Source organism: Fistularia commersonii, chromosome 32 (assembly GCF_037954325.1).
Source record: "Fistularia commersonii isolate RoL2024-O1a breed Wild chromosome 32, RoL_Fcom_v1.0, whole genome shotgun sequence".
In the NCBI taxonomy this organism is placed as follows: domain Eukaryota; kingdom Metazoa; phylum Chordata; class Actinopteri; order Syngnathiformes; family Fistulariidae; genus Fistularia; species Fistularia commersonii.
This window is the reverse complement of record NC_141315.1, coordinates 7,982,534-8,054,375: the sequence shown is the minus strand read 5'-3', so window position 1 is coordinate 8,054,375 and position 71,842 is coordinate 7,982,534. Positions and strand designations below refer to the sequence as shown.

Here is a 71,842-nt window from a genome sequence, read left to right as displayed (position 1 = left end):
CCACAGATTCGACAATATGTAAAATTCAGGGCATGTCCACGTTTCACACCGGGAGCAATGTGTGTGTAATTGACATGTCTGTTATGCTAACTCAATGGTTATGGATCTGACGGGCAGAGGGCCAACCCCTCAATGGGACTGTGTACCGGGTATCTTAGCAATTATACAGTAAAATGTGTATTACCCCGCTAAAAGGGCTTTTTGCGGTTTCCGCCCGCGGGGCATTGTTCTTTAGTCTGGCGCGCCGCTCGGAGAATTACAAACGTCTCAATGTCATTTTCATTTAGCATGCCTCCGAACAAAACACCCTACAGTACGCATATATTTAACTCATTGTCGGCATCTTAAGGCTGCTTCTGAGACCAGCCTGCATGTATGCGCTCCCCCACTCCCATTCCAGAATGTCTGGGAATAAAAGGAGGGATGTCATGCTCCAAATAGGATCTCCCGTTCAACCAGAGGTAATGATGTATAGCTCATAATGGAGGCCGCTAGCTGCGCGCCTGCGCTAGGTGAGATTGATGCTATAGGTAATTGGACGGCCCCGAGGATGAAGGCAAGGGGAGAGAGGGAGAATGAAAGTGTAGAATTATTTATAGGTTGTTTGAAAAATCATCCCCCGTCTGGCGTATCCCCCGGATTTTCGGTGGGAAAATGGCCTTTGCGTTTGCATATATGAGTGATAGGTCTCTCACGGGTTCACCGACGCCGCCGAGGCCTTTCCTCCCCCCCGGGTGAGCGCCTCACCTCGCACGTCTGATTCTTGTGTCCTGTAGCTGTTGAGGAATAATCCCCACCCGGCAGGCCGTTCGCGGCGGGTTCGGAGGGCGCAACCAAATATCCCTTTGTTCAATCCAGCCTTTTTAACCACATCAGCCTTCTGACCACCGCGGTGTTAACATCTCCGCGGGTCGAGGGGGGGGGGGGGGGGGTCTTCCCGTTTGTCCCTTTGTCTAAGACCAAGATTTATGCGTGAGAATGTGAATAAAAATGTCCTGCCCTTTGTGCAGGTGCAAGAGGCGGCCCGAAGTCAGTGGCTGCTTGTTGAGGGTCGCATTGTCCTGGGTCCTCGTGTTGTCAGTCCTAAAGCGTCATTCAAGAATGGCGGATAAATCTTGACGCAGTACATCCTGGGGACGAGCTACCCAGCGAGTCATTTCTGCAGTTGACAGATAACCAGCAAGGACGTCACTCCAGGAGACGCATTGTCCCGTAATCCATGCAAATCTGCGGACTTCCATCTTTAGACCGTGTTTGTTGTGGAGATTAGCACAAGATGTAGCCTGTTAGCTTGTTAGCTGTGCAATAGTACTCAGGGTTTCGTCGCCCCTGACGAGTCTTCGTGTGCTTACGGACCGCTCAGATTTTTTTTCCAGGAAGTAGCCGGTGTGTCATGCTTGAAAATAAACCACCACAAAATAAAAGGCAGATGACACAAACACCAAGTAGCCACAGCATCTGCAGGATGGGGATGGCAATAACTATCAGATGGGATGAAGTGATTTTATTTTCACTATGTAAAAAACCCCACCATTAGCTACCTTCACACATATTTTGGACAAAATGTTGATGCTCCTCTGCAGGCCCTGGTGGCCTAGCATGCCAGAAGAGCTTGCACTTCTTGATCGCACCATTTCCCGCAGCTTCTGTCTAAATTTGTTGCAAGAAAACCACAGAACAGCGATAGCACTACCGGAATTATCTGGTAACTGGCATGGCTCGTGACTTCCACCAATCACTGGGGTCGTGGTACCCTAAAAAGACCCTTCCTTGCGGGAGGAGCGAGTAGTTCCTGGTTCCTCTCCTATCTGAGCTGGCCAAGTTCCTGAAAAGCTTCTTAATACTGTAAAAAGTTCCTACAGTGAGAAATGACTATTGGGGAATTGATTTCTTTCGGGTCATCTGAAAAGCTAGCAGGTAGAGACGGCTAACACGGAAAGAAGCCGATCCTGTCATCTGCTGCAATTACGTAAACGTTATGTAATTTTGATGTCATTTCAGCTTCGGCTTCTGTTTGTAATTAGAGCGGATCGAAAGCCTCTCGGTCACAGTTAGCAATTTTCCCATTTGGAGACACACAAAGGAGGATCGGGATACTGCGCTGAATTCGAGGGAGGCCGAACGGAAACGAACAGATAGAGGAAAAAAAGAACGGAGAGGGATTGATTTGGGGCTTTGGCACACGGAACATCCCCGTTTTACACTTTCTGCACCGGGTAGAAGTCGGTTAGCTGCATGTCAGACCCGCAGAAGAAGAAAAATCAAGGCTTTAAAAACTCCATTAGTGGTTTTCCAGTGACACTCGGCGCCCAGCGGTTACTGCTTTGCAGTTTGGATGACTGTCACTATGGAAAGAGAGCGGAGGTGCGTTCGGCGTTTCGGGAATTTAAAGCTACGAGGCGAAGCTACGTAGCGAATCGACGTTTTCCAGCTCCCCGTTTTTCTTTTCGAACGGCTCCTTGACCCGAACTTGTCAGTTCTCTCCGCGGTTGTGATCTATGCGACTCGGCATCACAACAAAAGAGAAAGAAAGTAAATATATTAACCGGGTAAGAAAATAAAGTTTTATGATGTGTTAATACACTCGAACTCCGGTTTGATGCAGGCGCACACACACACACACACACACACACACACACACAAAAAAAAAGAACACTTCATCGAAACGCTGCGGTTTTTGGTCTGAGCTGTGGAAAGCAATACTTTAATTGGTGTTCGAAGTAGTATAAAACAGCCGCCTCTGGCTGCGATATTTATTTGGACAATAAAAAAGAAACTCCTAGGTAAGGAAAACATTACGGCTCGGATTAACGCTGCGGATCGTCAAAGGAACGAAGCCCCGATGCGACTTGCAGACGTTTTCCTATCTTTGGCGCGACCCGCCTTCCGGAGTGGATCGTACCAATATCGGTCAACGATGTTGCAGTGACATTATTAAAGCAAAGAAGTCACTTTGATTTCCACCCGTCACACCTTCTCTATGACACCGCCAGGAAGGAAACACGACGGCTCCCGGTGTCCGCTCATGTTCCCCCGACTTTTTCAACCGACGAGTAAACGGACGATAGAGGGAGAAGAGCCGGTTTACCCATCGGCGTCGCCGGTAGCGCCGTGATTCCTCACTGCGGGCACCCCATTATGTCACCCCCATGATGTCACCCGTGTTTCCAGCGCCTCTACAACCCCGGACGTTTTTGCCAGTATAACCCAGAAAGTGTGTGTGCGTGTGTGTGTGTGTGTGTGTGTGTTCACATGTGTTCCTGTACAGTATGAGTGCCAATTAGTGCCATACTCCAGACTGATTACCTGTTTATGCTGCTGTGGTGAAAAGGGAGGTGGGGTTGCGCTACCCTTAGAAAAAAAAATGACCTCTGAGAGTGTGTGGTGGGTGGGTGTGTATGTGTGTGTGTGTGTGTGTGTGTGTGAGCGTGCACTGACATATGCATATGTGCGTGCATGTGTTTACCCTGCCGGGCCTGTGATGTCAGCACTGTCTGGCGACGGGCTGATTAATGTCTGAATGTTTTCCAGCTATTTACCCCAGAGCCTGCACACTGGGCACACACACACACACACACACACACACACACACACACACACACACATTCGTGGGTAAGAAAAAGAGAAAGGATAAAGGGAAAACTCTTTGGAGGAAAAAAGGAATGAAAAGATGATTGGTTTTAACAAGGACAGAATGGTTTGTGGGTAGTTGGGCGCGATACAACCAAAACTACGGAGGGGAAACTGTGAAACAGCCGAGGTGAACAATGGGAGGACGGATGTTAAAATCACTTCCATCGACTTGACGATGAATCGAACGGTCAGGTGTCGTCGCCGGACCAACGGCCGGGGAAGGAATCAGCGCCAGGAGTCTGCCGCCTCCACACTGGATCATCTGAGTCATGTGGTGGATAAAGCATACAATGCCATCTAAAGCACTGTCCCTTGTTGTATGCCTTTCTGAAGGTGAACTCCACCCATCCAGGGGTCAAGAGTCAGGTGACGGTGACCGTCCCGGCACCTTGATCTCTGCCACCTTAGGTCTTTCTGGTGTTTCATTGAGTCAGTTTACTTTTAAATCACTGGCGGTTTCCTACGTGCCCTCCCTTCTCTGAAGTACTCGCCCTCATGCAAGCACAGAAGGCAACATACAGGCCTTCTATGTAGCCCCGGATGGAGTGATACATTTAAGTGCATTTTTCCTGTGGATGGGGGCTGAGAAAGCAGGTGGCTTCGCCAGATGTGGTCCCGTGATGCCGGTTTGTAGTTTTTATTCACATAAAAGCCTTATGGAAACATCAAGAACCGCATGAACAGCTTCCAGACGGGGACGGTTGCAAGAGCGACATCGCCACTGACAGCCAAGGGAAAACAGAGAAGACAAATCAAAGACCAGGAAATAAAAATGAGTCGACATCATACTCAATCCCTGTCAAATCTTGTCGAGGCAACCGGACTTGATTTCTTCTCTTGAAGACGTCCCTCCTCTCATCTAAGAGGCTTCTTCAGTTCTTGGAGTCTGTGGGGACTCTCTGGCAGATACCTGCTGGGGTTTTGGTTGGGCCTCGGTACAATTTAAGATGACTTGTCGAAATCTTCTTGCCGTGGCAACTGGATTTGAATTTCTTCGCTTGAAGATGTCTCACCCCTCATCCGAGAGGCTGCTGCAGTTCTGACTCATTCCGACAAAACCCTTACACAGAACAGAAATGACAATACCACCAACAGGGACAACAAGAACTGGGTTAGGAACTTATCCAGCTGCCAACTAAACACCGGCAAGGTTGGATTCCTGTCGAAGGGTCTAACTTTTGCAACGGCAGACCTCATCAGAACTGAAGAGCCTCTCGGATGAAGGGGTGAAACATCTTCAAGTGAAGAAATTCAAGTACAGCGGCCATGACAAGGAGATTTTGACAAGAATTCACCATGAGCTGGATTTCTGAGAACCTCCATAGACATATTGCCGCATGATTTTAGGTGGCAGTTGTTTTGCAGAAGCTGGTGTGAGTGGGGTTTGCGACGTTGTGAATTCCGTGGACTCACCTGAGCCGGAGTCTGAACAGACAGTTGCGTAGCCAATGTCTAGATTGTGGAAAAACAAGAGAAACCTGTTTGATGACTTGGGCGGTAGGTAGTCGCTGGAGTCTGGTTTTGGTTGAGGATCCCTCCGGGTGGCGCGCGGGGAGCAGATGGATACGGTATGCTCGTGATGATCTGTCTTGGGACGGATCTCGGCACGGCACTGTATGGCTACGAAAAGTTATGTCGAAGACCCCCCGCCTCTGTTCGTGTTTTTGAATGGCTTCATTGACTCTTGCCAGAATGGGGACATTGCTGTCACCACCGGAGTTGCCCCTTTTCCTACAGGTGTAGGTCCTGATCTGAAATGGTGATTCTCCTGTGTTGGGGCATCAGTTCGTCCCTTCTTATCCCGGCGACTCCAAATCCTTCTGATCTCCTCGCCGTTGGATCCATCTGGAAGGGTTTGAGAACAGCCGCAGTTACATCAAGGACAAGTCATACTGGAAGCCTGCTATTCTTTCAGCAGATGAGACAAGCCAGAGATTTGGCACAGCGCTTTGTATCACTGAGGAAACCATTAAATTAAACGGATTCGCCCGGGGTATCGTCCGATGACTTCCTCGCGCTTCAGAAAACAAGCTGCTCCGCCCCTGACAGGAAGTACGAAACTTAAAAGTCGAAAGGAGTTTTATTTTTTTTTCTTGTGTTTGGGCGCCTCTTGAGTAGACCAATGACTCGATTGGGTTTCAGGCTTTTTCTTCTTTGCTGTTTGTCTTCCTGTATCCCCCCCCCCCCAGATCAGAAGCTTTGAGGTTCATTATTAAGACGGCTGAGGGATCTCCGGGTTCCTCGACAGCCTCGCCACTCCTCGGGGGGGAAAGCAGGGGGGCGGAGGTGATGTCAAAAAAAAGGAGGCGGGGGTCCTTTCCCTTCACCGGGAGCCACTTCTGAGCCGATGGGGCCGGGGTTAATTAGCGAGAGCCATTATCAGGCCTTGTTCATCCGCGGCGATGAACAGGCAGACGGCGTAATCTCGGGCCGCGCCGCACCGCAGCCCCGGGGATTTAACATCTCCCATTTGTTTGCCGGAGCTGTGAGGCGTTCGGACCCCGGCGAAGATCAAATGAGCTTTTTATACATGAAAGCCTCTGGCGCCGACGGACGCTCGCCCGTTTTTCCCCGCCGCGCCTTGTAATTTGGAGGCCGAAAAACCTTTTCGGAAACATTCTGATCTCCTGCCGCGCACGTTCACGGCTGAGCGGCTCCGAGACGGGGGGGTGAAGGAGGAAACACAGAAGTTTAACGAAGGGTATCTCTCTCTCTCTCCTTTCTATCTCTACCTCGTTCTATCTTTCAGCTGCCATTAAAACAGGCGTCGTGGCAGCAGAGGATCTCCTGCAAGAAGAATTCGGCTTAGCGGAGAGGGACGGCGTGGATATCATCCCTCTGCAGAATCCTCCCTCTCTCTCTCTCTCTTTCGCTAACTTTCTCGTTCTGCGCCGCCGAAGATTTACTGTAATCTGGCAGATCAAAGAGGGAGCATTGCAATCCTATTCCCTTAATCCGGTTTGATGGCGACTTTTGCACATGTAATAACACAAGCGAAAAGATCCCTCCGAAGACAAGTCTCTCTCTCTCTCTCTCTCACATCGGCGATAACGCCGGTTTCGTCCCGCTTTAATAAACATCGGGATTTCTTCCCCGTCCAGAATTGCCCCGTCTCGCAGTCGCGTGATCCACGTCTTCATCTCTGCCATTTTTCAAAAATGTGCCTTTCGACAAAAACCTATTGCTGGGCGCAGAAAGATGTGGAAATTATGAACTCTTCTTTTATTTTAATGATATTTTGATGTAGATACGGATGTTGATGTAGACGTGACGCTGCGAGTTTGACAAAAAATAGCGTCGGTATGTGACGCTAAGGGAAGTTTCCCCATGCGTCGGACTTTTGACGCAATTAACTACATATTCTTCTATATCAGGGGCGTAAAACTCAATTGCGCACGCCGAGCAGTATAAACGTTAAGAATAAATAAACTTAAATTTTCAAAAATGTCAAATGTTTTGCTCTTTATAAAAAAATATCCTGTCAAAATTATACAAGTTAGAAATGTGAAATGCTGCAAAAAACCCTAAAAAAAAAATTAATAAAATTGTGCCTTTGAGTAAACATTGAAATAACAACAAATCAAAGCATTCAAATGTCTTTGCTCTGATGCCATTTCATGAAAAATTACATTTAAACTTTATAATCTAGAAATATTTTATCTCTTGCCATAAATCAAAGCCTTTAAATTTCTTTGCTCTTGTGCCATTTCATAAAAAAATACATTTAAACTTTATAATCTAGAAATATTTTGTTCTCCATAAAAAATATCTCTTGCCATAATTATACAAATTCAAAATTTGTAAAAAAAAAAAAATGAAAAATTACATTTAAACTTTATAATCTAGAAATATTTTATCTCTTGCCATAAATCAAAGCATTTAAATTTCTTTGCTCTTGTGCCATTTCATAAAAAAATACATTTAAACTTTATAATCTAGAAATATTTTGTTCTCCATAAAAAATATCTCTTGCCATAATTATACAAATTCAAAATTTGTAAAAAAAAAAAATGAAAAATTACATTTAAACTTTATAATCTAGAAATATTTTATCTCTTGCCATAAATCAAAGCATTTAAATTTCTTTGCTCTTGTGCCATTTCATAAAAAAATACATTTAAACTTTATAATCTAGAAATATTTTGTTCTCCATAAAAAATATCTCTTGCCATAATCATACAAATTCAAAATTTGTAAAAAAAAAAAATGAAAAATTACATTTAAACTTTATAATCTAGAAATATTTTATCTCTTGCCATAAATCAAAGCATTTAAATTTCTTTGCTCTTGTGCCATTTCATAAAAAAATACATTTAAACTTTATAATCTAGAAATATTTTGTTCTCCATAAAAAATATCTCTTGCCATAATTATACAAATTCAAAATTTGTAAAAAAAAAAAATGAAAAATTACATTTAAACTTTATAATCTAGAAATATTTTATCTCTTGCCATAAATCAAAGCATTTAAATTTCTTTGCTCTTGTGCCATTTCATAAAAAAATACATTTAAACTTTATAATCTAGAAATATTTTGTTCTCCATAAAAAATATCTCTTGCCATAATTATACAAATTCAAAATTTGTAAAAAAAAAAAAAAAAAAAAAAAAAAATGGAAATATACATAAAACTTCCAGCAAAAGTTAAAAGAACAACAGATAAAAACATTCGGTTTTGTTTGCTCTTATACCATCCTGTCAGAACTGGATGTTTGGCTTCTTTTTTAGGCAGCAAGTTTGTATAAATTTGGCGTAAGATCCTGCATTTCTGGGGATTCTCAGGATTTGCGCCGTTCTGTTCATCTCAATCACTAGGAACATCTTCTCGCACAGGTATGTGCACCAAACGTGCCACATGTGGACCGAGCAGGGGCATCGCTAAACTGCTCAGCCCCTAACTTGTCATAATTTGCCTCCGATAGCTCCATCAGTTCCAACTGAATCCGTGCAGGTGTAGTTTCCACATCCACGGCAAATGGGTTGCAAAACAGCTCAAACTTCCCTTTTCTTTTGTGATTCAAAGTCACCAAAGCGCTCTTTAAGTTTATCAGCAAAATGCACATTTGGGAACACCCTTGCACCGACTTGGTTCAATATCACTAGGCAACAGGGAAAGTGAGGCAAGTTGCACTGTTACATGTATGTCTACCATTTGAGCAGCTTCACTTCCTTCCCTGCGTCATACATGTCAATGATCATGCGTTCGTGTCCTTGGAGCTGAAGGTTAAAGACGTTGAGATGAGCTGTTTTGTCGGCCAGAATCGCCAACTCGCATTTCATCCCGCAAAACTGTGGCATCTTTTCATTTACTGTCCGCGAACCGACAGAATTCCTTGCTTAGCTTCAAAACCTCCATCGAGAACCTCCCCCCACCCCTCGACTGAGCCGACGCAAGTCTGTATAAACTCTGAATCTAATTCCTGAATAAAAGACTTCAATTGTAGGTGATTTAAACCTGTAGCTTGGATAAAGTTCATGGTTTGCATTTTCGGATTTTTCCAGGTGTGTGATGCGGTGATATGCTCTTACCTCACCAGCATGCTCCTCCTGCATCTTTACTTGTATCCTTCCCGCTAGTCCACTTTTTTCACCGCACATCACTGGTGCTCCATCTATTGTAAGTCCAATATGTTTGTCCACTAAAAAAAACGGTCTTTTCCTGTCATTGCATCAATTTAACGTCCAATGTTCCCTCTGTAACGCGCAAATTATAGTGATAAAGTCTTCTTTCACTCATCTGTGTTCTTAGATTAGTGGACATCTCACAAATCTGATCTGTAACCCAATTCCTACTCAGGCTTGCGTTTGCCAACTTCTGCTTTTTGTCCTGATACAAGACATCACATACCGTCATCACGAAATTCCTCAGAAATTCTGCCTCAGTAAATAAGCCGGGCTAATTTGGTTATCTCCTCTGCCACAATTAGACTTGCTTTCACAGTAGCTTCAATTTGTGATCTTTGCTCCGGTGAAAAACATCTGCAGAAAAGTCAGATTCTTCTTTGACTCATCTACTTTCTGTACCTTTTGCTCTGCATTCAACTGAGATCTTGATTCATAGTGCCATCGTAAATTAAATTCCTTAATTATGGCCGCATTAGCTCCGCAAATAAGACACACAGGTTTACAGGCGGTAAACCCATCGGTTTTGAATAGCTTGACTTTTCTCTTCGCTATTATAAGGGTTTACCTCTGCAATCGGGTGATACAAAGTGGCTTCATGGCTGTTGAGGCACGCCTACGGTGAGGCACAAGAACTTCGTGCCTCACTTAGTGGCTCTTCGCGTCCGTTTTAAAATCGCTCAGCACAAGAAACTAGTAGCACCCAGACAGCTGTTGACAAAATACACTGTGCTTTGGAAATGTAGCAGTAAGCCGGTCTTGGTGCATGGCTGCGGTCAGCCGTCATTGCATAATCTATGTTGAGGCTCAACAGTCCGCTGTCTCTTCTCAGTATTTGAACAGTAGATGTGATATTCCAGTGATTTTGCATAAAAAAATCTAAAACTCGTGAAGTTCCCATAAATTCTGGACTATAGAGAGCACCTTTATTAGGGCCAGTACTACTAGAGAAAAGAAATTGTGCATATATAAGCCGCAGGTGTCCCCGTTGAAACATGAGACATTAACGTAGCAAGATGTTACAGGAAAGACTTTTTTGGAAAACTTTTAATTAAATAAACGACGGTAGCATCTACAACTACCGGTACATAAAGCAAATGCTCTTTTTTTTTCAGAACAGACGCCGAACTTACATGCAGCAGCTCTGTTTCCTTCTTGGACAGCCGGATTGATCGCTTTACACTTGAAAGCTGCATCAAATGCATTTCTGCACGTCGTTTTCATGATGGGGGTTTCGGGCCGAAACAGTTTCATTTGTCCACTGTGACGGCGTTGGCGGAAGGAAGCAACAATAATTATCCAATAAAAATCCATAAATTAACCGCATCACTGCAAAAGCCGCAGTTCTCAAAACATGTGAAAAAAATTGCGACTTATATTCTGAAATTTACGGAAATTGAAAACTGCATAACAGTGATAAACATAACCCTTGAATTCTTTTTTTTTCATTTTACACTTTTTTCTTTCCAAGAAAGTGAGGCAGGGCTTCTCCTGCCTCCCCTGACTGCACGTCAGGCTAGATATATCATGTCATATTAACATTATAACATAATATTTTGACATTATAACATTATCTTATTTAGATAATGTTATGATATGACATGATATGTCTAACAAGATGTACCAAAAAACGAGGAGGGAATCAATCTCATGATTATTTCCTTTAAAAATGGTGCAACAAGTAACACATATCTCTGGTAAGCATCTGAGGAAGAGCATTTGTTTGCTCGATCCATCACACAAGAGTAGTTTTATTTATTTATTCTTTTGATTACCGTAAGTTTTGGACTATTGATCGCAGTTGAAAATAAGCCGCACCAGCCCAGGGGTCGGCAACCTTTAACACTCAAAGAGCCATTTGGATTCATGGAAAATAAAACACTGGGAGCCGCAAATAATTTTTGACGTCTAAAATAAAGGTACCATTGTATATACTGCTTTTTTATTACCTTTACACTTTGTATAAACAAGTGTGTCGTGTGTTGCTTATGAAATCCACAAAGTGCTACCGAGAAAATTAAATTTTATTTATGGAATGAACACATTTTGAATATTTTGAGCTTTGGGCTTTCAGAGCGTGAAGCGTAGCCTTGACCTGAATTTTAAAAATAAATTGGGGAAAAAAAATCACTGTGTCAGTAAACAATAAAAAAATAAATATTTGGAAAATATCTTCATAAATATTTATTTTACCTGGTTAATGAGGTTTCTGCTCCTGAACTTCTACGTGCAGCATCTGCAAATCGGGACTATATCGGCTTCCGCAAGTGTGACGTTTATTTTGAGCGGCAAAAAAAATAATAAATATAATTTTATTTCAATATTTCAAGATCACAATAATCTTCCAACTTAAGACTAAAATAAAAAAAAAAGGAACTAACACAAATCAAAAACACTAACTCAGAAGGACTCATCGTTCCGATGTGACGAGGGTCACATGTTTTAGCGCCGTGAAGCTCGTTAGCCCACCCCCCCAAAAAAAAACATATATTAGCCGTGTCATTGTTTAAGTAAAAAAAGACAATTATGAGTCAATAAATTACCTTTAGTTTTCAAGCACTTTGGTATGCAAATTTTTTTCAACCTGTATTGCTCAATATGACAAAAAAAAATGAACGTACGAACAGCTGCGTGTCTCTAAATAACGTGTAAACAAGAGGGCGAATGATATTTTGGTAGTTGAGTTCTCGCTCGCGGCGCGAGAAGTTGAGTTCCTTCTCTCCGAACCCCTTTTCCTCCCAACTCCTGCCGCTGCGTCGCTTTCCTCTCCCGCTCATACCGGACGTGCCGTCTCTCCTGCTTTCTCCACCGGGTTACGATCCCTCGATTCCTGGCGTCGCAGCGCCAGAGAGAAACACGAAAAAGAAAACACCCCTGCCTTTCGGCATGTTTATTTCCACATCAACACACACTCGATGCATCAAGAGCCTCCCCTTCGCCGGATGTCTCCTCTAATTCCCAGTTTTTTGTGATCTACATCTTTTTTTTTTTTTCGCTTTTTATCTCTTTTTATCTTTAATAACCGGGCTTCGGCTGCCCCGCGGTCTTCCTGCGCGCTGACAGGGTCGCAAACAAAACAATGCATCTTCCGCCCCCTCCGCCCTTTCTCCTTTCTTATATTGTTGTCATCTGTTTTCCCCGAACCCCCCCCCCCCCCCCCCCCCCCCCCGACCACAGCTGTTTACGTTTTCGCTGTGACAGGAACAGGCTGGAACGGAAAGAACGCAAGGTGCCAAACTGCCCTCTATCCAGGACGGAGATGTTCCAGAGTCAGGGAGAGAGAAGCGAAACATCACGCTTGCTTCTAGAAAGACACCGATGCTCTTCGATCTCACGGCGAGTTCGAATCCGATTAATAATAAGACATTTTATTTAAGGCGGCTGCCGCGGGGAATCTCAAAGTCTTTAAAGACCTTAAGACACTTTATAGCCTTGACTTGTTACTTTGACACTTTATAGTTTTATTTGTATTTCTTATTGTCCCCCCCTTTTTTATACTGTTTATACAATTTCCTACTACTGTTTATTATTGTTATGTTTTACTTGAAACTCTGGCAAAACAATTTCCTTCGGGATAAATAAAGTTATTCTTATTCAATACTCAAGGAGGCTGTGCAGACGTATACAAAAATTTAAAAGGAACAGTGAAAATAAAAGGAATTAAAAGTGTCAAGTTGTTCAATGGTGTCACATCTGCAGGACCGTCTCAGAAAATTTGAATATTGTGATACAGTTCTTTATACTCTGTAATGCAATAAAAAAAGACAAAAATTACTTTTTCATGATATTCCAATATTTTGAGATAGGATTTTTGAGTTTTCTTAAGATGTAAGGCATAATCAGCAAAATTAAAATAATAGAAGGCTTGCAATATTTCAGTTGATTTGTAATGAATCCAGAATGTATGACATTTCTGTTTTTGTAATTGCAGAAGATTACAGAAGATAAAGAACTTTATCACAATATTCAAATTTTCTGAGACAGTCCTGTATATATGTGATATGAATGAGAGAGTGAATGGTTATGTATTTCTGTATTCGGCCCCGTGATTGACAAGCTTCTTGCCCAACGCCGGCCGGTACAGGCCCTGACCTTTGACCCTGACTCGAGGTCGAGAGCGATAGAAAATGATTGAATGAATCTCTTATTTTTGCACAATTTATCTGATCGCATGCAGATCGCCACCTGGTTGCATACATTGCAATATTTGCAACATTTACTTCTTGCGTATGATATTCTGTCCAGCCGCCTCGTCAGTAAAATGCGTAACCGCCTTCCTGCCGGCACCTAAAGGCTTAAAATGATTCATTCTGTATTTATGGCGGATAAGAAGGGATTTGATGCCCTCTCAGGAAAAACTACGGATCCGTTTCCACGTCTATGTGACCACGCCGTTGAAAAGAAACGTGCGCGTTCCCAAATTCTTTGCATTTCTCTGGGCGGCGGGGTCACACTGACTACATGCACAGGCTTTTAGCCCTCTTTTGGGGGGCGACGCTGGCCCAAGTTGGAAAAGAGTGTTGGAAAGAGGGACTCTTCTGCTCCTAGGTGGAGGAACCCATGGAGCAAGCAGCCCCCGGTGGCCGCTCCCGGTACTGCGCCCTCCAGGGAGCAAGCTGGCTTCGCTCCCGGATTCAATCCTTGGTTTTTTTAGTGACTTCATCATCTTAAATCAAGATGTCTGGAGTCGCGGCGCTTAATCTGCTCGCATCGTAGTCCCTGAGTTTTATTTTTCAGGGTTTTTTTGTCACCGGCGTGTTTTATGACTACTTTAAAAGTAATCTACAGTTAATTTCGGCGGGCTTTGTTTGGAGAAATATGCCGTGTCCGCCCCTCCATCGGGGAAATCTGCAGACATTCAAGCAATCGGGTTTATTTTTAAGCCGCTCTGTGAAACCCCTCGCCTCTTAATCTGTTTTGTTTGGTTCCGAGGTCGTTTCGCTGTTTGCGCAGCATTTTTCGGACTCGCCGCGTCTTATTTTGTTTTGTTTTTTGGCGCGGCACAGAGATTGCGCGCTCCTTAAATGGAGGTCGGGTGCGAAATTTGTTGGCTGGCGAGACGCTGCCCGGGATTATCAAAGCGAGGAGATGGATAGACGAGACATGCAAGATGGATGACTCCCGTGTTTGATGAGATTTACATGCGCGTGGGTGGAGATGATCATCCTGACATGTTTGGGTAAAATTAGGTGCAGGGTTCTGGTGTGTGTGTCGGGGGGGTCGCAGACATGTGGGTGCTCATGCATGTTTGTGTGTCTGTGCGTTGCCGAAGTCCTGTCAGAGACCGGGGGGATGATTAATGTGCTCGCGCCACAAGTAGGAGCCGAATCCCGGCACCTTTTCCTCATTCTGTCCTCTTCCTCGTCGTCTTCCTGCCGCCGTGGGTTTATTTTCACACCTGCCCGCGTCTGCCGAAGCGGAGAAAGTTTTTTTTTTTCTCCCCCCGCGGCCTTGAAAAACGGGGTAGTCCATCGCCGGGGAGAAAGACGGACCGACTTGGGTTTTTTTTTTTCGGGGTTTCGTTGGGGTTTCCCGCGCCGCGGATGAAAACGTGAGCCGATCGGTGATTGATGAGCAGCGGCGTTCCAAGAGGGAAAAGTACCCGGATTCTTAACTTTCGGGGCAAATACCAAATTTGGAGAACATCCCGCGACGAGCCTGGAAGTCGATCGAAGTAAAAATATGTGATATAACGAGGAAGTGTTTTGAAAGTATCCCAATATGAAGTCAAACATTCCCCATGTGTTTTATTTGGGTTTCGCTGTCCGACCGAATTAATTTTGCGTGTCGCGTTTTACCGCCGCGGCATAATCGAGATTATTATTTCACTTTCAGACTGCGGCCTTATCAGATCTGCAGCCGAGAAACCGCGGATCTCCCAGAGAGCCGGGTTACCAGGGCCCGCTGGCACCGGTCCCGGCTCCTGCCGGTGGCGACTGTGGATTTTTCCAGCGGATCCCCGAAAGGGGGGGAGGGCTTTTGGAAACGGACAATTTAACCTAAAAAGTGGAAGAAATTTTCACAAACCATAAAGAAACGCTTAATCCGTCACTCGGCGGCCAAACGTTCGACATCGACTCAGCCGACGACGAGTCTCTAATCAGGAGGGCTGTGAAAATATACAGCGTTTCCCCGCTGAGATGCCGTGGAAATAATCAGGGAGAACCTCAGACTGATTTTGATACAGTCAGATGCGGCTTGTGTTTCTTTGCGGATCAAGCTTTCTTGTGGGTTTCGGCTTTAGATCCCAAAAAAAAAAAAAACCAGAAAATTGCCGCAGATGAAGCGAGGAGAGGAGTTAACTATTGGTGGTGTTTCCGTCGGCCCCACGACCGGTGAGGCGTTCAGGTGCCGGGCCGGAAAACAGCGGTGCGTGGCGGGAGAGCGGTGATGATCGGTGGCCCGTCACCTCCGGCCAGACACACCGGCGCTCCACCAGAGCTGGGCGTGTGTGTGTGTGTGTGTTTGATTAATGCGGTTGATCACAAGCAAGGACGGCGGAGTGTGACAAATGAACGCTATTGTGCTCGTACACAATACGCGGGGGAGGGACACCCGTCTTTTCTGCTTCACCCTGACAACGTGTCGACCGCGGATGTAGCTTGCGGAGACGGAAGACGGAGGCCCTAAAACCGGGACGCGCCAACCAGGCAAGCGTCCCTCCGATCGGAAGGTTAGCGGTTCGATCCCTTCACGCCGAAGCGTCCAAGTTGCCACCGACGGCGCGGTAGGCGCCTCGCATGGCCGGTCTGGCAACTGTCGGGAACCTGGGGAGAGCAAGAGCGCAGTCCACCGTCGCAGAAAAATGAAAACGGAAGGTCTTCTATCGGTGGAAACAGGCGGAGAAAAAGTTAAAAGCGGTGGATCAGCGAAGACGAGCATCTAATCCCATCGATGACGGATTAAACGATGGCATCGTGTCGGTACGTAAGAGACGAGATGGCGGGAGTTTTCGATCATCTTCTTTCGTCTCAGATGTTGTGTCCAAGAAGACGAACGAAAACTGGATGTCTTTTTTCTCACTTGCTTTTTTGCACAGAAAAATCCATCACGCTGCTATCGCACCATTATGGTACTACTTACTGACCTTTGTAGTAAACTGGACTCAACAAAAAAACCTCAGCTGCACTTATGCTTTAATGTTTACTTGTTTAATGAAACAGGGGACTTTAGTGCTACATTGCCCGCTATTATTATTATTATTATTATTATTACAGAAACATCTTCTCCATTCTTCTGTATGTCCAGAAAATGTGGAGAACTAAGCTGAGTTTGACTTTGTCTACCAATCCTTCGATTTCCCATCCGGTTGGCACTTAATCCACGATTTCTTGAGAAAAAGTTCAGCACAGTTTGATCAGAGTACGATGACTTCGGAAGACGACAAAAGGTGCGGGAGGCGACTTCGGTTACGACGGCGGGTTCAATCCCTGCCCTTGTTCCTTAATCCCTTTCTACCTCGTGTTAACCATTATGCAGATGATGTAATGATAAATATTTCACACGTAACGAGAACCCGAGTCGGCCCAAAAGTCACGAACACGCCGCCCGCCACCCCCCCTTCCTCGGATACGCCGTTCATCTCGACTCCACACTTACCCTTATAGGCGCTGAGCTCATGAGTCGGAGCTCCGCCGGCGCTCGCGGCACGTCATTCCTTTCCCCTGATGGAGTGAGCTGATCTGGCGTGGCGTGGGCGGGATCGCGGCGGCTTGTTATCCCGCCCACGCCTCTGACGAGCGCGGCGCTACCTGGTCCGCGCCAATAAGGGGATTTCGGTAAAGGGGGAAAGAGCTCTGGCCGCGGCGTCGCTTCTTCACACTGTGGGAAAACAGGGGGATGCGATGGGCCATGTGCGCCCGCTTACACGCAGATATTCATAATTGGACTCGAGCACGGGAACAAAAACCGACCGACACACACACACACACTCCGGGGAAGACAAATATTAACACAGACACAAAAGCGTACACGCCCCCGCGTTTAGCTGGACGCCGGAGTGTCTGCAGCGGCGCGGCCCGGAACAGCTGTGCGTCCAGTTCAGCCCGAGTCCCGGCGGAGACAGACGCTGCCCTCCGCCTGGCCTCGCCGCCTGGCCTCGCGCCCGAACTGCAACCCGATCTCTCATGTACGCCGTTGGACACCATGCCAGTTCCCATCCCGACCCATCCTCCGCTGGCAAGAGCCTCCACCTCGCCGACAGTTAACACGTTACATCCATGCCAAATGCCGTAATGCTTCCCATAGATGAGCGTATCCGCAATCCGGCCGGATCCCTGGCGAAGGAAGGCGGCGGCGGCACCTGTCGTCGCGGCCATAAGAATGGAATGAGATAAACACGGCGCACTTCGGATCACGTAATGGATTTAAAGTTCAGGCGGCCGCGGGAGGGAGGTGATGCACACGTATCCGCGCAGGAACTCAGTTTAACCCCAGTTGTCACCCTGGGGACGGCGCCATGGTTAGCGCTTCCTCATCGCAGCAAGAAGGTCCTGGCCTTTTGGTTTGGAGTTTCCATGTTCTCCCTTCCGTCTGGGTGGGTTTTTCTCCCGCCGTTTCAATGTCTATGTGACGTGTGAATGAAATGGTGAATGGTTGCATTTCTCTTTACGTGACCCTGTGACGGACAGGCGAGCGGTCCGAGGTGAGCCCCGCCTCTCGCCCGATGACAGGCTGGATAGACTCCGCCTCCTGACCAAGACTGCAGGATTGATGGTATTGATGGGAATTCTCCAATTTACTCTACATACTTGATTTTGGCAAAATAATTTTGGTTTACACTTCATTTTTCTTTAACGTTCAACCAGGCTTCCATATTAATTCTAACCCAGACCCTTACCCTGTAAAAAAATAAATAAATACAATTAAAACATTTTTTTTTTTTTTTTGCCTATTTTAGCCTTTCAGCTAAAGCATGATCCCTTTATTTTATTTTTTTTTGAGCATATATATAAACACAAACATTGAGTAGTCCCAGCATTTTATTCTGTAAAGCAATTGGATAAGTCATCATAAAAATTACATTAAAAAAAATAAAATACTGGGTAAAAAATATAACAAAATTGTGACTAATCATTGAAAGGTCCTGGAAAGAAGCGGATTGTCGTATTTTAAGTAATGTTCGTACTTTAAGTCGTTTAAATGGTTAAAATTGGTCATTAGCAATCGGGATTTGAGCTTTTGTCAGAAACAAAGAATCCGAATCGATGAAAGCAGAAGATGATGTAATATTTGGTGGCGGTTATATAACGCTAAATATTTATAGTTTGCTGAGCAAGTCCAGAGTAAACCCGCAGCTCTCGCCAAAACCTCCAGTAAAAGTTTCCTCCCGGCCAAAACGTATCATTTTCATAAATGAGATCCTGATGGATGCGGCGGAGACGAACTGGGCACGTGCAGCGAGCACCAATGGGATGGCGGAGGGGCATATTCAAGCGTTGACATCACAAAACATCTCATACCGACGCCATCACACCCGGAGACTTTCTCTTGATCCACCCTCCCTCGGCTGATGTGCACGCAAACGCACGTGCATGCGAGTCCACACACACACACACACACACACACACACACACACGCGCCGATGCTGCTCAAAACAGGTTCGGCGTTGTCTTTCTGACGGGCTTCTCTCTCCCCACCGCCAAGCTGTCCCACTGAGATAAGCCGGCTGGCATTTTCATCATTCCGGCCGTGCTGATTGGACCATTATCATAAGAAAGGGGCAGAGAATCCAGAAGCCCCCCCAACCCCAACCCCAACCCCCGCCCCAACCATCCCAACCCAACACCCCCTCTCTGGACGCTGATTCATGTTCAAAGTTGGGATTAGCAATCTCAGGCTCTCAAATCCCCTCAAACAAGGCTGGAATGAGCGGGCAAATGAAGTGAGCGCTCGGCAGATAAAGAAGGGAGGCTCTCGTGGCCCGATGGATGGATGGATGGACGGATGGACGGATGGATGGATGGACGGACGATCTATTTTTCACGGTTTCTTTTTTCGCCCTAAGATCGATTTCTGCAAATGATGAGATTGAGATCTTGTAATTTCAAGGTGGAGGCCGTCGGAGCCAGACAACTTGCTTTCCTGAGCCGGGGTTTTCTAAGAAAGCCTGAATTTAGCGTTTAAGAACGCTTGAATTAGGTTCCAGGCACAAGACACCTTTCGAGTAACCTTTTAGTTTAGCATTCCTAGAGGCACCAAGGGGCACGGTAAAGACTGAGATAAGATAAACTTTATTGATCCCCATAGCGTAACAAAATGAAAGTGAAATAAACTGCCGTGATGTTTACCTCAAGCACCAAATTGAAAACCTAAATGTCATGAAGAGGATGAGGACGACACGCACAACATGCATGGAGAAGCTGCATCTGTATCCATGTTTTTCATGGCGGGTATAATAACAATGGACCATCAGATGGATTGAAGTGTTTTTATTTCTTCCCCGCGCTGCTTCGCCATTGGAGGAACCCCTGCCATTAGATTATGTTGATGTTCCAAAAGAGTCCGAGGAGCTTGGACCTCTTCGTCGATGCGTTCCTCGCCGGTTCTGTCCAATTGGTCGATAGAAAACTGCTGAGTCGTGACTATGATAGCATGTAAAAATAGATTTTTTTTTTTAAAAAAGGAATCTGGTTTTTGGAGCTGAGGTCTTTGGGTCCTGGTTCATCTGCTGTCCGGATGCACGGGGAAACAGTCTAGTTCCTGGAAAAGCTGTAGGAATCTCAGAAGGTTCCTCGAGTGAGAAAGGGGGTGTTGAGTCGACATCCGATTTGTTCACTAAAGTTAAAATAACACTCGATGTGAAACCTCTCACAATGCGGAAGACGTGGACTTAATTGGGTAAAAAATGACATTACCAAAGCCGTTAGATGAGTCTTTTATTTTGCCGAACGTCTCGGCTTCCATGTGCGCGGAAATTGAAATCCGGGGTTCCAAAAAAAAAGCCTTTTCTGTCCAACGTCTTCATTTTTTTTCTCCTTCTACACACACACACACACACACACACACACTCATAAATCCACTTTTCTGGTTTTCGGCAAACAATTCCAAACGTTTCAGCTGGATCTGTTTGGAACCTCAGCTCGCCACATCACCTGCGTTTGAATTCTCATTATGATGAAATCATATTTCAGTCTTGGAAGGCTTTAAAAACCAAAAATATTGGGTTTCGTCTTCTCCAGGTTCTGTTTGTCCGCTGAGCGGCGCCAAACTTATTTTAGCCGTTTGATTTATTTGCAATCTTTCCTTCCACATTTCTTTGTGAAATATTGACTGGCGTAGTATATTTCGGCGGTGACATGTGGTGAGGGTCATGGCTGGTGAGGCACTGACTTCATCGCACTCAGATTTACAGAAAGGGATTGTAAAAGCATCCCTGGAATCAAGAGCGCCCCCTAGCATGAGGCAGGAGTACTGCGTGCCTCACATGTATAGTTGTTGCCCAAAAAAAAACACTGTAGATTGGAAATGTAGTTCAAATTGCAAAAATGTTAAAAACATTTAAAATTCTACATACAGAGAGAAAGTAATACAAATTTTGTGCAGATCATGCCAGCAGTTAGCTGTCATTGCGCAATCAAAATCCAGCAATTTTGAGTAAAAAAAATGTAATACTGGATGATATTTATACATATATTTTTATTTGGGATTAAAAGTCCGGATTTATAATCCACGATCAAATTTTTTATTGGAGGAAGTTCACTATACCATGGATTTTTGCAGTGTAAATATATTTTTATACATTCATTATTTGCATAATTTTTATGGGAAAAGAAGCATTTTCTGGGGTGGCGACCAACCAGAGCATGGCGTTCTTTACCTGGTCTCTGATTGGCTCAGCAACCTTTGCATGAGTCCCTTCATTTTGCCTTGTCCCGTTGTTGTCGACGTGTAATCACTATTCGTTCGGGAATAGAAGACTTGTTTATAAGCATATGGGAAAGGTTAATAAAAACAATATGAAACTGATGAAGTTAAATGAAAAATACCTCTATAGTGCAAATCACCGATAGATGATTATCAAAAAAATAAAGGGAACACTAAAATAACACATCCTAGATCTGAATGAATGAAATATTCTCATTAAATTCTTTTCTTATTTATACAGTTGAACATACTGACAACCAAATCGCACAAAAATGATCAATGGAAATCAAATGTATGAACCCACAGAGGTCTGGATTTGGAGTCACACTCAAAGTGAAAGTGGAAAAACACACTAGAGGCCGATCCAACTTTGATTTAATGTCCTTAAAACAAATCAAAATAAATCTTCCTAAGCTTCCTAAGTGGACGGTCCGATTTCACACAAGTGCGATTCACTTGGAGTTGTTGAATTTTTTTTTTTTTAAGTATTCCCTTTATTTTTTTGAGCGGTATTTTATTATTTTTTCAATTCCACATTTTTTTTTTTTTTTCCAAAATTGCCAAGTGAGGTCACGACCTCTCCTGCATGAGCGTCACCGTATATAGCAGCCATGGTAGCGCAAAAGCTAGTAAAGGAGGGATGGACGAAGCAAAGGCGAAAGGAGGGAGACGTAGCGCTGAAAAAGAGGGGGAACCAAAGGTGGAAGGCGAGAGGAAAAGAAAGCGGGATGAAGAGAGCTGGAAAAAGGATGGAAGGAGGCGGTGGAGAGGAGGAGGAAGTGGCGAGGAAGAAAAGACGGTTTTCATCGCGGCCGCGGGAGAAAGCTCTTAAATGTATCTTCACTTGAAAAGCAAAGAGGGCGGATTCGCCGTTTTGGGGGAAATTTCTGCTCTTTGCGTTTCGGGAGCGCCTGGCGGGTCTTCCTGTGACGTGCAGCGACAAGCCCGACACTTCACGCTCTCTAAGCGCACAGCTTTGGATGAAAGAGAGTGGAAAAGGAGCGGCGCTGGAGGGAAAATGATGCGCCGGTGAAGTCATGATCCCACCGGTGTTTTCCTTTAACCCCTGACTCTCTTATTAAGCCGGGGAGCAGCTTAGCGCTGCCTGTCTGCCTGCCGCTCGCCGCTCCAGTGAAACTACGCCGTTAACAGTTTCCAGGCGGCCGCCCGGCCTTATCGTCCCCGACCAGCGCTCTTTACCGCCTCCCGGTGTCTGTCCTCCGCGGGGACGGCCGGGTCACATGATCCAGCCTCAGACGCCCACCGGCAAACATCCCTGGAGATGTTTATACATATATGTTTATCGCGGTTTAAAAATGTTCAGTTTTATATTGCAAATTTTTCACTATACCATGGGTTTTTGCAGTATCAATGTATTTTTATACATTTATCTTTTGCATTATTTTTATGGGAAAATAAGCATTTCCTAGGGTGGCGACCAATCAGAGCACAGCGTTTGGTATACTGATCTCTGATTGGCTCAACAATTGTCGCGTGAGTCTCTTCATCTTGCCTCGTCGTTTTCTCTTCGGCATTCGTTTAGGAATATAAAACTTGTTCATAAGCATATGGGAAAGGTTAAGAAACGTGTAGGGCAGGGGTCGGGAACCTTTTTGACTGGGAGAGCCATAAAAGACCGATATTTCCAAAATATATCTAATCGAGAGCCATATAGTATTTTTAACTCATACTAAATGAAATGTCTTACTTTTTATGTGACCTCTGGTGCTGCGTGGATTTGTCCGAAGTGCCGCATTATATTTGACCGTTTCATCGATGCAATTTTATCATCGCATATTAGACGTACCGCAGATCCAAATGCGAATTCCTCTCACGCAGCCAAGAATGCAGGGTGATCAATCGTCTTTTTTTCTTTTTGCCATCTTTTCTGTTGCGAGAGTTGACGTGGATTCTGATAAAAATAATTCTTCACCTTTACAATGACCCTGACGTCACTAAATTCTGCTTACTTTAAAATGACATGGTATTATGAAGAAATATCACAAGTATTTTAAAATCACTTCCCAACGCATTTTTTTCTTTTTCAACTCAAAATTGTCTAGGAGCCATATGCCGTCACCGGAAGAGCCATATTTCCCAACCGCTGGTGTAGGGGGTCAAAAAACTCGAAAATACATAAAAATAATAAAATAAAAATGTGGTCGCTGCGTGACAATTTTCATTTATCGCAGTCGGTTCTGGAGCCCAACACATAAAAACCTACAAATATCTATGTCTATATATACCGATATATATGTATATTTATTTAACTCTTGCCCCATGTGCAAGAATATGGACAATATGGAGAATGAATGAATGAATGAATGAATGAATGAATGAATGAATGAATGAATGAATGAGTAAACAGTAGCAGCCTTCGGCCCCGACCGGTGACCCTCCTGCAAAGACTCGCGGGAGTTCTTTCGTCAGCTCCAGATGTTATCAATGTTCTGCCTGCGTTCTGAAATATCATATGAGTTAACTTGACTTGTTAACCCGTTCACCCCGTTGTGCGTTTTGCTTTTTATCAAAAGCCACTGCCGGCGGTTGCACCTCGTCCGGAATGCAAGAAATAAATTTCAAACCGGCGTATACTAAATACAAATATATATACAGTGATCCCTCACTATAACGCAGTTTACTTTTCACGGTTTCGCTACTTCACATGCATGGTGCATTGTGTTCTGCATTCTGATTGGCTAAAAAGTCACTCCGCTTCTTCTCTACCCGTGTGTCAATAACGTTGCAGTTTAACATGTACACGTACGTAAAACAGCTTGCCAAATTTACATTACGTACGTGCAAATTCTCTTGCGATTTCGAGTTTCTTTAAAACCCATAATGTTGACAAAACGCTCTGGACCGACAAAAGCACCTTGCAGGGCCCAAAGGGCAGCGGAAGATGCTATCTATCGCAGATAAAGTTAAACTTCTGGACATGCTAAGGGAAGGTAAAAGCTATGCGGCTGTAGGTCGGCATTACGGAATTAATGAATCTTCCGTTCGTTCCATAAAGAAGGAAGACAAAAACATAAGGACGACAGCAGTAATGTATAATAGAGTATTTAATTGTATAATAATTGTAAAAAAAACAAGGTTTCTACTTCACGGATTTTGCCTATCACGGGTTCTTTTTGGAAAATAACCCCCGCGAAAAACAAGGGTATACTGTATAACTATAATTTATGTGCATGAGTTTGCATTCTCGAACCGGCAACCCTCCGTTGAGTGATACATCTGTCAAACAAAGTCCGTTGAAGTGTTTGTCGGCGCGAGTCAAACGGGTGCCGCTGCATCGCATACCTTTAGGGGGAGGAAAAAAGAAAGAAAGAAAAAAGGAGTCGGGGCCACTTTCATCTTTTCACGCCGCCCCTCTGTTTAGTCTCCACGCGATCCTTGTCTTTGCATCGGCGCTTTAAAAAAAAAAAAACGGACGCCGACCGGCGTGAAACTCACCCGGCCCTCGCTTGATCTCCGATCTATCCGTAAAGCGGTCGGGTCTCGAATGCAAATACGGCGAATCTAAACGGCGCGTTCAAGGGGAACGCTTGAGGAGAAAAGAGGGGGAGGGGGGGGCTACGACAACAGATACCTGTCTTCCCCTGCGGTGCTGACATGAAAAAGACTTTGTGTTATGAGAGAAGAGCAACAAAGAGCAAATAAAAGAAAAAAAAAAAGCACCCTCTCCAGGTAGACAAACGACAGATTATTCAAATTTCAGGCCCATAACTCACGGCCGAGAGGTTAGAAATCCGAGAGCATTGTAATTACGCTCCCGGCGGGGGGGCGCTGGCTCGTCTGCGCCGCCAGCTTTGAGGTTCAAAGCGAGACGATCACCAGCACCAGGTTAATAAAAGGACAGGAACCGTGGCTTTCACAGGAGCGGACGACTTTCCTTTCCCCCTCCGGGGGGCCGTGGAGAGCCGTTCCTGGGAAGTTTATGGCCACGTTTCACCTCCGACTGATGTACATGTGTTTTATTAATAACCTGCCCTCTTAACCTGGAGCACCGATGTGTGTGTGTGTGTGTGTGTGTGTGTGTGTGTGCGTGTTTGTGTTTGTGTGTGTGTGCAGCGCTGCAAGAGCGAGTCACTCAGTGACGCCATTTCCAAATAAACCCTATGAGCGTGGTGAAACTTGCATGAGCACTTTGAAGAGGTTTAGTGGGAAAAGAGTAGAATCGCTTAGTAGAGAAAAAAAAAAAGAGAATTTTGATGGATTACAAAGCAAATATTTCTTATTTTTAAAGTCTGACAGATGATGGATCGCGCACTGGTTTCCTTGGAAACATTCGCAACAGTGCGGTATTTGGATTTTGAATAAGAGGTGTATGCTAATATCTGACTTTATGCTAATACCTGATGGTATGCTAATGTCCAGCTGTGCTACGCTACACATGATACGCGGTGTAAACAATAGTGGAGGGGGAGACGTCTCCGTGGAAACGCTCGTCATCCCAGATATGTAACGCAACCCCCAGGCCGTGAACGTGAAGATCGGGGAACATCAACACAACAGAATGATGTGATCTTAACACACACACACACACACACACACACACGACCCGCTAGTGACATCATTTCACAAACATTAATCCCGTGCATGCTGAACACCCCCCTTTTCCTGCCCGGCAGCGCGTGAGCGATGTTTTCATGTCGACACCAGTCCTCCGCGCCGAGCCGACGCTGATCCAGCTCATTTCACGGACCAATAAGAGGACGGCAGACGGCTAGCGGACGCTTTTGTTTTAGTTTTGTTAAAGTTAGTTTACCTCACTCCATCTTTCTGTCTTCACGCCGCACTTGAGTTTATTTATACTGGGCTAGTAGAGGGAGACGTTAGCATGGGTTAAGTCATTTAGCCGCTCGCTGAACCAGAGCTGACACCGGTAGTAACACGTTCTTGTTCTGTCGCTAACCGGAGGTTGTCAAACAGGTGTTAGCTGCGCTGTAGCCACCAACACCTGCAAGGGTTGCCGTTACATCAGGGGGAAAAGCACATTTCAGGGAAAGTCCCAGTTGAACCAGGATATGAATCAGGACAATAATTTGAAGATAATGTGTCAGGCACTGAGCGGAAAAAAAAAAAACGTTTTCACCTTTTGCTCCTTTTCAGAGTTCTCCAACCGATTCCACAGGAACTCATGACGTATTTGCTTGGTGATTGGTGAAACTATATTGGTGGCCTATTTTTGTTTCTGTATTTTATTATTGTCATTGCTATTGTCACTCTATTTATAGAATAAGAATAAGAATTACCACTTTCTTGTACTAAGCGATCATAAAACGACTGCCAAGAGCCAGTAAGTGAGGCAAGCAGTTCTGCTGCCTCACCAGCCATGAACTTCATCGCATGTCACTGATAGTCCACGGCTATTATTCCCGCCATGCAGAACATGGATTCTGAGGTATCTTTGCTCTTTGCATCGTCGATGTCGTCATCTTCTTCATGGAAGTACATTTTTGAGTTTGCCGCTTCAGTTGCAGGTCACACTGTGACCTCACCGTCATCTCTTACCGCCAGCGGGAATGTCTGTGGAGCTTCTCAGTCATCCGGGTCTTAGTGGATTCTTGTCAAAATCTTCTTGTCGTGGCAACTGGACTCGAATTTCATCGCTTGAAGATGTTTCACCCCTCATCCGAGAGGCGTCTTCAAGCAAGAATGCAAAAACCGATTCCCTCGGAGGAGGCTACTTCCTGCCACCAATTCAAGCTGGACACATTTTGGAACTTGGAAAGTAGCTAACATGCTAAATCCCTTTGCCTACGTTGCATTGCCTGGATGGTTTTCCGGTTGCAAAACAATAAAAACAATAACAAACAAGGGATTATATTCACAGTATCATCGGCGAAAAAAATCACGACCCGTTGGTTTTCCGTGGCTGCGGGATCTCCTCCCCCTCCCCCGTCCCCCAGACCTCAGCAGGGAGAATCATCGTCGTTCAAAAGGGAAATGGTAATTAATTATATTAGAAATGCAAGGCGGTAATTAAAGCCGTGGAAGTGATACTCAATTAAGATTCAGCGATTGAAAATGACTCTGATTGCTCCCAGCGACGTAGAGTTCATAAAATAACACGTATTGTGGCGGCGGCGCGGTCACAACGCGGCGGCAAATGCAAATGAAACAAGGGAGCGCCGTCGTTTACAACTGAACAATCGCGGGGAAATGATTGGTAATTAACATTCGCAGATGGCTCGGATGTACGCGGAATAATCAAGTGATTTGATAAACAAAAAAAAAAAAAAAAAAAAAGATAATCGGTGTAAATGAGGAGGCCTGTTTTCAGTCGCACAAATAATCTGTGTGTGTGTGTGTGTGTGTGTGTGTGAGAGTTGGTTTCCATTGTAAACCAGCCCGTTTCGAGTTCAGCCTCCACGGTTCATCAAACTCCAGCCGCGGCAATAAAACCAAAAACTGGAAAGGTTGATTTATCTTCCCACCTCGACGCCCACAAGCTGCCCGACATATGGCGGCGGTGCGTTCAGGTACCGCCGGCCTTTTTTCGGGGGAAAACACACTCACAACGGGAGGGGGAGGGACGGGTTAAGTAACAACCGGCGCTTTTTATTGTCTCACATTGTCGGGTGAGCTTTGGAGGGTGAGGAGAAAAGGGATTCCACCTGATCCATATTAATATGTAACGGTTTACGGGTGAAGCTAATCTTTCCCCCGGTCCTCCCGTGCATCCAGCCAGCCACTCCTCCCGACCCCCGCCCACCCAATCACGTTAAGCCGCTCTGCAAGCCTTTACACGATGTTTGCGTTTACAAGTCGCACTTCAGAAAGTGTTCGGGGATTAGAGTTAAGTTCGGGCTAAACCCGTATCTGGATTATATTAGCAAAGCCGGAATCGCGCCGTGGAGAGCGGCGTCATTAATACCTTTTTTTTTTTTTTTTTCCAAAAGAAACAGGTGGAGCGGTTTTACGGCGCTTTACGCGGCGGATTCTCCGGTACCCGTGTCATTTGGGAATGCGTCGTGAAAAAAAAGTAAATAAATAAATCCCCTTTTGAGGAACGTCAGCGGTTTCCGCGTCCTTTTCGGTCTCGAAAATAAGCCGGAATTAAGGGTAACTCGAACCGGACTGGTGTCGGGACGGCTGAAATAGAGAAGTGGAAGAAGAGATGAAGGGAAAAGTGCGGAAAGGAGCCCAGTAAGTTTGGAAAATGCGAAATCTAGAGCTTCCAGGCGCCTCTTCCATTGATCCGCTTATTTTTTTTTCTAATCAAAGCTTCGCGAGCGTCCTCCGGCCTTTATGATCCGTGGCTCTCGGGCGCCATTGTGCCCCGTCTCCTGTCCCTCCTCCTCTTCTTCTTCCCTTTCCCAGCGGCACTGTCGCCACCTGGTCTCCATTCCCTTATTGATCGCCGCGGGCGACGGCGATCAGCTGCGTCCAACTTGTTATTTAGCATTTATAATGCACTCCCACCACCGCCGCTCGGCTAGAAGAGGGGCCTCGGTGCACGTCTGTCACCCCCCCCGACACCTCCATCCACATATGCCAATGATCCTCCATCAGCATTCACCGGAGATCAGGTTAACCCGACCCCCCCCCCTCCGAAAAATCGCTCATTCAGAATCCGGCACAAAGGGGGGTCGTAGCCGCCGGTCCGCCGAGGAGGAATACGGGAACGGGTGTTACGGTGGAACTACCCCATTCTCTGGTTTCCAGAGGCGAGCAGAAGGGTTAATGACAGGTTGAATAGTTTTTCTTTTTCGGCCCCTTCTCCTGAGCTTGTTTTATGGATGGAGATAGGGGCCCTCATTGTGGCCCCGTGTCAAAGAGCACGGGGCCACAATGGGGACCTGAAAAGTTCAGGGCTTACCTCTCGGGTTTTTAGTTCTTAGTTTTTTTTTTCGTGTGCGCTGGGGTGTGCCGGCGCTCCGCGGCCGCTCAATGCCTCCTTTGATTCGGTGTGGGGTTTGACGAGACAAAGGGGAGAAAGTGTGTGTGTGTGTGTGTGTGTGTGTGTGTGTGGGAGGAGATGCGAATCAGGGCAGGCATCAATCTTTAACCTGTGCACCAGGGGAGGAGGGCTAACACACGGCTGAGCTCCCCCGGGGAGGCTCAGCACCGAACCCCCTCTTACTTCCACATGCCTGCATCTCAGACCGCCATCGCCGCTCCACCGGCCCGATCGTCCAGCTGGCGCTTTTTTAAAATCTTCCAAAAAGGTCGGCGCTTCAGCATCCGAGAGAAAAGGTCCAGGGTTCGACTCCGACGGGTCTCCGGGTTCTTTGGTTTTTCGGAAACCCGCCAGACAGAAGGAACGGTCGGATGTCTCGAGATCAGAATAATAGTTGCCCTCAAAGGGCCGCACGTAACGGTAACATTACATTACATTTACATTACATTGCATTATATTTGGCAGACGCTTTTATCCAAAGCGACTTACAATAGAGGACATAAGGACTGCAAATAACTCTTGCAAATACAAGATGCACAGGAAATATACAGAACAGTAAGCTGGGGTAAGTTCGTTTTTTTTTTTTTTTTAAGACAAAAACGTACACATACGTACACACACACACGCACTGCATAGCCTAACTTGGTGCCTAACCTGATCTGGGGCAGCTCAAACATCAGCGCAGTTAAAGCATAAATGTAACTAAATTTAACGTAAAATAAATGCAACTACTTAATCTTAAATAACTGAGTTTTCCTACTCATTCAAATCCCTAATATAACCAATGCATTCCCAGTTTTCTTGAAACAGCCTTCATCTGCATCAACTTTTCTGGACATTTAGGGATCATTGTTGTGGATACACTGCAATCTTATCGGCATACATTTTGGGAAATGTAGTTTATGGTCAATGCGCGCGTTTGACTTGTTTATTTTATGACAATCGTACTTTTATAGACATTCTCACGGGCCACATTTATCCCGCGGGCCTTGAGTTTGACACGTTTGCTCGACTTGATGTGTGAATGACAGAGGGAAGGACTTTTTTTTTGTCTTTATGTGACTTTGTGAACGAGGTGATTTTTTGTTTGTCTCGATATGATGAATGATTATTTGTCTCCATAAGACATGCGTTTTAGGCGCGTTTGTTTGTGTGTCTAAGACTGATATGTGAATGGTTGTTTGACTTTATATGACTTGCAAATCAGGGGGTGAATTTTAATTTGATATCATACGTGAATGGTTGTTTTCTCCATTAGATGTGAATGAGAGGGTAATTGATTGCATGTCTGTATGGCAATGAGAGGGTGAATGGGTTATTTATCCCCCAATGACTTGTAAATGATTTTTTGTCTGTATATGACTAAGAATGGGGGAGTGAATTTTTGTTTGTCTCGAAAGAATGTGTGAATGAATGATTATTTGTCTCAATAATCCCTCATTTGCATGTCCCAATTTTGATATGTGAATGAAAGGGTTATGGTGTATGTCTTTCTGTAACTTGTGAATGAGAGGTTGAATTGTTAAATGTCTCTATATGATGTATGAATGAGGCAGTGGATTTTTTTTTTATATAATGCATGAATGACAGCGCGAATGGTTGTTTTCTCCATAAGACGTATGAATGAGAGGGTGAATGTTTGCATGTTTCTATGTTATATGGTAATGAGAGGGTGAACGGTTGTATGTCTCTATATGACTTGTGAATGATTTTATATGATTATGTCTCTATGATTTGTAAATGGAGTGAATTTTTATTAATATAATGTGCGAATGGTTGTTCTCTCCTTGAGACCTTTAAATGAGAGGGTGAATGTTTATATGACTCAATGACTTGTGGATGACGGGATGATGGGTTAAATGCCTCACAGAAGACAGAGTGAATTATTAAATGTCTCTATAGGACGGTTCAGTGAGTGATTGAACGGTTTTGTGTCTCTTTAAGGAGTGTGAATGACAGAGTGAATGGTTTTGTCTCTGCAGAGTCTGGCTCTCAGACGTGACAATCAAACCGCCGCCCTCCGCAGGCCTTAATCGAATCCGCATGGTAATAAATGTTACACTGCAGGGCCCATTACTCCTGACTGGGCACTAATTTGGTGGATATACATCAGGAGTGACACGGGGCGGTCGGGGAACGCCGGACCTTTCGGAGTGTATAACGGAAGAGGGGGAGGGTTGTTTTTTTTTTGTTTGTTTTTTCATTGCCAGATGCATCGGAATCTCAATTTTTTCAAAACGCTCGCGTTCTCCCCTCGGGCTAAAAGCGACGGGACGCCCGCAGCGCAGAAGAAACGGCCCGTTGTGCGGCGCCGACCTCTTCTCCCGGAGGGTCCGCTCCCACTTTAACGATCCTCGCTTTTTCCCAGCGGCCGAAAATTCCATGACGTCCTCGGCTGCGCCCTTTAATTTCTGATAAGTGAGAATTGTTGCTGCCGTTTTAACGGCCGCCCAGGGATTTTTTTTTTTCTCCTTTTTACGGGTCCGTGGCTGAGATTGATGTGGTCCTGAACCAGCGACTGGAGCTGAGAAACAATCCCATCACAGTTTCTCTCCTTTTTTTTTTTCACCTGTGAACTTTGTTCACTGCACGATAAAGTATACTACCACTTTTTTTTTCTTAAGAGTAGTAAATGTTGCGCTAATTCGAAGCTAATATGGCCCACGGCGCCACCGCGCGAGCCCGGAATACAAGAGCGAAATTGAACGGTAGCATCCGGCTTCATCAATCCGGCGTTAGCCACCTTTGGTTTGTGTCATCTGGAGAAGAAAAACTAGCTATTCTTGAAGTGAATGAATCAGTGAATGGTTGCATGTCTCTATAGAACATATAAATGTTTTTCTACATGACTTCTGAATGAAAGAGTGACTGTCTGTACGTATCTAAATGCTTTGCGAATGAGTGAGTGAACGGTTACATGTCTGGAAATGACGTATAAATAAGAGTGAAAAGTATTAATGAGTGAATAGTTGCATGTATGGGAATGATGTATAAATAAGAGTGAAAGCATGAATGAGTGAATAGTTGCATGTCTGGAAAAATCATATAAATAAGAGTAAAAAGCATGAATGAGTGAATAGTTGCATGTCTGGGAATGACGTATACGTAAGAGTATAAAGCATGAATGAGTGAACGGTTGCATGTCTGGAAATGACAGATAAATAAGAGTATAAAGCATAAATGAGTGAATAGTTGCATGTCTGGGAATGACAGATAAATAAGAGTGAAAAGTATTAATGACTGTATGGTTGCATGTCTGGAAATGATGTATAAATAAGAGTGAAAGCATGAATGAGTGAATGGTTGCATGTCTGGGGATGAAGTTGTGAATGAAAGAGTGAACGGCTGGTCGGGGGTGAATTTTATTGAAAAAGAAAACCAGAAGCGTCTCTTGAAGTGGCGGCGGGTCAGGTCACTCACCCCTCGACGGGCAAACGGCCCAATTATTTCCATTCAAACTGCAAGTCATGGCCTAATTGGGGGGCCCGGGTCCCCGATAGCGGCACGGACCTCAGAGGGGGGTTGGGTGGGGGGTCGGAGGGGCTGCGGGGAGAGATTTCTTTACAGTGAAAGTTTCTGTCAACCGTGGGGGGGGGTCTCTCCTCCTCCAACCCCCCGCGCCCAAGACCCCGCTGCTCCTCGGTCCCGTCGGCGAAGACAATGCGTTTTTTTTTTTTTACGGCAGCTCATTAAAAACAGACTGACTGATCTGAGGGCCCTTTGAGAAGCAGCCGGGGGCCCTTTGTCACTCCGCCGGCCCCCTTTGGAAAGTCGGTTCACTTTGGGGTGATCGTCGTGGATCACCGCTCCTCGCTGTCTTTTCTTCGAATGGCAGCTTCTCAATCCGCTAGCGTTAGCGTCCGACGGTCCTTAAAGGCCGAAAGATTAAAATTCAAAATCTGACTCAGCAACAGGAGATGACCTTTGTTAGAGAAGGAGGAGCCTCGTATAAGATTAAATTACTGATTACCGTAATTTCCAGACGATTAAGCGCACCTCAATATTAGCCGCACCGGCTAGCCGATCGCTATCGTGGTCTTCCTCCTGCGAACTAAAACCCTCAAAGTCGGATTTGAACGGATTCAGAATTTCCCCTTCATTTCATCTGTCCGAAGGGACGAGGATAAATGTTTTAGCCACGTGAAGCTCGATAGCTCCCCCGAAAAAAAAATCCATATATTAGCCGCATCGTTGTTAAAGTGAAAAAAGTTTCGACTTATCATCCGGAAATTACGGTACATTGTTTTATAAATTTCGCACAAGGGTGCCACAGATATTTGAATAAGGGCAGCGAGAAAGACAAAGAGAGAGAAACAAGGTGGGCGCAAGGTTCGGGAGGCACAGATGATCCCTTGCTGCTAACAACAGTTACGCTAAAAGTTGCATGCTAATAGCTAAAGGGGTGCATCCATAGCTCCCGGATTCATAAAATGACCTCACTCATTCACACGCGTCATGCACTAACCCGGTTGTTTACTTTTATTCCCGTTGGTCTCAGTCCATTCGCATCATATTTATTGTTGTCATTGCTCCTGTCACTGCTTATGTTCGTACCCTTGTTGTTTTGGTTGTCTATTCTCACCATGTCTGTTTTTTCCATTCTGTTGTTGTTGTTGTTGTTGTTCACTCAGCTATTTAATTTTTTGTGGATGTCTTTTAATTTTCCCTTTATTTATATTCATGTTTATTGATACTATAACTGTTAGGCTACTGTGTCCAAAAAATAAAATTTATCCTTATCCGTACTCCAAATTATAATGGTGGAACCCCAGCCAGCCCAGTATCAGGCCTCGTACCCCTGAGACTCAGGAGCTGTGCTCTCCACCCGCCTTCTCCTGAACATACCTCCAGTGCTGCAACCAAAAAAAGAAAGCGGCGTGTCGATTGGCCAAGCGGCTGCTGATTAGCGCATCGAAACAGCCTCGTGGGGTCATTAGCATATAAAGAGGTGAGCTGAGGGGTTGATCTTCTGGGATGTGCTCGCTGTGCCCGCCGGTCCTCCATAACGACCACGGAGCGCCTCGCGCCCGCCCCCGGTCGCGGACGGCGAGATGCCGCCCCTGTCAATCACCTGTCTTTCCTACCTGCAGGCTACGGTCGGTCCCCGGGGGCGACAGGCGGTCCGGCGATACCGAGGAAGAGGGTTGTCAACCCCGCCTTCCTCTTAACCTCCCCTTTGCTGCCTGCTAGCTTTAGCTCTTAGCCTCTCAACCCCTCCGTCACTACCCATTACCTCCTCCCGCGTGGGCCCGCTGACACGTTAGCCTACCCTGACAAGCTTATAGTTTAACTAACTGTAACCGGGGGGGTTCAAAGGTCAAACAGGAGTCGGTCAATCGGACGGCGGCGGGATCAATTCCTATCATCGGCCTCGATGATACGGGACATCATTAAAAGCCAGTTCCTGTTAATGAGGAGTTGATCCCAGTCGGTCCTGTTGTTGTTATTGATCCCAGACGGGGCGAGGAGGCGTAGGGGGGTCACCTGAGTGCTATTCACAGCTCCTGATGGAGAGGGTGAGTCCAAAACACTTCTACTGTCAAATATCACGCCACCGAGGCCCAGATAGACGTGTCAGATCGATGATGGCGGAGATGTTCGGATATTACGCCCGTGGTCGCCTTGGGGACGGAAGTCGTCATCGCGCGACAATTGGTGAAAAGCGACAAAGAAAACCCGGCACCCCGCTGATGTTCACCAGAACTAGAGCAGGTAGCGGTTGCCGTGGTTACTTTGAATCCCCCCCCCCCCGTGTGCGCCTCACCTCCCCGACATTGACCAATCACGTAACGTTAGCCGTCTGTCGACGTGTTTTTCCCCTCTGTCTGGACTCTAATGACGTATTTAATAAGAATGCTGATGGACGCCTGAGGGGTTGTCCAGACCCTGCGGCCACTTCCTGCGCGGCGTGCAGTTTGCACCTGAGGCCGACGATCTTTTGTCAAACGCCGGCTCTTTCAGCTGTCACATGACCCCCCTCTCCACGACCCCGCCCGCGCACGTCATTAGCGTCTCATCTTATTATTCATCCTTTGATTCGTCGCGCATTCCTGCCCTTTGTTTACTTCCTGGATCCTTCATCATGAGTCTGAGTCGTGTCTGAGATCCCTCTCATTTATACAAGACACAGTGTGTGTGTGTGTGTGTGTGTGTGTGTGTGTGTGTGCAAGGGGGGGGGGCTGCCATTAGGGGGCAGCCAAGAGTAACATCCGGTGATTCCCACCTTTGCAGTACTTAATGACGGTGGTACTTTTCAAAAGTACCGTGTGATAAGTATGTCGGATCACTTATCATAAGCTGTTTTGTTTTTCTTTTTTCCCTTTAATCCCACGCTTCTGCTCTTCCTCTCGCCCCCCCATTTCATTAATTCCCTCATTGCACCGTTGCTCCTCATCGCCCTTCCACCGCCGTGCACGCCTCAAAGTGGAGGGAGGAAGTTTCCAGATGGTTTAGCACTTGCCGGGGCCGCTTGGACGACCCCCAGATGCTGTCCAGATGCAGGTTAACGGCATGTGTGTGTGTGTGTGTGTGTGTGTGTGTGTGGTGGGGTGCTTTTACACAATGCTGTCCGAGTGACTTACAGCTTGCAGTAAAAGCGGCTACGGAAAAGAAAGTAAAAAGGGAGGCGAACTCTGAACTCCACCTTGCAGAGGGAGCCGAGAAGGCGCGGGATACCTGGAGGCTCGGGTTCCAGGCCGGGTCGCCGCCGCCCGTTTCTGACAGAGCCGACGCGTCGGCCCGATGGGTTGTCACCGAAGGGTTCTGCTCTGGATCAGCGGAAAGCATTAAGTGGCAGGTTAACGTTTCCAAACGCCGCTGAGTTATTGCTCCCCGCCAGCGAGGGGAAAACACGGCCGCAAATATTCTCGCGTTAGCGTCCCCGCCGTGTTTTTTTAGCGTCGGTGGCACTTTGCTGTCTCGGGATTTTCTTTTTGGCGAATGATGCGGGTCATTAACTTTATAAGTCGGGGGAATTACCTCTGCGCGCCGGCGTCGGCAACTCGGGGCGCGTCTCGGCCGTCGGATCCACCAATCGGATCGAGCGAAACCGTGCGGTTGCTAAGGAGCGCGGAGGTGCGAATAGCACGGCGTTTGTTCACACGTACATTTCCTGCTTGTGTTTTTCTCTAATTAAGTTGGAGGGGGTCGAGGGCGCCCGGCGGCTGGGCTAATAGGAATAATGGGGTCTCTAATGGAGCGAGGGCGGACTGTATTATTTTGCCCTTCGCTCTCGCCTCCGGAACACCCCCGCCGCCACGACGTGGCGCGCTCCGCTCCTTAAACAAGAGCCGTAAAAGTCCATGAACCATAGGAATATGTTCGCCATATGGCCTTTGATTGTTAGGGGGGAGAAACACAAGGCGAAGGCAAAGCACAGAGGGGGTCGTGTGTGTGTGTGTGTGTGCGTGTGTGTGCGCTTGTGTGTGTGTGTTTGTGTGTGTGTGTGTGAGACGCCGTCCTCCGATTCCCAATGTGGCAATGGGCTAATTCTGAGTGGTGGCAAAGTCTTACTAGTGGCAGCGTTAACATTATCCAGACAACCGTGTGTGTGTGTGTGAGTGTGTGTGTGTGTGTGTGTGTGTGTGTGTGTGCTTGCTGGCAAGAGCGAAATTTACAGCACTGACCAGAGAGTGAAACAGTGTTTCTTGGTCTGGAGGTGACGGGTTTATGTAAGCTCTGTATGTCAAGCTAACAGGGAGCAATACATGCTGGGGATTGTATTGCACGCACACAAACACACACACACACACACACACACACACACACACACACTTATGGTCAATATCAATTCAGTCCAGATTTCTGTTCAGCTTGGTGTTGGTTGTTTAAATGAATGAATGAATGAATTAATGAATATATGAATAAATAAATAAATAAATATAGAAGGACTTTTAAGACAGTTTTAATTCAAATATAGCATTTTTTTCTCATTAAAAACAATGAAAAAATAATATATATATATATATATATATATAATTATAATGATACATAATTTAATGTAACATTACATATATATGTTATTATTATACATTAATAAATATGTAGAAGAACAGTAACCGTCAAACTTCCTCCAGTATGTTTTTTTAATGCAAAATATAATTGCAAATGTTGCTATTTTTACCAATGCCTCATTTGCATATTTGGAAATCAACTTAAAAATAAAACAGTCAACAGATCAATTTTTTTTTCTCTAATTTACATTTATTTTCATCTACAAGACATATTTGTTACTGGTTAGTAGTTCATCCTTGTTGCAGGAAAATGAATTTTCTGAGCATGTAGGGGTTTAATCTTTGTTAAAATTGTGTTTTCTTTAATTCAATACATGGAAAATGAAATGGACTGATTCATTGTGTTCACCTGCCGGCTGGATGGGCCCTTCTTGGGTCGACCCACATCTACTGATGAGCTGCCGCACATCTTCTCACACACACACACACACACACGCACACACACACACTAATCACTCTGACAAATCACTCTGCCTCTGTTCAACAGCAATTGACGAATGTGCAGAAATCGAGCCCATAACGACTAATTAGCCTCGCTAATCATTAGCCCTTCAGGTCTGAGTCTCTATTCTTCTTTTTTCCTTCTAATGGATATCATTTATTTTTCTTTTGTTTCTGTTTTATTCAAATTCTTTCATAGATTTTCAAGGTCATCATGAATCACGTACGCGGGGGATCGTCGGTTTCTGGACGGTCCGAAACGGCGGACAGAACCTGCTTTCTCCTTGACGTCATGTGGCGGCGTCGCGTTCCGTGCTAACGCTAATGTAGCGTAACTCCGTTGTTTTTCTGATTAAAAATGGTTTTATAAACTGCCACGGCCCCTTCTATCGAGTTACGAAAGCGGGTCGTACCAAATCGCGCGGTATATTTTGCAGAGCTTTTGCGGCGTTTGTTATAGTTGCAAGTTGTTCGAGTTCTTCCTCTTCCTTGGAAGTTCAGATCTACTTATCCAATGTGGTTCTGTATGAGATCTCACATAGGTACAATGATAGGAGCGAGAGTTTCCAATGCAAAGTATTTTATTTATTTCAGAAAATTAATTTTAGTTTAATTTTTGCAATATTTTTTTTTTACAGATTTTTTCTTCTTAGGCAAGAATATGGCTATTTCATCATGAAAAAAATTTTCAAATACAAAAAAAAAAACCCTAAATAGCGAGGGTCCACTATATAAATATATACATATATATATAATTATATGTGTGTGTTATTTTTTTCACCTTCTCAAACCGGCCAGTTTAAAAGGCAACATTGCACGCATCCTAGGCTCCTGCAGAGGCCAGGGAGCTAATGCTGGCGTGGATTTTTTTTTTTTTTTTTGGTTACAAGACTCCGTTTAGCCTCGGCGAAGGGCCGTCTGTCCGTCGGCGGGAAATCCAAAGCGGCGCCGCTCCGCGCCAAGCTCTGCTTTTGCACAAGGACGGTTGTAAACGGCGCGGCGTTTTCCTCTGGAAACATTCCCGGAACGGAGCGTCTCGCCTCCTCCCACCCCCAGAAAACCCTCCCGCTGAGCATGTGATCCGATTTAAGCGGATCGCCGATTTTGACTCAGAAGGGCCAATAACTCAAATATAGGGCGCCGCGTTGCTGTCAATGGCGCTGTTACAAGAGGCCTTAAATTTCACGGGTCGTGGAGGGAAACTTTTGGGCGACGGAGCCCCTGATGTTCCCCAGCTGCTCCGGATCCACCGCTCCGCGAGTGTCCGTCAAACGCCGCCGCTTCGGGTCGGGTGACCGGCTCTTTCAGCGCGGGGATTTTGATGAATGGCTTTTTTTTTTTCTTCAGGGTTGGGGGGTCGATTTAGTCCGTGACTCCATCGGCTGTCAATCACCCCTTTATTTTCCCGATGTTGACGGACGTCGGCGGGGTCGGGGTCGGGGTCGGGGTCGGGATGCGGACGCCGGCGACCTTGACCTCTGGACGGGGGGCGGATTCGACCGCAGCTCGCGTTTTGCACGTGACGATCGGGCGTCGGGGGGGGAAAACACAAAACACACAGCGTCCACTTTGACCCCTTTAAACTGACCTCCGGGGAAAGTCAGAGCCAGGAAACAAACCCCGCCCTCCCCACGCCGTTCAGGCGGACTCTAGGGGGGTCTGAGGCCCGGTGGGATCGGCGCGCGCGAGTGTGTGTCCGAGCATGCGAACGTGCACGTGGAGGAGCCCTTGCAATGCCCCCAAACTCTCAAGGTCTGGTCTCCTTGTGACCTGGGCTTGATTTGATGCAGCTGCACCTCCTCCCCACGTCACCCCCTGAAAATTATTGAAGCTACAAATTACCAAAAGCCCAGAGGTTGTTCCACCGGTGGTGATAGCAAGCAGATGGCAGCGAGTCCGGGGAGGTGTCGCCTCCTCCAACCACCCACCTCCCCTCCACACACACACACGCACCGACCCTTTACATAAAGCAGCATTTGCATTTCATGAGCCTTAATTGCATCTGTCCCCCCCCCCCCGCAGCCCAGCGTGGCGATTTTGTGCCTGTCACGGAGCGGCCGCGCTTCCCCAGAAGAAACGGTGATAGATTGAGGCGGACCTTCTGTGTCTGCCCCACGCCGCCATCGACCCCCACCCACCCACACACACACACACACCCTTATTGTGCTCCATAAATCAGAACGTAGGTTCTCCTTCTCAGAGCCGGATGGGGCGGCGTGGGAGGCGTTTTAAGGGGCTCATTGAGGGAAAGGTGATGATCCTGAACGCAACTCCATTGACTCCATGATGACAACCCTACCCCGACACACACACACACACACACACACACACACACACACACACACATAGTTGCATTGTGTGTTCATCATGTAATCTTAACATTTCTACATGGTGACTAAAAAAATAGAAAAACCAAGGCATCGGAACCCAATGGTGATGGCTGATAACAATGTGTGTGAGTGTGTGTGTGTGTGTGTGTGTGTGAATTCCAGCAGAGGCTCAGAAAGCGGTCACATCTTCTCAAAAGTAGCACCTGACCCCCTCATGAATCCTCAGCTGCCCTTTGTACATAGGTGTAGGTTTCTGCGCCTCCAGAAGGTGGCGCTAAAACCCACTGATCTGAAACCATGAACGCATTTAGAAGAGTGACCTTGTAAATTACAAATCAATTACATTGATATATTGAAAAGAATTACAGCAAAAGTAGTTTTACCTCTTCTGTAATTCGATACTTGCATGCATGCGGTGTTTAGCCTGAATTCAGCTAATTTGTCAAAGGGGCGCTAAATCTCTAATGATGTGTGGAGGAAGAGGAGGCGGAAGAGGAGGATGAGTTGGAGGAGGAACCTCCATTAAACCGAGTAACGGGGCAGAGAATGCCGACGCGACGACGGGAAAAGCAGACATTACCCGCCGCCGCCGAACAAGGCCGGCTCTCCATCTCCATATATCAAGTTAATGAGGTTTAAACTCGATTTGCAAAATCCCGCGGGAGTTGCACAGGCCACAACACACACATACACAGACACACATACCTCACCACCACCTCCTGCTATGTCTATATATTGCAGTACCCCTATTCCACCACACGGGGGCGCTGTTTACCAAAATAGCACCGAAAAGCTGCTGTTACCACATTTGGCCACTAGATGGCAGCGCAGGACAAAGGTTTAGTTGACTGAATATATTCTATATGTGATATAGTTATTTATATCAATATATGTGTGTCTATTCAAAAATTGGTAAACATCTACTTTTTGTTTGTTATCCTCGACATTAACCGACATGAAAATCAACAGTATTTATAGGAATTGTCCTCATTTCACCCACTGAGTGTGTGTGACTGTGTGCCTCTGTGTGTGTGTATGTGTGTGTATGTGTGTGTATGTGTGTGTATGTGTGTGTGGGTGTGTGTGTGTCAAGAATACTGACTCATGATCCGTGAAGAAAACTTGTTTTGTCTTTAAAAGGAGTAGATGCGCCCTCCTGCTTGCCCCCCTTCCCCCCCTGACAGGTCAACCCATCATCTCTAGACAAGGCCTTCATGTGTTGTCATGCAATGGTGTTGTTGTTGAGACACACACACACACACACACACACAAACACACACTTACACAAAAACAAACCACTGTGGTGGTAAGAAACATCCTTTAATGATTAGACTTGATAATATGTTTAGGGTAGTTGGGTGTAAACAGGACACTGACAAAAACCCCCGGATCTTCACGTGGGTGCACACACACACACACACACACACACACACACACACACACACACACACACACACAGAGGCAACAAAACAGCGGGGCAGTTGTCATTAGAGGCCATGTCTTCTAACTGAACCCGGCACCATGTTTGAAAATAAAAAAAATTAATGAAAAAAATGAACACACCGTAATGGCGGGGTTAAGAAGCACTGGTATCCACCGTCGCCACGACAACAGGTGGCGTGCGAGATCCGGCAACGGGAGCAGGAGGGGGGGGGTGGGGGTGAGGATTGAAACACAAGTTGCATGTCAGGGATTCTCCGGCACTGGAAACACACACGTTGCTTTCCAGGGCGTGCTGCACAAACGCAAAACTGCTATCCAAATCAAATGTGTGTATGGGTGTATGTGGGTGTGTGTGTTTTAAGGCTTCGCAGGAAGGCCCTTTAGGAAAAAAAACTCAGAAACCTGCGGTGTCATTTTCCAATCCACATGCATCCTGTATCTCCAGCGCCGGTGGAATACACAGTCGTAGATAACGTGAGAGCAGTTTTATTGAGTGAGTGAGTTTATCTTCTTGTCGTTTCATCTTGTTTTGTTTTTTTTCAGGCTAGATTGTCATTGACACTTGTTATGCACAACATATAAACAGTGTATTACACAGCGGAGGAGGAAAATGCCTAGACTGCAGCATGGTCAAACTTCAAGTATGTGAAACAGACATTTGTATCACTACCGCGAGACCCCCCACCCGTCATCCCTCCGCCCCCTTTTACGCCTCCTCGTCCTCCGGGATTTTCTCCTATGGCTTCGACTCGGGTTTTGATTCTTTGGACTCGCTTTTTTTTTATATATATATATATATATTTTCGTCCGCTCGATTTGGAAAATTGGCATCTTGTGACTGACAGTCCGATAGTGATCAGAATGGGGAGGGGTGGAAGGGTGGTGGATGGAGGGGTGTCAGAGGGATAGCTAAAAGGCAGAGCTTATTCATATTCGTCTAATTGGGATTCAAACTCCGTGCAGGCGCAATCATACCGTTTCCCGCCTCTACGTCACCCCGAAAACGTCGTCTTTTAATTCATACAGTGGCCGATGCGGGAAAGAAATAAAAGTAGATCAGGCACGGCGTCGTAAAGCAGACTGAAACCTCTCCGCCACCCCGACGATCACAACCACAAACCGACTCTGCGTAACGTTCGCTATCTGTAAATAGGAATGATAAATACATAGCACCATCTTTTTTTTTTTGTTGTTGTTGATAATAGAAAATAAAATTAAAAAAAAAAAAATTAAAAAAAAAAATTAAAAATGCTCAGAAAACTCACAAATAGAAAGAAGAAAAAAAAAAAAAGACCAAATCGTCATGGCTATTCTAGATCCAGGGATGTTACCACTCTTTTTTTTTTCTTTTCTTTTTCAAAAAAAAAAAAACAAAACAACAACCTTCAAAACAACAAACAAATACACAAACAAACAAAAAATCCTAATCCTTCTATCATTTTTATAATAATAATAGTCATAATAATAATAATAATAACATGCATTTTGGTTAATGTACTTCTTCGTTGTGTTAATTCTTTGGCAAAAAAAAAAAAAAAATTAAAAAAATAAAAATAAAATATGAAGAAAAATAGCGTCTAATTATTCCATCGTTAACAAACAAACACCGAGGCACTTAATCAGCTGAAACAAAGCTCATTTGACGGAGCGACACAAACTATGTACACATATGTAAAAGTGTTATAAATAGGTTTTAAACCATAGATACTATATACATCTTTAAACTGAGACAGTATTGGTTGATTCTGTTGGTTTGTATTTTGGTGTTACCCCCCCCCTGCTCTGCCTCCTCCCGTTCCCCCTCTGTCGCGATCTGGTGGCCCCGGTGGCTCCGGGGGGCCGCGGGTACCCGGCCGACCGAGGGGGAATGGGGGAAGGGGGACTCGATGACACTCGCTGTTTGGCGCGGGGTTAACGGGAACGCTGCGGGATGGAACGGCGGCGGCTCATTCCCGCTTCCTCAAGATGACGTAGATGAGCCCGCTGATCAGCGCCAGCGGGAAGGCCAACCACGCCAGGATGTAGGAGTAGCCGTACACGTGGTTGGCGGGCACCCAATCCGGACTCATCACGGTGTAGATGATGGCTCCGCTCATCACGAACAAACCTGCGAGGAGGAAAAAAAAAAAGGGGGGTCACCTTCGTGGCGCTGAGGCGAATCTCAAACGGGGACGAACGTCGATCCCGTTAACGGGATCGCAAATTGTTGATGATCGCGTGGCGCCGGTTTGGAATGGGTCCGACAGGAAACACGAACACTTGCTCGTCGATTGGAGGCCTCAAGGTTATTTGAGAAGGACGAAAGATCTACATTGCTAACACAGCTAACATTGACAAAGTTGGATTGATTCGATCAGCGATTGCGCGACAGAGTTGGGGACCGTCTGCCTTGAGGCCAAGGAGCTTGTTCACCTTCAACGGTTTCACTCAGAGGCTCACTGACCAACTCTGACTTTCGATGTCTTACTTTGTGCCTTTTGCTCAATGGTCGTGCAGAAATCGGATTCATGCTTGAGGCCCAAACCTCTTTCGCCGGAGCCGTGTTTCACGATATTCCGCTCTTAACTCCATCTCTTAGTTTTGTTTTTTACTTGTGTGCGATGTTTCCTGAAGCACCATTAACGGGTTTTGGTATTTTCCGCATCATGCCGAGCTATCTGTGAAAGCGCCCCTCTGTGTCACACCATAGCACTTCCTGTTGACGGTTGACTAACCAGATTCTGCCTGCCTCCGCTTGGTCAGACATGGTATGATCTGTTTGCCCGCCCCTCCCCCTTCCACCCGGCCACTCTGACATTTCGGACATTTTGGCAGCCTTCCCGGCGTCATTCCAGTTTGGCTGAGTGGGCACCTGGGCGTCGGGCAAAGAGCAGCGCGCCAACCTGGGCGGCGGGGAAGGGCTGCCAAGAGACGGCAACAATGGCCCGGCGGCGGAAACAAACCTCCGGCCAAAAGGGCATTAAGGTACAAAAGGCAAGTGAGCCCTTCGGACCATCGGAAACCGACAGAGTATCATCGCGGGGGACGTGCTGTTAGCTAAGGCTACGTGCAGAGATGGCAGATCTTCAGTGCACAGATCAAGTTGTAGCCTATCGTAGCCTTCGACGGTTGGCTACCGTCGAGGCCTGCGGGCATACATTGGCAATCGTTGCAACTTATCTCTTATCAAAATCCAAAGAGGCTCCACGGCTCCGGGAATCTTTGATGACCATGTCACTTCGCCCTCGGGGAGACTAACATTTCACTCTGCCCGTTTCCGTTCGATCGGCGTGCTCCCGAATGCGCGGAGTACTTACTGGCGAGGATCTGGAAGGTTCCCGTGAGGAAGAAGCGTCCGCCTTTCTGCAAAGTGAAGAGCTGGAAGAAGAAGAGGAAGAGGGACAGGCAGCTGAAGATGATGGACAGGATCATGAGGGCCTGGACCCCTTGAATCCACTCTGTGGGGCGAGAAGGAGAAAGAGAGAGGGAGGGGGTCATCCATTAGATTTAGGCCAAGGCCCAAAGAAAAGGTCTGCTAGATTGGGTATCTTCTCACTGGGGAGTCTGACTTATGGCCTCCACCATGTTTACTTCTGGGCCGGTGTAATGGATCCACAACTATGAAACCTGGGTATCTTGTTCCTAAAAGCTCTGAGTGCCCACACACACACACACACACACACACACACACACACAACAGGACCGTAGACTAAATGTACTATTATCGATTGTTATGTCTGGTCCTCCAAGGCCGAGCGGGACGCCATTAACCGGCTGATGGGAATCCGTCCATCCAGCCACCAGACCGCGTTTCATCACTTCCATCCTTCCAGGAAAACCAAGCTTCTTCCAAAACTTCTCCTCCAATTTGTATCCTCGCCGCTTCCCTTCCCTTTCCTCCATTTTTTTTTTTCCCCCTTTCCCGCTCATGTCTTATTCCGCTCATACCATCAATATGCTAAGTTGCTGCCGTTGCTCACGGACGACAAGTATCCAAAAACGTCCGAAAAAATACGGCGGTTTCGTAACGCGACGACACAGCGTGAACGCATTTCAGACGCCCCTTGCGGTTTATTGATCTCTTCGCGTTATGCATATGGAAGCCGTGCTGTGGTTCGGGGGTTACTTGATGCATAATTCATAGGCAATGAAGGGATGATTAAGTCACCGAATCACTTAAGTTGAACGCGTTTGATCAACCGCTATGTACAACTGTAGACTAGCATTTAAACCACAATGGCGCTCTTGCGTATCCCGGCGTGTTACTGTGCAGGTTTAAATGGGGAGCATTGTTGTTGGTTTCTATTTAAGGGGCAGGGGGCGGGGCTGGATGGGCTGGCGAATAATTGCACAGGACAACCATTGGTGCCCGTTAGCGCTCGAGATATGGGAGGGAACCGGCACTGGCTATTGAGTACAACCCCCGCCCCTCCTGCTTTCCACAATGTCGCCGATGCGATACGATTGTCAGATTCTGCGGCGACGATCGTCGAGAGCCGAAGAGGGGAAAAAAAAACGCTTCATCATGTGCGGACAACGCGCCTATCCGATAAACACACATTCCAACGGCCGACCTCTGGCTCCGAGATGTTTCTTCGCGTCAGGCGCAATCGCGGGGATCGCAATAACGCCCCCCCCCAAAAAAAAAAAACCCAAACCGTAGAGGAAGCCACGACTTCCCTCGGACTTTCTGATTCCAAACAGGAAAGCGGCTGCTGATGCTCGCCGCCTTTCTGCCCTGCTGTTGTGACTTATGGCGCTCCATTGTCCTGACAAGCGCCGTCCAACACTTGTTTATATCTGGGATGCCAGCGCGTGGGCAGCGGACGCCGGCCAGACCAAGACTAATTTTAGCACCGGTCGACTCAACTGAGTCATTTTTTCATGGCTGTTGTAGGACTATGACGGACCGAACACTTCTCGGGAAACAACCAGTTTGAATCACCTTTTCAGTGGAACCCAACGGCTCGCCGAAAGCGCCTTTTTCGCGGCGGACTCGTGCCCCGAGCCTCCCGACCCGCACCAACCACGCCCCCGACGCGAGAGCTGACCGCTATCGTCCATCTCCCGGAGCCAGAGAGTGGCCCCAACTCCGGGAACACGTGCCTTCTTAAATAAACACTGTGCGTCAGCGCGCTAATGAAAGCAAGTCAAACAAACTACCTGGCAGGGGCGCGCATGTGGCGCAGGCCTGACAAAACACACACACACACACACACACACACACGCGCGCACACACATTGGCTGAGCGCGGCTCATTCTAAACCGGTGACATCATCCTGCCATCGCACAATCGCGGTTAACACCGCTGCAAGCGATCGCTCGATCCTTTCCGATCGACGATTACGAGATCAATACTTTGACGTGTGGTGGGGCTGCGGCGGGGGGTGGGGTGGGGTGGGGGGGGGCTGCTGATGCTAAATAAATCGCCTGGATGCCGCAGCTGCTGCCTTAAACCCCCCCCCCTCCCACCACGAAAGCTCCCTGCAAACTAACACCGGTTCTGGGTGTGACCCGTCATCAGCATGCAGAGGCAGTCCGAAGCCCCCCCCCCCCCCCCTCCACACACACACACACACACACACACACAGATCTAAAACTCAACGCTCTCCGCAGCCCCACCCCGGTTCCACAAATCCCAGACCCCCGTCACTATGGACTCCCAACATGGGTCCTGAATATGGACATCACACCACAACTATTTATACTGCGGCGACCTATCAGCTCCCACCGTCCAACGCCGTCGCCACATTCTCGCCACTAGGGGGCGCCAGATCCACCCCGGCCTGCGACACACCCACTTTTTTTTTTTTTTTTTTTTTTTTTTTTATCCCCTCCACTATGACAGATAACGTTCAGCAAGTGGTTTCACCGAGCCCTTCCTATCTGGAATGAATGAGTGAGTGAGTGAGCGGCGTGGAAGTCGAAGTTGCGTCTGACCTCCAGTGAACGCCTGGTTGCATAGGTATCCGCCATTGGAGGTGGAGCAGTTCTTCCACAGGTCCGAGGTTCCCGTGTCGCTGGACACCCACGCCTGCGGGCGGACGGAACCAGAATCGACCAGAATGAATCAGAATCTCAGGTTGGAAAAAAGGTGGGGAGGGAAAAAAAAAAGAGAAGAAGAAGTGGAGTTCGGACTCACGCTGACGATGGTCGACACGAAGAGGAGAACCAGAGCGGCGACGTGCAGCAGGATGATTCCCAGGAGCAGGAACAGCATCTTTCCAGAGAAGCTGAGTGGGGGGGGGGGGGATAGGGGAGTGAGAGACGTGCCCGTGCGTGTGCGTGTGTCAGTGCGCGCCGCCGATGCCAGACCGGCGGGACATGGGTGTGTCACTGCAGCACGTTTTTTTTTTTTTTTTTTTTCACACAGGCTGCCCTTTGAGAAGCTTCATCTGGTCGCCACGCACACGCACACGCACACACACACACACACACACATTCTCCTCCACCGTGTCCACTTCACTGACCCTCCGGAACACGCCAAATTCGAATGTTGTCGGTTAAAACAAAGTAAAATAAAAATAAAATAAAAAATAAAGTAACATTTAGATAAATCAATTAAAATGAAATTAAATGTTTGGATTTGACGTTCTGTTGCGTAACGAGTAAAACTTTTTTTGAATTAATTAATTTATTTATTTTGTATTTCCGCATTAATAAAAGTTCGGGTTGTTCCGTCGGTCTTCCGTAAAATGACATAATCTCGGTAGATTACACGAGATTAGCGTGGAAATGGGGGTATAAATATAATTTTACGATGAATTCACGTATTAAAAAAATAAAAAAGAAAAGAATCTGAGCAAACCAGACGTTAACCGGTCGCGGTGTCCGTCCCTAATCCCCATCCCGGACCGCGGGGCTTGGATTACGGGTACCGGAGCGTGTCCCCCCCACACCCCCCCGCCATCCAACACCTCCACCCCCCCCCCAAAACACACCTTTCCCCCGGGACGGATCCACGGTCCACTTACTTAGGAGCGCGGAGCTTGTTATTTCCACGGGCAGAAGGGAAAAACACCCCGAAAAAAGTCCCTGAAGAAAGAAAAGAAGCAAAAAACGGAGGAGAACCGGAGGGGTGGCGGTTGCAGAAAAGTGTCGTCGGCGGCGGCGGAGGCTCCGTCCGTGGGCAGCAGCAGCAGTCCGGCAGCGGTAATCCCGCGGCTCCACGGCGCACTCTAGATTGACGGCCGCGTCCGGCGTGCTGTTATAAAGTGTCTCATTATGGAAGAACAACGCCCTGCTTGCGTGGCTGCGTCACGCAGTGTGACCCCCTGCCCCACGGCCGGGGTTCCACATATAGACCTTGGCCGTGCGTAACGGCGCCGCGGTTGCCCCTAGCAACCGATGTGATGATACGATTGCTGTTTTTTTTTTTTTTCCCTTGCTTTCGAGGATTCTTCTTCTTCTTTTTCTACTTCTTGGACGAGATTACTCGGGCGTCCCTGATCCCTCCTAACTCCCGGGGACAGAGCGCAGATTTCAGGTTCGACTCGTGATTGAAATAAATGAATTAATGTGCAAATAATCGGGTGTTCGGTTGAGCAAATACATGATTTTTTTTTTATTGTAACCGCTTTGTAACTGTTGTGGTTTTTCTTTTTATTATTTCTTTCTGGATATGTTTGTACGGTGCCCTTCAGAGCCGAGCAAGGCACCTTAAATAGAATTTATTATTAGTATTTTAAATATATGCGTTCCCGGTTCAGCTCCGTTCTGGCTTTTAAATCACTTGTCAGTTTTCAGTTCTGAATAAAAATAATCTATATTCTATATCAAATTGATATATTAAATATTCTACCCACACATAACATGGTTATGAATATCACTTATTTTTTACGTGTTTTTAAATACGTCTATTTCCTTTTTTATATACATTATATGCATATATCTATATGACAACACACATGTATTTATGTATGTGTATTTATGTATATATGTATGTAATGTATATCAACACACATATGTATGTATTTGTATACCTTTATATAATATATGTATATATTTCTTTAAATATATGTATATAAACACACATATGTATGTATGTATGTATTTGAATATATTTATATAGTATCTGTATATATCTCTTTAAGCATGTGTATAGAAACACACATATGTATGATTGTATTTGAATACATTTATATAGTATCTGTATGTATTTCTTTAAACATATGTATATAAACACACATGTGTACAGTATGTATTCATGCATGTAGTTCTTTGCATATATATAAATATATATGTATATTACACTGCTCTTATCGCAACGTGTATGGAAAGTTCCCTAACAAAATCAATAAAATGCCATTTTATCATATTTTTTATTACTTATTGGTATGTCAGACTATATTTATAATACAAAGTGTGTTGCCCCCCCCCCCCCGTTCAACTTTGTTGTCCCGGCAACAGTAAACACAAATGGGAAGTTGTGAGGACTGTGGTTGTGCGGAGAGCCGATGTGGTCATGGCGGGAAGCCTCGTGACTCAGTGGGACGGCGTGGACGGGTTTGCCCGGCGTGGCGTCTGAGGGCTCTCCTCAGTTTGATGGCGTGCACTGGGTGTGTGTGTGTGTGTGTGTGTGTGATGGGGGGGGGGGGGGGGGTCACATTCCAGCCCTATCTGGGCTTGAAGCCTGTTGCTGATTGAATATAAAAATATACTCCTTAGGCCTGACGTATATCTGAGTGGAGGCCTGGGCTGTAAAATATGCTTATTTTTAAAATAGTAACACCCCCTGACACCCACACACACACACACACACACACACACACACACACACACACACACACTTGATTGCTGTCCACTTGCAGCGAAACACTATAAGTGTTTATTTTATTTCCTTATCACTTTTACTCTGCAAAAAAAGTAGTCAGCTACAAAAAAGATAATTGGAAAAACTGATAAAGAAGATATATAAATAAATACAGTATAGATGCATCAAATAAAATAATGCTGTAGCACAGTGCTTGCTGCTTCCACCACTGTGTGGAGTTTGCTTGTGTGCGCGTGGGTTTCCTCCCGAAGTTTAAAAACGGAATTTTGAATTGTGACTGTGAATGCAGACCTGCAGACGAGCGAGTGAATGGTCATATTGCTTTATATTGAGAGGGTGGATGAGAGGGTGAATGGTGTTACATCTGTGTGGATGGATCCTGTCTGTCACCCAATGACAGCTGGGAAAGGCACCAGCACCCCAGTCACCATGAGTGCAGGAGAAGCAGGATAGAGAAGGAATGGATGAAAAACTCTCATATTTTCTTTTTGGGTCGCCACAGCAAATCAACCTTCTCCATCTACTCTTTCTCTCTGTATCCTCCTCTCTCATACCCTCTCTCACTACGTCCATAAATCTTCTCTTTGGTTTTCCTCTAGACCTCCTGCCTGGGAGCTCCATTTCCAGCATCCGTCTACCAATATGTTCACTATCCCTCCTCTGTACATGACTGAACCATCTCAGTCTGGCTTCTCTGACCTCCTCTCCAAAACATCTAACATGTGCTGTTACTCTGATAGACTCATTCCTGATCCTATCCATCCTGGTCCCTTCCAAAGAGAACCTCAACATCTTTATCTCTGCAACCTCTAGTTCTGCCTGCTGTCTTTCGTCATTGTAACAGTTTCTAGGCCATACAGCATCGCTGGTCTCACCACTGTCTTGTACACCTTTCCTTTTATTCTGGCCGATAGTCTTCTATCACATAGTACCCCCAACACTTTACTCCACCCATTCCAACCTGCTTGGACCCGTCTCTTCATCTCTTTTCCACACTCTCCATTGCTCTGGACTGTTGACCCCAAGTACCTGAAATCCTCCAACTTCTTGATCTCCACTCCCTGTAGCCTCACCGCTCCACCTGAGTTCCTCTCATTCACACACATATATTCTGTCTTGCTGCGACTAACTTTCATTCCTCTCCTTTCCAGAGCATACCTCCACCTCTCTAGATTTTCCTCAACCTGTTCTCTGCTCTCACCACAGATCACAATGTCATCTACTAACATCATGGTCCATGGGGATTCCTGTCTAACCTCATCTTTCAGCCTGTCCTTCACCAATGCAAACAAGATGGGGCTCAGAGCTGATCCCTGATGGAGTCCCACCTCCATCTTGAACTTCTCTGTTACCCCTACAGCACACCGTACCACTGTCTCACAGCTAGCATACATGTCCTGCACCAGTCTAACATATTTCTCTACCATTCCAGATTTCCTCATCCAATACCCTCCTCCATCCAACTCTATTCCCTGTATCGTCTTCCCTCAACCCAGTTACCTTCATATCCCCTCTTGTTACATCCAAAAATCTTTTTGGTCTTCATCTAGACTTCCTGCATGGCAGCTCCAACCTAAGCATCCTTCTACCAATACATTCACTCTCCCTCCTCTGTACATGACCGAACCAACTCAGTCTGGCTTCTCTGACCTTCTCTCCAAAACATCTAACAATTGCTTGTCCTCTAATAGACTCATTCCTGGTCCTATCCATCCTTGTCACTCCTGATGAGAACCTCAACATCTTCATCTTTGTGGCCTCCAGTAGGCCACCTAAATGCAGAGATATGAAATGCATTTAATGCATTTAAATGCATTTTCTATTTTTAAGGTGCTCAAATTAGTATGATCATTTTTTTTCAAGATCTATGGTTGTTATATTTATTGTTGATATATTTCTTTATTAGTGAAGGGGGACAGGGGGGGCGCCCCCTAGAGGTCGGTGGTCCTGCAGTTCAATGACCTCTGATACTGGAAATATGACATCTACTGTAAACTCCACTTCTAATGGAATATGCCAGAAAAAAATTAAAAGCATGGTGTCGACTCTGACTTTCCTCAATGGAAAAACACACACACACACACACACACACTTACGATCACACACACACACCACCAGTGGGTCGACAGAGGTGAGGCGCTGTCCAGACTCAGATAGCCCCTGTCAGCATCCACTCTCTCTCTTCTTCATCACTTTGCTCACACTTCCTGACCAGCAGCACTCCTCACACCGGCACGAAAATGTTCATATCCAAACACACACACACACACACACACACAGGCGAAGGACCCGGATCGCAGACATGAAGTGAGCCTTGTGCCCGACGTGCTTCCCCTGAGCCGTGCACAAGTACCTCTTTGTCCGATACCGCCGTTGTACTTGCAGATACTTTCCGTGCATTCGTCCCGGTACGCCCGAGTCATCGGCTCTTATCGCGCAGCGAAGCAGTAAAAGGGGAAAAAGTAAAAAGAAACCCGGTCGGAAGACACCGAAAACCCCCGTTAAAGCTGGCGAGGAGCGGCACAGGCGTTCCCCGTTTCCTGCCCTTATAAGTCCATGTTTGTAAAAGGCTGACAATCGGCGGGCCCCAGTAGACGCGGGAGTGTTAAGTTTACCGCGTTTGTGAAGCCCGCGTGGAAGCCAAGCTCCCTGGAGGTTGGGGGTTGGGGGGTTGGGAGGGAGCGGGAGGCATAACAAACATTTCAGGCCGAGATACCGAGTCCGGTTACATCTGGCGGAGCGTCAGTCATGTCACCCCCGCGACCGCCGGGGTGTCGTGACATATCCAGGAGCGTCAGAGCTGCATACCGAGCTCGGAGATAGGACCCCCGCCAGAGGGGGGCGCCGATCAGGGGAGGCCGATCCGGTTACGGAAACTCCATCCGCGTTCCCACACGGGAGGGAATGTCAGGGAACGCCGGCAGGGATGATAATCAAGGGTGAAGCTCTGGAGACAACAGGCAACACCGACAATCATGGAGAGATGCAGATCATGTTCACGGCAAAAATGAATAACTTTTAATTTCACATGCATTCATGCACAATGGCAGCCCCCTTTTTTTTAGGCCTGGTTGTCACGGAAACCGCCACTGTTGTCCATCACACCGCCACGTAGCTCATACGTTAGCCTCCTGTTGCATCCTCTACACGTTTCACTGCCACCCTTCCACACACACCTCTGGCCAGGTTAACCTCACTGTTGACATATGGAGCTAACACACACACACACACACACACACACATTCACGCATTGTTTTTCGCAAGACCGAAGCACATGATTCGATTATAATCACAAGATTAGCCACATTAAGCGTGTAAATTGTACATAAGCGGTTGTCATGGAAGTGCAGATGGAGACGTCGCAGAGGGCACTGACTGACGGGGGGGGGGGGGGTAAACACACCCGTCAGCTGATAAACGGCGAGCCACACGAAGGCCCTTGTCTTGTCATCGCGTTTTAATCAGGCGAAACAAAAGGTGTGAAGAGAGGGGTGTCGGCCTTGTATACACGACAGAGTGTGTGTGTGTGTGTTGGGGGGCGTTTAAGTGAGGAACTCAAATTTGGTGAGATGTTCCTGAAATGGCGTCGGTCGGAAGGTGAAAGGTTCTGTCTCGCTATCAGCCAAAGTTCGATCGCTAACGGCGTCCGATCTGCCAGTCGCGTCGGAATGACATCATCATGGATGTGTTTGGACCTGATACACACACACACACACACACTCACACACACACACACACACACACACACACACACTGCGTAGAACTGCTGCAGACTTCCAGGGGAAGCGCGAGGAGGATCCAGGGTCCCTTCAGATTCACAGCTCATTGGAACGGCTGCCATTCTTTTAGAAGAACCTCAAAAACCCGAGACTCGGTACAAGATTTCTCACTGAAATCTACATCTTTGAACGTCTCCTTGACTTTTGTTCACCCTGTGATAAAAACAAATGTGTGTTTTACCTAAAAGTGAAAAGGATTATCTAGCACTGATGATTACAAATCTCTGATTATATCAGTATGTCTCTATATGATCGATCCAGGGCGAACCCCGCCTCTCGTCCAATCGGATCGACGCCAGCGACCCTGAGTGCAAGATTAGCGGTAGAGATAATGCATGAATGAATGTTGTGTTTGTTACTGGCTATATAAAAAAAAAGCTATCGAGGTAATCGGACCTCGGTGTCCGATCGCGATGCGTTTCTTCATCTGGACTTTAACGCATCTCAGCCTAAGACGTCTCCTCGCCATCTCTGGCCGGCGCCCTCGTCGACAATCCGTCGGGTCGATAATTGCGGATGGTTCCAGAGCCCCGATCGATCCTCGAGGAATGATTCACCGGAATTCTGCCCCCTTCCCTCCGCGGCAGTCAGCTCAGCTGCCTCCTGAACTTTGGCCGATCGGCTTGAAAGTTTCCTTGGTCGTTCCCGGCTCCCAGCTTTGGAGATTGTGGGGAATGTTCGGCCGAAGATAATGATGATTAAATCAACTTCAGGGGAGGTAAAGATTTCAGGCTTGGATGCTGTCACACACGCAACGAGCCGCTGTGTGTGTGTGTGTGTGTGTGTGTGTGAGCCCGACGGTTGGGTTGGTTAAACCGCACAATAGATCAAGCAGCTTATCTGCCTGCCTCCGGCTTCCTCTCTCTGACAACAGTCTGATTACTTAACGAATACCCGCTTGGTTTCTTTTTTTATTTTAGCTGAGCTCACGGTGGAGGACGAACTCTCGGGTTCCCAAGAACAGTTAGCGTTTGGACGTTAGCCGCTCATTCTGCTTGTCAGATGTGTTACCAGGGAAGTCGCTGAGCTGAGAAGCTCCCCATGCAGCGTAAGGTCGCGATAGCGAGACGAATTCTTAAAGCATGACTACAGAGGCTAACAGGAATTAGCATCGATGCTATTATGCATTGATTGAGAACACCTATTAATTAAACTTGTTGTCAATTCCTGGGTCTACAGCACCGTGACTGGCCTTCAGGGACCTACACGGGTCTTCAGTGGTCTACGCCTGCACAGTGGCATGTAAGACATATTAAGAAAAAAAAAAAAAAAAAAGGAGCGGGGCATCTGAAACAAGAGCAGGTGTTAAAAATAAACTGCCAATATGTTTGGACTGCAAGGAGAATTCCAGCGTACATTCCCCCCGCTCGGGGGGTCGGGTGGGGGTGGGCGGAGGAGGTCAAACAGGAGGGGCTATTTGAGTCGTGTCTAAAAAGAGATGCGAAACCTCAAATGAATAACAAGAGGTGGAACCAAGGGGAACCCAATGCGCTGTGAGAAATATTAAGTTTTGGGAATAAGGGGGCTTCATCTTGGGGCTCTGTGACTAGGAAATGGGAAAAACAAAAACAAAACACCCAAATTGTGATCAGTGTGGAAGTACTGTGCTCGTCACATCAACCCCATCTAGCAGAGGAATAGTAAGTCAAGTCAGATTTAATTGAGTAGCACCGAATCCCGATCAAGTTCTTCTAGATGTACCGCAGCTCTGGACCACACTTTTTGAGGGGATCTACAGCAAACCTCCGGGAGCAAAAACTTAACGACAGTTTGGAGGAAACAACTGCCTTTTACAGGCGCAGAAAACCTTGTACGGATCCACACTGAACGCAGACGGCCGTCTGCCTCGACGGGTCGGGGTAGAAAGAGAGAGATGAGGATCTTATGCTGATTATAACAGTTGCGCTAACAGTTCCCATGGTTCTGGTGACAGGATACAATAATAGCTTTGATAGTCATTCAAGAAATAATGGTGGCTCAAGGGATAGTTTCCAATGGGAAATCTCATGTAAGCCTACAGCAATATAGCTATGGGCTAGCTTCGTCCTACCAACCAACCAGTATTCACCTGTTCACTACAGCGCTATTTGAGCGTTAAAATACGGCCTTTGTCATCATTCCCCTTTGGCCATGTTGCCGTTGACTTGTACATCCTTGCTCGCCGAGCAGGGGGGGTTTTCACCCACCAACTGTCTTGTGAGAGCAAACAACCACAAAGCAGTATATCTTCTTGTACTTCGGGTGGTTTGTTACCACAGAGTACAAAAAAAAGAAAACGTGAAAATACTGTTTGTACTTCCATAGGTTGCACTGTGTGTGCTTGTGTAGGTCGAAGAACCGTCGACGTTGGGGAGGCCTCCGCATTGAAGCGAGCTCCGGGCACAGACGGGACGAGTCCGCTGCCCGTAGCAACCCGAGTCAAAACCAGACAAACCTGGGATTGACTGAGGCGGTATTTTACGGTTACCGTGGTTACGTCCTCCTGAGCTGTAAACCGGCAGAGATTTGGGAGCAAAGTGCCAAAAGTGGGTAGATCGGACGGAGAAAACTTTACTCACTGCCGTCTGTCAGTAAGTCTCATTATACAGCGATGCGAGTCAGGGCTCTTTTGAAGAGAACCGGGACAACAGGGGACCTTTCTTTGCGATAGTCGAGCCCAGGAATGTTCCTCGGGTGCAGGGAGTGGGGCGGGAAGGGAAGCACGTGCACACTTCACACACATGTACCTGAGGGAAACCATGGCGGGGACCTCCCGCCGCCGTAGTCAAACACCGAGCTTTGTTTGCACGGCGTGATTCACAATGCAGCCGTAAAACATTACACCCAAATCAAAGTGCATGTGAGACACACACACACACACACACACACACACACACACAAGTGGTGTGGGTGTGTCTCCACAGACACACCCCCTCTAACATCAACGCTACTATCATATACGTCTTTATATGGATCTTTATATGGATTCTGTTTATTATCTATACTTGCCCTTTACATGTTATCGCCTCTGCAGAGATTCAAGCCGGGCCAGTTCCTTCAAAAGTTCCTCTTCAAGGGAAAGATCGCTGATCCACTTTTCATGTTGTGGCCGTCTGGTCGGACACTTCTCGACCGGACATTCAAGGTGAAAACATGACGAGATGGGGAACTCTACCCTAATGATTAAGAAACATGTGAAAATCCTGCCTCCAGGGACATGGTTTTACATTTTTCGGCAAAAAGCGCGTGTTCTGTCTGCACGGGTGCGACCGTGGAGGAGTGGCAAGTTGCTGCAGACCATGTTTTTGTCCTCCGATTCACTAGGGGGCGCTGTCAGTACAAGAAAACGGTACTTCTGGAAGGCTGATGCTGGCAAGCTCGGCTAGAACACTGTCGCAACATTCAACGGCACTCTTTTCATGCATGTTACTTTTTTCATCACCCCAAATCTCATCAGTGGACTTTCATTCATCATTCATTCATTCATTCATTCATTCATTATCTACACAGCTTATCTCAGGGTTGTGGAGGGCCAGAGTCTATCCCAGATGTGGTTGAGCAAGAGGTGGGGTTCACCCTTGACCGGCCGCCAGTCGATCACAAGGCCACATATAGAGACATTCACACAGTCTGGGCCTTTTTGGATCTCAAATGAGCCGACTCTATGTTTTTGCACAGCGTGAGGAAACCCCCAGACTTCGGAAATTTGTCGCTGTAAGGCAGAAGCGCTAACAGCTACGCCCCTGCTAGCATCAACCGAGCTCAGTTACACCGATAGACAAGTTGCATAACTGTTAAGATCCTGAGATCCCGGCCCGGGAGCAGAAGCTCACCATCGCTCCTCACGCAACGATTCTCAAGTCGTCAGAAAGCGTCGGGGGTCAAACCGGGGTCGCTTGTCAGATAAGGAAGCGAGTGGTTGAGCGGACGAAGGACAAAAGAATGCGGTGGGGTTTATCTCCGATGGTGAGGTTATTTACAGAGTTCCTCCTCAGGGCGAGGTGATGAGTAATGGCCCCCAGCGCTCAATAAAGAAGCGGCGGATGATAAATATGTATCCATATATCTCTGTGTGCAGAAGGGCGGAGGGGCGTGGCCCTGGAGTTTCACTGCTCGGTCTCAGTTTCATGCACGCCGCCTCGCCTGAAAGGTGACATCGGGGTTTGATTTGAGCTGACAGACCTGAAAGAGCCATCAGGTCCCCTCGCCCTCTCTCTGCCTGTGCTGTACAGTCTAAGCTGGGCTGTTTGTTTGGAGATTATCATGCTTCCAGAGCCGCAGGGTGAGCTCCACTGGGCCGTTGCCACCTGTCGCCACAGCCAGGGGAGAAATGTACATGTATATTTAACAGAATTGCATGGCTGGTTGCAATATATTTGTTGTTATCTAAACCTTAGCTACAAGGTGCCTGGAGCAGAGTAGCCCCTTTCGCACTGTAGGAACTTTTTGCATTTCCTAGAGCCTTTTCAGGAACTGGACTTCTTCATGCATTTGTGCAGATGAAGAACCGGGCACCTCAGTTCCAAGAACCATATTAGCACAAGCCACACCCATTAGCAGATACCTCCTGTGGACTGCAGAGCAACGTTGTTTAGGTAAACTATTGCACTGGTCACTGGTCAGCTGCTCTCTTGCAAAAAAATGGATAGAAGCAGCGAGAAATGGGCCAAATAAGAGGTGTTAGCTCTTCTGGCCTGCTATGCCACAGAGGGGTTTCCAGGACTCACACCAGAACATCAAAATTTGGGCTAAAATAAGTACGGAGTTGGCTAACAGCGGGGGTTCTTCAAGTGGTGAAGCAGCACAAGGGGAAAGTAACGCTTCAACCCAGCTGATAGTCCATGGTTATTATTCCCATGGTGCAGAACATGTATGCTTCTGCAGCTTCACTCTCCATGTTGCACGTGTCATCTTCCTCTTTTTCTCAGTGTTTTTTTTTTTTTTTTTTGAGTGTTGCACTTAAGGTGCACATCCCAGACCCTTCGTTCAGACCTTACTATTGTTCCTTTCCGCCAGTAGGAATGCAAAGCTAAAAAGCTCCCCTGGAGAAGGCTAGTTCCTGGAACCAAATTGGAACTGGACACTTCTTGGAATTTTTCTGTCCGAATGCAGCTACTCTGAGCTTTAGCCTGCTGTCCACTCCACCCCCGATGTTCCTGAAGAATACATCCGAAAAAATGTGAGGGACCTTGATGGAAATTTATAAATAACAACAAGCCACATTAGAATTTTCACCAACAAGCTGTTTTTCATCTTCCGTTCACGTGGCAAAGACGTCACATTTCCAAGACACACAGAGCAATGAATGCTTTACAACCAGATTTCGACAAGAGCTCTCGGCCAGTCAAACACAGCACCAAGTCAAAAACCGCATTCGCCGTAAACAGCCGGAGCTCGATCAAGTGTAGCCCACGAGGCGAGGCATGCTGGGAAAGATCTTGCGCATGCTCATGCACTTCTCCTGGTCCAGGAAGAGCGAGTTGGCCTTGATGGACAAGTCGTGCTCCAGGGTCACTTTGGTCTTGACCAGCGTTTGAAGGGTAGCCTCAGCCTCCATCAGCCGCTCCTGGAGCTTCTGAATGGTGTCTTCGATTTCTCTCACCTCAAGCACAAGTCTGGAGAGCAGGTGGATCACGGGTTAAAGCTCAGAAGGTTTGAGGACCAAGGGTTCAAATCTACCTACCTGTGGTGTGGGTTGTCCCTGCAGAGCTCTACGTTGGGCCTTCGGGTTCTCTCCTCCAGCCTGGTCTGGGCTACTTTCAGTGGACTCTCCTTATCCCTCAGGGCCTTCTTCAGAGACTCCATCAGCATCTCAGTCTGGAAGATCTCTTGCAGGGTCTGGGTGAGGAGCGGAGGAGATTAGGGACTGGAGTGAGTGGGGAAACATGAGATCGTGTCGTCTCCCGAGAGCGGCGAGCGGAACTGGAGGCGGGAAAAAAAAAATGAAGACGAAGCTCGGAGACGGGAGACGAAATTGCAGGCTGCGATCATTCAATCAGCCGGTCCGGGAGCTGCACAGAGGCCCGGTCTGTCCGAAACCCATTTCATATAATTCAATTCCACTCCGCGTCTACAACTGTGTGCCTCCAATCACAGCTGCCTTCGGGATCTTAGCCCGTCCTAGCAGCCGTTGTGCCGGTGTGAAGGACTAATAGGATGCTGTGTAAGCTGCTCCAGCACGGGCCACGGAGGACGAGTCTATTTCCATCCCCCTCTATTTTTTCCCCCTGGAATCTTTAATAGCCAGCCCGCTCTCAAATATATCACGGGAAATAAAAGTCTCCACAGGAAGTTGGTGCTTCTTATAGCGCTCACGTAGAAAACAATGGTACAAACTCATGATCGCACTCTAATAAGTGGAAAATGGAGTTATCCACTAAGGGAGGTGAGTGACTGGTCTTTTTTTTCTGAATGTGGAGCCATGTGACTTTTTCTTTTTTTTTTTTTTTCCTGTCAGTTTAATAAGAGTGGAGACAGGATGAATTAGCGAAACAAAGGGCTGAACGAAAGACGAAGGTTCGGATTTGTGGAACTGGCGTTTTTTTTTTTTTTCCCCGCCGGAAACCGTTAACATGAAAGTGACCTTTGCGAGGTGAGTCTGCAGGCTGCTCTTGGCGTCGGCCGTCTCCGATATACGGTTGGTGAAAGCCACGTTGACGTTGTTGAACTGGCTCCACATCTCGCTCGACGTGGCGTTCAGCAGGATCTCGATCTCGTCCCGCAGCTTGTGGGAGGCGGCTCTTTCACCCTGGGAGTGCAGGATGTTGTCGTCCGTGAACTTGCACCAGGAATCCGGCAAAGAAAGTCTAAGAAAGGGAACCGGGGATTTATGGAAAATTGTCAGAGGACGCTCCGGTGGAGCATCTCTTACCTGATCTATCACCCTGTTATCATCCAATCCCAAACTAGCAAACCTCCCGAGCCGCCTCATCGGTTTCGTTTTCAGTCTTAACTAATGTTGACACATGTGGGTCACACGTCAAAAGCGAGCACCTTCGCAGCCTGTGATTGGTCGAAATTTCAAAATGACGTCAGGTAAGACGAGTTTGGATCGCAGCTCCTTTCTTACCGCCAAATCTTTTCCGTGCCCGGGGATCTAAACGGGTGGGTTCTAATCTAAACTCAGCTGTGGCATATCTGATTTCACCACGGTGACTGGTATTCTAGAGGTAATAGCGGAGATCAACAAAGACTCACTAACTTCACCTACAGCGAATTGTCAGTAAGCACTCCGGTGAGCTGAGAATGGATCCTTTGTCAATAATGCTTTCGTGACAACATTCCGGCCCAGAATCTCCCAAAGTTGGGGAGAAAGAGACACCGTCTTTGGACCCGGGTCTGGTCGCCACCTGTTCTATCAAGTTTGCTTCTCTTATAAACTCCGTTAACCAGTTCCTGGACCCCGAATCTATCAACGAGACAATCGCGGTACTCACGAAGGGTCAAGTCTTTCGATGCCCCTGTAATAGCCGATCCCGTCGGACGTGTTCCTCAGGTGATGGCACCTGTCGTCTATCCTCTGAGCCGTCACCTTGTCGCCCAGGTCTCTCTCCAGCTCATGCTGGGCCGCTCGGTTGGACCTAAAATACAAGGTACATACACACACCTCCAGAAGAGCTGTGGTCGTACTGAGTCACGCTGAGCGATATTGAACTCGGTACTCACGCCAACTGTGCCACCGCTCTGTCCAGATGCCGCCGCATTCTTTCCCGACACGACTTTATGACCTCCACTTCCTTGAAGTTGATGCAAACGTCGATAAGAGTGATTTTTTTTTTTTTTTTTCCTTATCCGATGTTGCTACCGCTCGGGTCCTACCTGGATGAGATCTTTCTCGACGTCGTCGTGGACCAGGTCGATGGACATCCGCTTCTCTCTGTGATACAAACACTCCTGGGCCACCTGACAAACGTGATCATAACGTGTAAAGCGGCAGAACTCGCAGCAGAACTGGGACATTACAAGACCTAGCAACCCATTTCCTGACCAGTTAAGAAGTAAAAAAAATTGAGAAGTCTCCCTGTTTACAACCAGTTTTCTTGAATTTATTGATCATTTTTTGGTATATAATACCCCCTCAACACACACACACGTATTTATCTTTTTTTATTGTGAACTGTAACCGTTTCTATCGTTAACTTTTATTGCTGAACAGTTCTTGTGATAATAAGCAAATCAAATGTTCAGTCTTTTCAGCTTGCAAAGACTTCAGTCCCGCAAAGACTGATCTGCGGCAACCTCAGTAAAGCATGTCTGAAGTTTATGGAAATAATACATACGTTGTTATTATCCTTTATTTACAGCTAATCCTTAGCTTAAGGCGTGTCACTGTGCAGGTACTGCAGAGACATGATGATATCACAGGTTGAATAGACGCTGCGGTCGGAGTCTGGGTTGGAAACCGGTGCGTCTGGGATCTCGTGTGTTTGTGTTACTTTCTAGCGGGCTGTTGTGTTGTGTTTTTCGTAGACCTCAGAAATGATCCTCGGTATTGATTCGAGGCTGGAAACCAGAAACTAACAGCCCTTTTGCTGCAGCTGCTGCTCCTGCGGCGTCCAGGAAACAATAATAAGGAAATAAATAAAATAAAAATTAAAAAAAAAAAACGCCATGTCATCTCACAGCTGCAGAGTCCTCTGTTTCACTCCGCCGTCTCCCTCCTGTGCCGCACTTTCCTGTTTTACTGTGCACTGATGTCATTCCAGCAGTCGTAATATTAATGGTTTCTTGACAGCGACTGTCTCTGGAATCGATATTGGTTTTCGGTGCATTAAATTACGGCTTATCGCATTATTTTTTTGACCAATCTCCTTGTTGCGGGGGAAATATTAAAGATGCCAGTCATTACCGACGGGGCACATTTTTTTTTGCCTGTGCTTTTTGGGATGGAGGTTTTCGCTGAATCATTGTCTCGTAGACGTACTTCAGCATGTATAATGCATGGGTTCATCCGCTTTCTCCAGTTTCAGACACCTGAAGAGGACGTCTCTAAGAAAGCCTCCTGTCACATGATCGGTCGTCACCAGATCTCCATCCAGACCAAGTCGTCCTGCTCTGGGTTACATGTGTGTTTACATAGAAACTGAAATGAGCTCATAGGGTCGCCGAGCCCACGGGAGATGCAGTTGCATCATTTCATTCATTCGTTTTTTCATTCATTCATCCCTTTACCAGCTGACATTGGCGGAGAGGCGGGGCTGACACTGGACACCGATCAAATATAGATGGAAACAATCATTCACACGACATAGATACAAGCAAACCTTAATCCTCCCATTAAAACATCACATAGAGACATACATCCATTCCCCATCCAAGGGCGGGTGCGAGCCAATCATCAGCTCAGATATTGGGTTCACCCCAGATCGGTCACCTGTCAATCCCCATATCGTTCATTCATTCGTTCATCCAGCTGTCATTGGCAAGGGGACCGAAAAAGAAACAGCCATTCAGCCTTTCATTCACATGTCATATAGAGACATACAAGCATTCACTCTCTCACTCACAGGTTATAAAGATACATAGAAGATTCACCCTCTCGTTCATGTTATACAGACATACCATATATGTCTTTTTTGGAGACTAGAGTCTCCATAGAACTCCCTGTTTTTTTTTTAACTGTCCGAGGAAACCCATGCAGACACGAGGAGACCATGGAGACCCCAGACAGAAAGACCCATTAGGGAACTTCTTGCTGAGAGATTCAAGCATTGACTCCCAGTTCCATAATTTATTTGTAAAATACCAACGAGAGAAGCTAAGCGGCACAGATGCGTCACCGTTAGTAAATGCAGCGAAGAGAAGTTCTGTCTCCTGTAGCGTCTCACCTGAAGGGGCCCCTCGGTCTCTCCCAAGGCTCTCTCCAGCCTCCTCCTCACCTCCGCCAGCGCCGCTATCTCCGTCACCATGTTGTCGATCTCGTGGGTCAACTCGGACTTCCAGAAGACGATATCGTTGAGACGCTCGCCGATGTTCCTGCTGGTGTTCTCCTGCGTTCTCCTGGTCAGCTGCTCCCTGTCCTGCATCAGCCTGACGGTGTCCCTCCTCAGCCTCTCCGCGCCCTTCCTCGATGACTCCGACTCCCTGTAGTTGTTTTGGTTGGACTTGTACCAGTCGTCCGGGGTGTAGCGGGTGGTCAACGCCGTCCTGTTGGACGGGTAGAACATGGTCTTGGCTCGAATTAGACTGTCCTGATTATCTCGTGTTGCCGAGGAGAGGATCGGGACGACGCTCCCGCTCTTGTAATAGCCGCCGGTCCTCCATTGGTTGGCGGCCGAGGCGGGCAGGGTGTTGCGGTAGCTGGACGCCATGGTGGAGATGGCAGGCAGGAAGTGGCCGGTCTTGGGCCGCACGTACGTCGCCGTCAGAGTGGAACCGAGCAGCTCCATGCTTGAGCCCTCTCCAGATGTCGGTACATGCAAGGTGCGAGAAAAACAGGAAGCGTTTGCGGGAGTATTCCAGTTCCAAGAAGGCACCCGGATGGATAGAACACAGAGTCCAGTGAAATTACTTCATGTTGAAAGTTACATAACCATCAGTTTAGAGTGGAAAAAGCGACATCACGCCAGACAAAGTGTGCTCTTACCGCGGCAGGCAGAAGTTCGTCGGGAGCGTCAGACCGTCACGCCGTTCCCGCCCCCCGCGCTGGGTTTACCTGGAAATGAGTTGAAGAACACACAGAAGGTAACCCGACATGCATAATGGATGGACCCGTCCGCGAGTCATTCATTCTGCCCGGCCAATTGCGGGAGCTGGCTCGTCCCAAGATTTCTGTTGACACCGGCGACGGTTGCCAGGGGTTACCTCAGCGGTCCCTGTGCAGATTAATGGCGAGCGTGTGCTTTGACTTTGAACAAGTAAATAATCGGGCATCGCAAAGCGTCACAACGCCGCAGATAAACTTTCCTGCTCGCTGTCGCTGCTTTTCTCATAAACCCAGCTTTGTTATTCCCTTTTCTTTTTCTAGAGGCAGGGTTGTATCATTTAATCCACACAATGAAGCTGCACGGCTTTCGTTTTTTTCATTTTCTTGGCAATTCATACATTGGATTATATACATTTATATTTGTGAATATATATAGATCAGAGGGACAATTCTGTGGCTGGTGGGCCACATTTCTTAATATATTTCTCTCCGTGGACCAACTAGGAATCATGTTAATTGAATAAAATGGAAATTGCAATTTAAATATTTACATTTTTTGGCATTTTATTTCAATTTTAAAATCATTAATGATCATATAAATGTACTGACATTATTTTGTATCATCCATACAAAATTAAACAAAAGGGGAAAAAAAAGAGTTTCTTAATGCAGTATTGATTGAAACTACTTATAAGAATATTCAAAGAAAATAGTTTGACGGGCCGGACAAAAAAGCAAAATGGGCCGCATGTGGCCCATGAGCTCTAAAATAGATGTTAAAAACAGCACAAATAGATATGCTTGTATCAGGCAGATGCAAATTATCCTCAGAAATTACAGAAATGTATATCAACATATCATGGTTTTGCATGCAACACGGATCATGCTATCAATCCACTAATTACCAATTTTAGCTCTGAAAGCTAATAGTTAGCCTGCTAGCATGTCTGATTTATCCGATGCCAACAGATGATATTCTTTTGTTTTACTTTTTTGGGCTCTCCAACGACGGTCAGGCAAATAAGTTCCTCATGTCTTTATTACGGCAGGTGATCCGCGTTGTTTCTATTTTGCTATTTCGGATTTTCCCTTTAAGGCGCCCGCTAGCTGACGGCTTCTGCCGCCACGGAGAGCGTGCGTTGGACTTCATCTCCGGCACTCTGACTGTTATGACACGTCCGCCTCTCGTGGAATTGCGCTCCGGTTGTCCAGGCGGTAGCATCCCGAGCAATCTGGGCGACGCCTTCGAAGCACAGCGGTTCAGTTGAGGCAGCGTCAGGTAGCGCCGCCGCCGCCGCTAGCCCGAGAGCCTGGATGGATTACAGTCACCTGTTTAATGATTCATGCCGCACAATCCCCCCGTCGCACAGAATAATAATCTGTGTTGTGTTACCATCCATTGGAAATGAGGATCATTTACACCAACACGTCCTGGCGGGGGTGGGGGGTTTGATAGATGATAGCCTGGTTTCCACTACACCGGCAAGCAGAGCTGTAACCAAGAGCCAGCCTGTCTTTACCGCAGATTAAAATACACGCATGCACACATCGACACGTGCTACGATTGGTAGCTTTACATGTTATAACCATGGTAACAAGCACTTTGCATCGTCGACAGAATCGAATGATCCCGCCGCGCGATTATGATTGGAGTTTGTGAGAGTCAATAAGCGACATGGGAACAACGCCAGAACATCCAAGAACCCATTTCACCCCCGGCTCGGCCCCGGCTCCACCCCCGGTGCGTTCAAAGAGGCCGCCCCGGCGGGCCGCCATTGTTGCAAACCCGTAGGTTTAGTTTTAGAACGGAATGACATGCCGTCGCTCCACCCCTGAGGCCTTGGGCATCACTTAACATGGCCAGGTTGAAGAAGAGCCCCCCGACTCACCGCCGCCGCCGCCGCCCACGAGCCTGGCCCACCCTGACCTCAACCACTATAAATACGCCCCCAGGAAAGCAAGAAAAGCCACCCCGGGGTGGAATTCCTCCCCGGGATAGCTTGAGAAGCGCTTCCCTGCCCATCCCTCCACTGATATCAGAACGTGATGCCCTATGTAAATCTCTCTATATTTATATACATATATATGCATATATATATACACACACACACATACACACACAAGTCTTGTGGTGTATATGTATGTTGTGAATGTTCTGCATTGTACGAATGTCTGAGCGAGCAAGTATGCGGTTCCCTCCTCGCTAGCATTCGCTAAACCCAAGACTAGTACGTGTAGAAATGATTTAAAACATTCAAAAATATGTGTGTGTGTCTAAATATATGTGCATATAAATAAGTTTCTTAAGAATCCATGAGGAATGTTCAGTATGCGAGCGCTATTACGCTATTACGAGGAAGGGAATGAAGCGTAGTGTCGTAACTGATGGCACGTGAACTGGTGAAAGCCCCGCGGGTTTTTTTTTGGCAAAAAAAGGATAGAAATTTGGATAGAAATCAATTACGTGGCGACTGTCTGCTCGCCGAGGGTGGTTTCTCTTTTTTTTTTTTTTTTTGATTTAAATATTTTGTTGGATATTTAGTTGTCACAGGGTAGAAAAGTGTGCAAATAGTAATAATAGAAAGATTATGCAAATATAGGATTTAGATATAAATACAATAAACAAAGACTATGTGCAATGTATAAAATAACACACAAAAATCCAAAAGAAATAAAATAAATGTGCAGGTAGAGATGTTGGTAGTTAAAATTAAATGATAATAATAAAAGGTGACCTGGAGAATGTATAATTATAATATAACATAAATAATAATTATTATTATTATTTTATTCTGCATGCGACGGGTAAATCTTTGACTTTTTGCCACGGAATAAATTCAAAATCCCTGAATCGGTTACAGCTACGTGGAGTATGGCAATAAGTGCGTAATAAACATTATTCAGGCCCCCATAGCAAATGTTAACCCCTCCAACAGATTGCATTAGATATGTATCCATTAATCTAAAACTTTGTAATAGTTTGACCTAAAATATCTAACAACCCTTTGAAACCAATCTTATTCTAGACTCTACGGTGGGGGGTGGAGGTTGGAGGGTGTGTGTTGTTGTGGAAGGCAGACACTCCACACACCCATTTGACCACAAAAACACACACACACACACACACACACACATTCCCACAGGCCTTGGACGCGCCTCGCTTGGCTCCGCCGGCTTATCAATTAAGAAGAAGTAAGATGGGGCGGTGGGACATGTACCCCACACACACATATACGTGCACACACACACACATACACGACCACCCCGTCCCAGGTCAGATCCCCGGCTTCCTCCTTTCCAAAACCTCTACATCCGATCAGGTCCAGCTTTCAGCGCAGCCGCAGGCCGCGGGAGGGAAAGTAAAGCCCTCCGTCCGATGACAACGCCAATTGTTCCCGTGGGCAACAATACACCTCTCATTGTCGCAACCCTCTCCGTCTACTCTTCCCGTTACCTCGATCCATTTCTGCAACGGCCTCCGCCTGGCGACAGAGAACGCAAAACAGAAAATACTCTTATCGTTTCAGAGAGTGGTGACTTTATTATTTCAGTTAGAATTCGTTATATGATTATTCTTCCAGTTGGCGGCGCAGTGGTCAGGGCTTCCGCCTCACAGCAAGAAGGTTGCCGGTTCGATTCCACCGTTCTGTGTGGAGTCTCCATGTTCTCCCCGTGTGTCTGTAGGTTTCCTCCGGCTTCTCAGGTTTCACCCCGCAGTCTGAAAACATGCAGGAAGTTCATCGAGGACACTAAAATTGCCCGGACGTGTGAGTAGGAGGGTGAATGGTTTCATGTGACAATATGATTTGTGAAAGAGAGGCTGCATGCACGTATGTCTTCTGCATGTGGTCCTCTGATCAACCAGCAACCCTGCCTCTCGTCCAATGACAGCTGGGATGCCCCACACACACACACACACACGACCCCGACAGCGACATGAGCGATAGAGATAATGACTGAATGAATGTTCTTCTAATAATTATTTGAGACAGCACAAGAGCACATCTGGTGTCAATTTAAAACAGTTTAGAGCTCAGCATGAAGGAACTCGGCGGGTTTAACAGTGTGTGTGTGTGTGTGTGTGTGTGTGTGTGCACGGCTTCACATCGAGCCAAGTTTTCTTTAATGACATTTGCTGACAAATAAGAAAAGAAATATACAATAAGTGCAACCTTGCATTCCCCTTGAATCGAGACAGATTCATGAGTGTGTTTGTCTATCTGTGTGTGTGTGCGTGCGTGTGTGTGTGTGTGTGTGTGTGTGTGTGTGTAATTACACGGCACTTCATAATGCGCTTGAAGTTTGCTAATGTTGCATAGTAATAAAGACTCCCCTTGAACTGCCGCAGTGTCATGTCCGTGTTTACGCCGGGTTGCTCGGCAACAAGTGTGCTGACGGCGTGACGTCTCCGGGAACAGTGGGAAAGCCTGTGAGTCACAGAGAAGCTCTGCGGCCTCTATTGCATTACGCGCGCGACGGAAGCCAATGGCGACTATATTAGTCCATTGGATAGAGGAAGCAGATAAGGCGGCGAGCGGATGACGGCCGCGTTTTATCTCCGGGGCCCGTCGAGGGACGACACAACAGCACAGACGTTTGTGTTTTCCCAGGGCGCGCAAGCGAGGCATCGTCTCGTACAAGCGTGAAGCGGAGCCAATGCGCATTAGGAAAATGTTTACGGCGTGAATCTCAGATTGCACGCGTATTCCGCTGCCACGTCATTTATTTGAACTCGCGACGAACAGAAGTCGGAGGTATGACCCGGTCTTATGGCGGCGCATGTCCGACGGGACAGACAAGGGGTGGGTGGATTCTGCCCCCGCCGCTCCCCCGACCCACACTCTGTAATCAAGGCTCCCAGTCGCAAAACTTCCAGAGTGGGACGAGGGGCCATGAATGCAGGGCTTTGTCCGGGCCGTGGTCATCACATTCCATTGGAGCCACGATGCGGTGCGCAGCCGAGCGGAGGAGAGGGCAGTCCAGGGCAGGACAATTCGGGTGGGGAGGGAGGGGGGAAGGGGGGGAGGCCCGGGAGAGGAAATCAAAGATGCACATCCCTGATATTTTTATTCTTTCATTCGAACTGTCCTCGCTCAGGGTTTTGCAAAAAAAAAAAAAAAAAAAAAAAAAAAAACACTTGGATGTAAACTCCCCTGCCGGTCGGCCACGAGTTGCGCGTGCCTGCAGTGACCCCGATATTTTTAAAAGTCAAGTAAGTTTCTCAATCCCGGATTTCGCAACACCGGGCGCTCCTGAGTTCCAGGTCTGCGCTGCAAATCGTTTATTACCCGCAATAATGTTTTGTTTTATTACTTGCAACCGATTTTTACGACAACGGGGGGAGAAGTTTATTCTGCGCTGACTCAGGAAGGCGTCTTAACCTCCTCCCCCTCCCCCCAAATTATGGAAAATGTGTCATTGAATGTGGATTGAAGCGAGAACAACGGAAAATCGTGGGACGCTTTTCCTCTGACTCAGAATCGAGAAATATTTGGATCCTTAGTCACGTTTCCCCCTCCCTTCCTCCCCTCGTGTTCCTCCCAGTGGGGCGAGGGGCGTTCAACATGCGGTCGGCCTGGAGTTCGAGGACAGGAAACATGACGAGGATGTTAAAAAGTCCGTGTCTTTTGTTCCACCTCCCCTTCTCTTGTCATGCACCGACTCTTCCCTTTCCACCCCCCCTTCCCGTTAATCATTTTGTTAAATGTTCCCTTCGCCCGCAGTTGTTTAAGTACCCTTTTATAGTTGGCTATGGTCTTCCTCCGCTTGCACAAAGCGCTGTCTGTCAGCCTTGATGGGAGACTGTGCACAGCTGGACTCCGGCGGCATGGGAACAAGGCTTGGAAGCAGAACGGGGGCGGAGGAGGTGGGGGAGGGAGGGGTTGCCGTCGCCGCTGGGTCCAGATGGACCCTGTGACTGGTCGTTTTCTGCCATGTGGTGCTCAGCTCTCCAAACACGGTTTTGCCGCGAATCCAAAATCCAGGAGGGCTTCGCGTTTTTCTTTTTCGCTGACATGTTCGAGGCGGGAGCGGCTCCTGAAAAACGGCTGCCGCGAGCACGTGTCCGGTTCTTGAAGACCACCTGGTTGTTGAATGTACCGGGCCCGAGGGAGGCCGGGATTCGCGCAAAGCGGAGTTGCACGCTGGTGCACGTGGATTCGAAAGACAAGCTCGGGTCCAAAAATGAGTCCGACCGATCGAACCGTCCCTTCGGATCGGCTACAGAAAGTGAATCTGGATTAGTTAACCGTTGTAGAATTAATCTGGCGGAAACGTCGTCACATCGTCGACAAAGAATCTACGGCGTTGTATCGACGGTTTGCACAATTTTGTAAAGTCTGGCTGGAATGCAAAACCTCCTATCTGAAAAAAACACTTTTTTCATGAAATGAAAAAAACGTTTCATTCGATTATAGTATGGTCTTTGTTAAAGATATTCAAGAATATGCTATTGTTCACAGACTATATTTTATGTTATAATTTAAAAATACATAGCATTATTCTTACCACTGACAATGCAGATAAGTTTTTTTTTTTCCCAATTTTTTCTGCTCATCGGAGTTTTGTCGTGTAAGATTTATGTCAAAAGAAAGGGCGGGATTATCTTGCAGATAAACTGAAAATATGGAGCCGTCCCATTTCTCACCATTCAATGCAAAAACCCAAAATCGAAAAATTTGCAGATAGGAGGTTTTGCATTCTGTTTTGTTCTTTAAATTTTTTTTTTTTTTTTTTTTTTTTTTTTAATTTTACTCTTATTCACAACTTTGATGCTGCTACCACACATGTGCCCCTCAATTGCCCCTTGGGAATTTTGATTCTTTTTATCTACATTGCGGCATTGATGTCGGAGCGGAGCGGAGCGTTAGCGGTTGATCCAGGCCCCGTTCGCAAAGACAACATTTTCAGGACAAAAAAAAAAAACAGAAAACGGTTGCTCGCTGGACATCTGCAGATACAAAAACGGAAATATGGGGAAAACATAATGCTGTGAAAACGGCTGCAATAACAGGCGACTCCACGTTTAAATGCTCCGGATATTTCGTCGCCTCACAGCTCAGGGTCTCTCTGGGCAACGACGCCGCCTCATCATCGGTCCGTGCAAATACCCGATCGCTCGCCATTGTTGATGTTTACACTCCGACTGAAAACAAAACGGGGCTAGCTAACATCTTACGAATTATTTGGTCTTTTAGTGAGCGAGATCCACGACTACAGACGAGCCTTGACCTTTGCTGTATTCACAGTTAATATTATAAGAACTTGGAGTTTGCATGTTCTCCCCGTGTCTGTGTGGGTTTCCTCCGGGTTCTCTGGTTCCTCCCGCAGTCCAAAAACATGCAGGAGCTTCACTAAATGCCCAGACATTAGTGTGTGAATGCTTGTATATCGCTGTATGTGATGGACTGGCGATCAGTCCAGGGCGGAGCCG

At 46.7% G+C, this 71,842-nt stretch overlaps 2 protein-coding genes across 3 annotated transcripts; both read right to left on the bottom strand.

Moving 5' to 3' along the window:
* Nucleotides 1-41,115: 41,115 nt before the first annotated feature.
* Nucleotides 41,116-48,501, bottom strand: pmp22b (peripheral myelin protein 22b). The gene is made up of 5 exons (XM_086139711.1): nucleotides 48,209-48,501; nucleotides 47,377-47,467; nucleotides 47,175-47,268; nucleotides 44,552-44,692; nucleotides 41,116-43,362 (listed from the first exon to the last, which is right to left on the bottom strand). Exons 2-5 carry the CDS (start codon nucleotides 47,452-47,454, stop codon nucleotides 43,202-43,204), a joined length of 474 nt encoding a protein of 157 aa, XP_085995837.1. The 5' UTR covers nucleotides 47,455-47,467; nucleotides 48,209-48,501; the 3' UTR covers nucleotides 41,116-43,201.
* A 10,448-nt stretch (nucleotides 48,502-58,949) lies between these two features.
* On the bottom strand, nucleotides 58,950-64,401 carry tekt3 (tektin 3). 2 transcript variants are annotated; one of them, XM_086139899.1, is made up of 8 exons: nucleotides 64,351-64,401; nucleotides 63,593-64,164; nucleotides 61,584-61,667; nucleotides 61,431-61,501; nucleotides 61,202-61,345; nucleotides 60,349-60,571; nucleotides 59,449-59,603; nucleotides 58,950-59,380 (listed from the first exon to the last, which is right to left on the bottom strand). In XM_086139899.1, the coding sequence occupies exons 2-8, from the start codon at nucleotides 64,151-64,153 to the stop codon at nucleotides 59,164-59,166; spliced, it is 1,455 nt and encodes a 484-aa protein (XP_085996025.1). In that variant the 5' UTR covers nucleotides 64,154-64,164; nucleotides 64,351-64,401; the 3' UTR covers nucleotides 58,950-59,163. The 2 variants fall into 2 exon arrangements, with proteins under 2 accessions (XP_085996025.1, XP_085996026.1); XM_086139900.1 differs by having other exon boundaries at nucleotides 63,593-64,154; nucleotides 64,351-64,370.
* Between the last annotated feature and the right edge of the window lie 7,441 nt (nucleotides 64,402-71,842).

Excerpts from the sequence above, each read along its gene's own strand:
- pmp22b (XM_086139711.1), bottom strand. The coding sequence starts at position 47,454 with ATGCTGTTCCTGCTCCTGGGAATCATCCTGCTGCACGTCGCCGCTCTG. Across the intron at positions 44,693-47,174 it reads CAACCAGGCGTTCACTGGAG|AGTGGATTCAAGGGGTCCAG; the intron begins GTCAGACGCAAC and ends CTCGCCCCACAG. Across the intron at positions 43,363-44,551 it reads AACCTTCCAGATCCTCGCCA|GTTTGTTCGTGATGAGCGGA; the intron begins GTAAGTACTCCG and ends TCCTCCTCGCAG.
- tekt3 (XM_086139899.1), bottom strand. The coding sequence starts at position 64,153 with ATGGAGCTGCTCGGTTCCACTCTGACGGCGACGTACGTGCGGCCCAAG. Across the intron at positions 61,502-61,583 it reads TCGAGAAAGATCTCATCCAG|GAAGTGGAGGTCATAAAGTC; the intron begins GTAGGACCCGAG and ends ATCAACTTCAAG. Across the intron at positions 60,572-61,201 it reads ATCGAAAGACTTGACCCTTC|ACTTTCTTTGCCGGATTCCT; the intron begins GTGAGTACCGCG and ends TCCCTTTCTTAG.